This window comes from Cololabis saira, chromosome 8 (genome assembly GCF_033807715.1).
Source record: "Cololabis saira isolate AMF1-May2022 chromosome 8, fColSai1.1, whole genome shotgun sequence".
NCBI lineage: Eukaryota > Metazoa > Chordata > Actinopteri > Beloniformes > Belonidae > Cololabis > Cololabis saira.
The window spans coordinates 7,406,286-7,478,374 of record NC_084594.1 but is presented as its reverse complement, the minus strand read 5'-3'; the positions used below and the strand labels follow the sequence as shown (position 1 = coordinate 7,478,374).

The following is a 72,089-nucleotide window of genomic DNA, read 5'->3' as shown; positions in this document are numbered from 1 at the left end:
ATAAAGTCATCTATCTATCTATCTATCTATAAGCAGTTATGTGCCGCTGGATGGAAATATTCTTGCGTTCATGCAAAAGCCTGCAAGCTAAAAACTTAACGGGTCTGTTAGTGCTCATAATGTCCTCCTATACTTACAAACAACCATATGGGAGGACGAGGCTCCGCTGGGAAGCACTTGGTTGAGGTTGACTAAAAACCCAAGAAAAAGCAACCGGGAATTGTGGGTAACAAAACCTGTAATAAGCTGTTTCATCAAGTTCTTCAAATAAATGATGGATGATCAGCTACTTTATTCAGTCGATTGCCAAACCCCCAAATTTATGGATGGATGCTTTTGAATCCCGAGGGGAAATTCAAACTAAATTAAGAAGCAATAACAAAACTTGACTATCCCTCTGGATGCAGTAGCTAAATGATGACGGGTCACGTGCTGATGTCCGTCTGCGATTCTGTTCACTTGAATTAAAAAACCAAATAAAAGACCTGTAAACTTGTTTAAGTTTCGACACACGACTGTTTTAACAGTTAAAATGATACAAGAACTAATACTGGAATGGACTCCAGTCGTTACTCATCTACTGAAATCCCGGCACAACAGTAACTTGTGAGGCACCTTAAACATAACGCTCCCATCGGAGCGTTGAATGAGCAGGAAAAGCCCGAGGTTTGGCCCGAGTGTGACGGGATCCGTCAACCGATCAGCTGATCTCGGCTCAGCAAAGCATGAGCTCCGAACCAAAGTGAGGTGCAACAATGCGAAGCCTGTGTGCGAGTGTGTGTTTGGGGGCAGCCAACCAGAGATTTCCCACCGCAGGAACAAAACCTGCAGCTGCATGACTGCTCCTCAATGCCCCCCCCTCTTCCTCCTCCTCCTCCTCCTCCTCACTCGAGGAGGAGTTACTCCTCTCCTGCTGTGATGGTTTGTCCTTTTAAAAGGTTTTCCCTCGCTCTTGTTACAGCGAGTAGAACAAATCCTGACTTCCTTACAAAAAGATGTATAAGTCGGTACTGCAGTCTGGAGGCAGGAGTCATGTGACCTCCGGTTCAGGTGGGAGGCAGGGACAGGTGTGTGTGCGTGTGTGTGTGTGTGTGTGTGTGTGTGTGTGTGTGTGTGTGTGTGTTTTCTAGGCCTGTGTTGAAAAAATCGATTTCCCAATTCTATCGATTCTAATAGATTCTCATATGAATTCCTAAAAATCAATTCATATGTCTAAAGATCAATTTTGTTTCTTATTTTTTTTTTTTGGGGGGGGGGGGGGTTCCTTTCTTTTATTTATTTATGTATTATTATTTTTTCCTCATTACATTACAACTTTTGGTTATTTTTTTGTTTATCCCCAAAAAAGGAATGTTTTGTTGGACACGAGAATAACTGGTGCCATGTTTTTGCCTTTAAATATGTTTAAAGGTATGAAAACATTAAAGTGTTAGGTTATAATTGCATAAATTGTCTACATTTCATTTATTTATATACTGTCTTGGGGTTACATTTGCAAAAAATGCTAAAAACCAAATTTCTCAAAAATTAAAAACCAAAATAGACCGAAAAAGGAACAAATAAAAACGGAATGTGGGAAAAAATAAAACCGATTTCATCCGTCTCTGTTTCCTCCCTGGATCTGTTTGGTAATTCTGCACCACATGATGTTTCTGAAAGCAGTTCTATCAGCATTCTGGGAGCTGATTGGTCCTTACAGCATCATTAGCTGCAATACTTGCTGTTTAATCTCAATATAATACTAGTAGTAATATTTTGCATAACTACAGTCATATAATTCATGCAACAGCTCAAAAAACTGTTTTAATAACACTAACCCAAATCAATATCAGAATCAAATCGAATCGAATCAAATCTTGATAATCGATTCTGAATCTTAAGAATCGGAATCGAATCGATTCTTGACATTTGAATCGATCCCCAGCCCTAGTGTTTTCTTCAGTGGGCTCTCCATGACGCAAATACTGCTCGTGATATTATACTTATACTTTCTGGCACAGAACTTGCAAGTCATTTCCCGAAAGCAAAGATGTGAAACTCATTTTATTTTTCCTGTAGAAATCTTTGGAGGATGACAAAGTAAAATATCGCTCTCTGCTGTTTTATGTAAGACGGGAAGCATCCAGCCCCCATCATTCACCTTCCGCCAGTTTCAGTCGCCGCAAAAACCAGAAAACACACGTGTTTCACATCGGACGCCCACCCAGCCGTGACGCCCGCCCCCCCCCGCACCCCCGAGGCCCTCTGATGCCAAAAACACACCGAGGCCCTGGAGGATGATGGGATGTGTGTGACATGGTCACAGAGAGGAAAGTAATTTAAAATGATGACAGGTCAAGACAGAGACGGATGAAGAATCCAGATCATAACTGGACGAGAAGGAAGCCGAATGATTTCCTGGTACGACTCCGTCTTCCTCCGCCGAGACAGATGTGATGGCTTCAGCAGATGTGTTTGAAGAAAAAAAAGAAAATAAAAGGAAAAGACAGATCCATCATTCTGGCGTTCTGGAAATCTTCTGCAGTGTTTCTGAAAACAAGTAAGAAAAAAAAAAAAAAAAAAAGGTACCTGCAAATTTCAATATTTTCCACGTGGACCAACGCCAGCGATTTTATACATTATGCAAAAGTACAATTCCATCTGTACGAAAAAGCATTTTGATGCTCTTAAGTAATGAGATCATGTTACATCAGTTGCAGCTCTTTTAACATGTGTTTCTGTATCATCATCTGTGGAGTGGCATTGCTGCTAATGTCGGCCAGGCTTCGGGGAGGAAAAGAAAAACAGGGATGACAAAAGAAATGTGCAGCCCGTTAACGCACGGCTGAAAGAAAGAAAAATAATATAGCTTGAGAATATCTGAGGCTACGATTACAGTTATTATGAGACAGGCGATGCTGCTCCAGGGAGAACAGGCCTTATTCCTGTAGCCATGAATCTGACAGTTACTGCTGCAGTGAAGTAATACAAAAATAAATGAATAAAAATGGTGATTATCATGTTCATGTGATGAGGTCTGTTAGCGATTTTGGAGGTGAATTTCGCCTGAACAGGCCTATCCACAATTATAAGGACAATATGCATAATGTTGGTCTCAATGTATAGCTAAGACCTCACAGCACATAGTACACTTCCAATGTCAGAAACATTGTGAATGTTCACATGCCTGAGCAAATTGTGATAAACCAAAGAAAAAAAAAGAAATTTTTAACCTCGTCTAATTTCTTTTTAGTTTGCACAGTGGAAAACACCATGATAGCAATGTATATAATTATAAAGACACCACTGCCTGGATCCAGCATCTCCTTGACTACAACTGTACCAAGTTACGTGATAATAGCTTAACGCTACATCCTCATCCTCACTGCAGCATCTTCCTCCACGTGGTGCTAGGATGGAGGATCCAGAATCATAACAGTGGCTGCATTTGGTTTAAAACTCCATAAATTCAACAAGAACATCAAAAGTGTGTTTTAAGAAATAAAAGATCAATTGAATTGATAAATTTACTGACAAATAAATCAGCAACTGATACCAATCACCAGACTTGTGGTCTCGGTTTTTACCCGAAGCCCGATCCGACCCAGACGCCGGCACTTGACCTCGGCAGGATTCGTATCTTTTGGGGTTCAAATCGCATCCGGTACCAAAGGCACCGACCGGCCACCGAGCTGGGAGGGAGCAGGAGACGCTAAACGGCTTAAAATCAGAATACACGCCCCAAAATAGAGGACTGCTTCCAGATATAATGGTGTGATGTAAAACAAGCACACACACAAACACACACACACACACACACACACACGGTGCTCTAATAACCTCACACCTGTAGCATGGCAGGTCTCAGACCCCCATCCAGCATCCTTTGATCTGCTTCTGAAAGGACAGGAAGCAGGAGAGAGAGAGGGGGAGGTGGCAGGGAGAGAGAGAGAGAGAGTGTGTGTGTGTGTGTGTGTCTGCGTGCGTGCATGTGTGTGTGTGTGTGTGTGTGTGAGTGTTTGGGGGTGGGGTTGCAGGAAGGAATGTTTCAGCAAAGTAAACAGTGTGAAGCTTCCTGTAGAAAACACTTCAAAGCCAGAGAGGAAACCAGGATAACACACACACACACACACACACACACACACACACACACACACACACACACACACACACACACACACACACACACACACACACACACACACACACACACACACACACACACACACACACACACACACACACACACACACACACACACACACACACACACACACACACACACACACACACACACACACAGGGCATCAAAAGGCAGGTCGGAGTCATCTGTCACCACAGGAAAATTGAAACCTGGGCGCCATGCACCTTCACAATCACACATGCAACTAAGTCAACCACATTAGTCGCAGAAAACAATAATCACACGCACTCAAATCTGCATCATTTCGTGTGTGTGTGTGTGTGTGTGTGTGTCTGTCTAAAGTTTCTCCGGAGTGATTATGTGCGGTTCCTCTTGGTCATGTATGATAATAAAGTATCTGCAGTCTGAACGAACGGTGAGACGAAACAAAGAATCTGAAGATGCCAGATTTGGTTCTGGGAGAAAACAGCCAAAATAAAACATCATTTATACACTCAAGTCTGGGTCTTTAAATGAAAATACTGTTTAAAGAAATCATGATATGCTATTCGACTTCCGATTATAAAGCAGCTCAGCCCCTAAATGACAGAGACGGAGTCTAAAACCCGCTGCACAAGCTTTAGAAATAACAGGTTTGTAGTATATATTTAGGGGGGGGAAATCTGTTTCATCAATTTCTAAAAAGGAAACAAAACTTGTATGAAATGCAAAGGCAAAAAAAAAACTGATTGTAATAAGGTGTAAAAAGCAGAACAAAAAAAAGACACAAAAACCAGGCTTCTTTTTGACCAACAGGTAAAGATAAAAAATAAAATCATCCCCCAAACCAGAACTGGTGAAGTCCTTTTTGGTCCTGTTTATTGGGGCTCATTTAAAAAAGAAAAGAAGTCAAACACCAACTTAGACCTGACGTTAAAAAATAAATAAAATCTAATGTTCCTGTAAAAGAAACTTTTCCATTAATGAGTTTGTTCTGGAGCCTAAAACTTCAAGTCTGTCCATTTACAGACAAGATGCGTCAAAAATTTGTCTTTGATAACTTTAAAACTTTAAATGTTAGTGTCTTTATTCCCTTTTCCAGCTGTGATCTACTTTATTCGAGTGTCCTGCAGCAGCCTGGTTGTTTTCTGGATTCGTGTTACCTGAGCCGCACAGGTAACAAGGTAACATGACCCAACAAATCTCAACGCTGTTGCTCCAAAACTGCGGTTTTATCTTCGGGTTTTTACTTTTATTTGTTTCTCCAACTAATTCGGTAGCAGAAAAGACAGAAGAAAACATCCGCAAGTTTCCTAAAAAACTAACTTTTCCTCCAGAACTCTGTCAACGCAACAGCAGAAACCTCAATAATAAATACATAAGGATAAAGGCTGATTTATGGTTCCGCGTTACACCAACGCAGAGCCTACGGCGCACGGTGCGCGTCGCCGCGTACCCTACGCCGTAACCCTACGGCGTAGACTCTGCGTCGATTTAACGCGGAACCATAATTCAGGTTTAAGTGGGGTTTTATTCCGCGTTTTACCTTGTATCCGCAGCGGTCCTGGCTGGTTTTGCTCTTCCCTGGAGTCGTAGATCCGCAGGAGAAGAAGAGGAGTAGGAACCAGCCGCAGGGAGAGGTGAGGAGGCTCCGCGGCGCCGCCATTCCCGTCGCAGGTCCGAGCAGCTCTGACTGTGAGCGGCTCTGGATCCGAGAGGAGGTGCGGCGGCCGTGCGCCCCGGCCGCTTCTGCGCATGTCTGTTTTTTGTGAGGGGGGGGGGGGGGGGGGGGGGGGGGGTGAATCCTAAACACCAGTTTTAGGAGAAACAGGTTCCCATTTAACTCAAATACATCCTCAAGAAACTCATGTTTAATCAGAGCTGGGTAGAGTAGCCAAAAATTGTACTCAAGTAAAAGTACTGTTACTTCAGAATAATATGACTCAAGTAGAAGTAAAAAGTAGTCATCCAAATAATTACTTGAGTAAAAGTAAAAAAGTACTTTATTTTTTTTTTTTAAACACAACCATTCAAACAGACAAAAGTACAAAATAAGCATCTTCACGGAAATTAAATTAATAAAATAAATTAAAATTAATAAAAAATAGCTTAAATTAAAATGAGCTTAAAGTAAATTAAAGTACTTTAATAAATAATAAAATAACAGAATAAAAAAATAAATTAAGCACAAGTAGCACAAAATTTCAAACCTTTGTACTCTCCACAGGCAGAACTAGAACAAGCCCATGAACTCATATAAACTCTGTGTGTGTGTGTGTGTGTGTGTGTGTGTGTGTGTGTGTGTGTGTGTGTGTGTGTGTGTGTGTGTGTGTGTGTGTGTGTGTGTGTGTGTGTGTGTGTGTGTGTGTGTCTGTGTATATGTGACAAAACATGCAAAAACAAACATTTTTCCCAAAGAATCACTCAGTGATGTCATGAGATTGACGCGTACGTGGATAAAAGGGATAAAAGAAAAGTAACAGCTCAACATGGCCTAATGTAGCGGAGTAAGAGTAACAGTTTCTTCTTCACAAATCTACTCAAGTAGAAAAAGTAAAAGAAAAAGAAAAGAAAAAAAGAAAAAGTATAGTGATTCAAAACTACTCCTAAAAGTACAACATTTCCCAAAACTTACTCAAGTAAATGTAACAGAGTAAATGTAACTCGTTACTACCCACCTCTGTGTTTAGTATACGTTTTAATTTGACAGTAGAGAGGAATGTAATTCCCTCCGAGACCAGATATCAGTACCACTCAAGGTGACCAAATTTACTTATGATCAGAAAGTATTCACATTCATTACTCAGGTAGAAGTATAGATACTAGAGTTTAAAAATACTCCTGTAGAAGTTGAAGTATCAACTCAAGTTTTTTACTCAAGTAAAAGTATAAAAGTACTGGTTTCAAAACTACTTAAAGTATAAAAGTAAAAGTAATGTAAGGGGGAAAAAAGCCATTAAGGACAAAAGCCATTGAAAATGAATGCATCTTAGTATAATGCAAATATATTAAAGAACCATATATGTGTGGGCCGGACCGCAGGGGCTCGGTGCCGGGGCTGCACCAGAGACACATGCCCATGGAGCCCAACAAGTTCCACATCCCCTGGAAAACCAAGGAAAAGAAATGTGGGTGGCTCCAAATCAAACCTTTCAGGTGTTTGGGTTAGAAATAAGGGACATTTTCCACCAACCAGGTCCAGTATCTTAACATTTTAACATGGATTTATTAAGAAATCTGAAATATTTACCCGTTAATCACTTATAAACTACAACTATGTGCTCAGAATCTGATAATCCGACCTTTGTTGACACGGAAATGTGTGTGTACTTCCTATGTGTGTGATTCCTATAATGGACAGAGGTGTCAAAAGTATTCACATTCATTACTCAGGTAGAAGTATAGATAGTAGAGTTTAAAAATACTCCTGTAGAAGTTGAAGTATCAACTCAAGTTTTTTACTCAAGTAAAAGTATAAAAGTACTGGTTTCAAAACTAAAAGTATAAAAGTAAAAGTAATGTAAGGGGGAAAAAAGCCATTAAGGACAAAAGCCATTGAAAATGAATGTATCTTAGCATAATGCAAATATATTAAAGAACCATATATGTGTACTATTGAGCATTAACATGTGTTTCAGAGAGCAGAAGATATGATGACTAGTTGCCTATAAGTATTGTAATGGTGCAAACAGTCAAACTTCAGAGGCGTGTTATCATTTATCCTAACCTTTATTGGAATGTACATCCAAGTTTAGTTGCAGGAATCTGAGGGAACGGATGTAAGAACAAAACTGGACAAGAACATCTGAAACAACCACAACCAAATTCACTCTATCCGGATGGAGCAATTTAACTGGATAGTTTTTTTTTTAAAGGCCGAAATGAAATAGAGTAACGAGGCTGTTTTTAAAATGTAAGGAGTAAAAAGTACAGATAATTGTGTGAAAATGTAAGGAGTAAAAGTAAAAAGTCCTCTGAAAAATAATTACTCCAGTGAAGTATAGATAACCAAAATTTCTACTTAAGTAAGGTAACGAAGTATTTGTACTTCGTTACTTGACACCTCTGTACATATATATAAACAGGTCCTCCAGTTTTAGTAGAAACAGGCAGTACTAGAGTTGTAAAATCAAGGGGGATGGTGGATTTTATCATATGGGGACAGATAATTTATGCTGATTACAAATAATATAATATATTACAAATAATAGCACTGACCAAAACACCTGCAGAAATACTGCAGGAATGACATAGCAGCAGTTAAATGCAGCCTTCTGTAAGCTTGAAATATCCACTGGGCTTACATCAAATACATCAAAACACAACAATAAAAAACACTTTTCTGAACTTGTCAATATGACTCTGTCCTTCACAGGATAAGTAAAATGGATCACTGCAAAAACTCAAAATCTTAACAAGAATATTTGTCCTATTTCTAGTTAAAATGTCTCATTTTAGTAAGAAGATCTCATTACACTTAAAACAAGACTCATCACTGGAAAAAAGAACAATTTTCACCTGTTTCAAGTAGATTTTCACTTGAAATAAGTAGAAAAATCTGCCAGTGGAACAAGATTTTTTTGCTTGTAATGAGAAGATAAATCTTGTCCCACTGGCAGATTTTTCTACTTATTTTAAGTGAAAATGTATGAAACAGGTGAAAATTGTCAAATAAAGTTTTTTTCTGGTGTTATTTTTCTGGTTATGACTCTAAATGTTGAAACAGCAGTAATAGCACATTCATTGATGAAATGACATAAGGGATGGAAAGGAGGGATGGCAGTTTTACGGGAGGGATTTTGACCGTTTTTCGTTTTTATTTCAGGGGAGATGCCACCTCCACTCCTCCCCCCTCAACTCAAGTACTAGATATAGGTTCCCATTTAACTCAAATACATCCTCAAGAAACTCATGTTTAATATATGTTTTAATTTGACAGTAGAGAGGAATGTAATTCCCTCTGTTTGGAAATCAGCTTTTGTTCTTCCTTTATTAACCATCCAACCATCTACAGGTTCAAAAGCAAATACAAAGAAAAGATTTTTGCCAAATACAGGATAGATCAAAAAGATCATTACGTGCTCAATTGCGAACTGGGATTCTCCCTGTGGCCATAGAAACAGGTAGGTATAACTCTGTTCCTGAAGAGGAAAGATGATATAGTGTTTGTGATTTAAATGTTGTTGAGGATGAACTTCATTTTTTCTTTTATTGTCCATTACAGTATATGATGAAGCCAGGCAGCCTTTATTTCAGAAAATGCAAGATTTGAAACCTGAGTTGTTTTGGACTGAGGATGATGCTAAGTCGGAATGGTTTTTCAGAGAGGAGGTTTTCTCTATAGAGAAAGGACAAATTATATGGAAACTGAGAAAGGAACTGTAATTTGATCTGTAATGTATAAGTGGAATTTATAATTTTGTGTTTGTGTTTTTGTTTGTACGCAGCTGATGTTTGTTTGCTGGCATAGTATATCTGTGTCTTGTAAGGCCTTATAGGCTTAGAGGTGTATGACACATTAATAAACAACAATTTAATTCAATTCATACAGGGAAGAGGAGACATGAGGTAGTGATTGGGTGGGGATTCAGCATGTGTATATAAAATGTTATATATAATAGTGATTATATTGTTTATGATAAGATGTGTGTGTATATATATATATATTACATATATATATACTGTATATACGGTATATATATATATATATATATATATATATATATATATATATATATATATATATATATATATATATATATATGTTGTATATGTATGTATATATATATATATATATATATATATATATATATATATATATATATATAATATTTATAATGCTCAACTATATTCATATTTATATATTTATAAGGCTGTGGTATAATATTGCAATGAAGTGCTGTACTATTTTATAAGGTAATAACAGGTATAATTTTTTTGATAACGTAAACCTTGCCGTGAAATTTTTTTCTTATTTTTATTTTCAAGCAAAATTGAAATAGAAACAAGGGGTAGGACCTCATACGTTTTTCTACTTCCTCCAACTCCTTTTCAAGTATGACGGTTTATTTCCCTTTGATTTTAGTTAAATGACTGTTTATTTATATTCTTTGTTTTGTTGTTTTGTGTAATTGTTTTTTATGTATTTTCGAAATAAAGATTTCAATCAGATTTCAATCAGATTTCAATCAATTAAAAGGGGGTGACCCAGCAATTTTAACAAATTATAGGCCAATATCTAACTTATCAGTGCTGGCCAAAGTTCTTGAAGCTCTTATGAGTGAGCAAGTTAATCTGTTTTTACATTCCAACTCCATTTTATCCAAATTTCAATCAGGATTTAGGAAAAGGCATAGTACTATCACAGCTACAATGAAGGTGGTAAATGACATTTCTGTTGCACTTGATAAGAAACAAAATTGTGCATCTCTTTTCATTGATTTGTCAAAAGCGTTTGATGCGGTTGACCATGATATTTTAAAACTTAGACTCTTGCACTCTGGACTCTTGGACATTGCAGTCAACTGGTTCACCAATTACCTCAGCAATAGGCCTCAGTGCATCAAACACGATGGCCTGTGTTCTGATTTTATTACTGTCCACAAGGGGGTGCCACAAGGCTCTGTTTTATGCCCACTTTTATTTATTATTTATATCAATGACTTGGGTCTAAATTTGATAGATGCTAATTTACATTTCTATGCTGATGACACAATTATTTATTGCTGCAAATCAACTCTGCTTAAGGCCATTGAATCCTTGCAGAAAGCCTTTGCTGTTGTCCAGCATTCATTACGTCAGCTGAAGCTCGTTCTCAATGCAGATAAGACGAAGCTTATGCTGTTCTCCAATTCTAGGATCAGGCCACAGGTTATCCCCTCAGTGACCACTCTTGAGGGAAATGCAATTGAGGTTGTACAGGAATATAAATACCTAGGTGTCTGGATCGATGACTCCCTCACTTTTAAGCAGCATATAGAGACACTTGTGAAGAAGCTGAGGATAAAATTGGGTTTTTACTTTTGAAATAAGCTGTGTTTTTCCTTTAATGCTAAGAAGCGACTTGTTGCTGCTACCTTTTTACCAGTACTAGATTATGGAGATATTTTGTACATGAATGCTTTTGCTAAATGTCTTCATATGAACGATCCCTGAGGTTCATTACAAATTGTAAACCATTGACACATCACTGTGAGTTCTACTCTCGGGTTGGACGGTCTTCTCTTCACCCGAAGGCTCAGTCATTGATAAACTTTTATATATAAGGCAATGCTTGGTCTGCTGCCTTCTTACATCTGCTCCTTGATTGTACAGAGAAGTCCTGGTTCTTACACGTTCCGTTCACAAGACTACCTGTTGCTTTCTGTTCCTTTTGCCCGTACTGAACTGGGTAAAAGAGCCTTTGCTTATTCTGCTCCTTCAGCCTGGAACACATTACAAAATGCCTGGATGCTAACAGGGTTCATTTCTTTAAGTACCTTTAAATCTAAATTGAAAATACTTGAGGCCGACTCCTTTACATGTACCTGTTTTTTGTGATTTTCTTGCTTTTTTTAATTTCATTTTAATTGTATTTTATCTGTTGGTGTTTTATCTGTCACTTGTAACTCTGTGTTGTAATTGCTGTTGCCTATCTTGGCCAGGTCTCCCTTGGAAAAGAGGTTTTTAATCTCAAAAGGATCTTCCTGGTTAAATAAAGGTTAAATAAAAAAAAATATATATATACAGTATATATATATTCTCTCATTCTCTTATTAGGTAGGTAGGGAGGCTTTTATTGCACCGTGAATGAGAGGGAAACGCAATTTAATTCCTTGTATGTCTGATATATATTTGGTGTGACAAATAAAGTAACCTTGAACCTTGAACCTTGAACGTAAGTTCCCAATAAAGCTGCTCTGTGAAGTCGAGTCTTTATTCACATCTTCTTAAGTTTTTCTTTTTGCTTTTACTTTCTTTCTTTTTTTCCATTTAAACTATGATTTTTGGTAGGTTTTTCCAGGCTGGTTTGGATGTTCTGGAGGTTTTTTCCTCTCATGTCTACTGCTACTCTGGCACTTTTTTTAACATGTGTGATCAAGTACTTGTAGTTCTTGAGACTGATCTTAGTCTCGAGACCCCTTTTTTGTGGTCTTGTTCTTGTCAAGGTCTCGACAATCTTTGGTCTTGGTCGGGTCTCGCCAGGTCTCGGACTCAAATAATTGAGAATTCGTTGCACACCAAGGTAACAGAATCTGGTGATCAGCAGTTCTTCCTCTTGTTAATGTACAGTTTTGTAAACTATTTGTATTTGGCATCTGATTGAATGTTTTGGTGCATCTGCATGTGTCTGTATTTGATTACAGTTTTGTGTTTATAACGACCTTGTTTGAATAAATATATGAATAATATTTGCATATTGCTGTGATTGATTAAGCATCAGGTCCATTTCAGTGTTGCTGATACACGGTGTAATCTGATTACTATAATGGTAAATAATGTAATTTCAAGTTGCTAATTGTATCTTTAATATTTAAAATTCACGTTTAATATACAAATTAAGTCCAATTTAAATCAGTAACATTTACTATTCCTTCCTTTTCTGAGGAGGGGGGTGTTGGAGCTGGTTATTCTGCTAGAGGACTTTGGGACTAGTTAGTAGTCGTGTCAATACTTAAAAGCTCTGGAGTCAATCCTCCAATAGTGTAGAAATAGCGGTAGTGCAGTCGCCACACATATCTGATCTCAGCTGATGGATGGAAACATTTATAGTGAGTTCAACATCATCATCCACTTCTCTGTGTTATTGAGCTGCAGTTGAATACAAACTCATATGGAAACTAGCTGAACCAGGATGCTGCTGATGCTCTACAACTGATGCAGGATGAGGAAATAACTAGGTTTCTTTTTGGTCTCGGTTTTGAGCTGAACTAGTCTTGGTCTTGATACTCTCTGATCTTGGTAGTGTCTTGGTCTCAGTTTAGGCCGGTCTTGACTACAAGTCCACTGTGATCTCATCCATAAGTTCTCTGGAGAGTGATAGTGAACCCTTTGCTCATACAGCACAGCAATGTTTTATAAATGAAGAGCACAAACAGGTTGTGGAAGGCAGCTGCAACACACCCCGCTCATGTCACACCAAAGTCAGCAGTGCCTTTCATCTCAGTGGATCCAAGCAGCCATTAAAGGTGAAAAACAATGGATGACGCATAAAGTCACGTAACCCACTGGTTTATAAGGTCAGATTGATTTTATCCACGAACAAGAACATGCCCACTGTATGTCAATCAAAGTTAGCTTTGGCTACCAGATCCATCAGTGAATCCCCACGACATGTCTGCAGAGGTGTTTACAGCAGAATATATAGTTTAATATGTTGACTCGATGGCGAAATCAAAAATTACATTCGTGTTTAGCTACGTAAAGGGTGCACCCGTTTCGATTACACATGATAAATTCCACATTCAGTGGACTGATAGCATTGGAAACGGGTGAAGGGTCGTAGCGCGAAGATTACAGATGAGGAAGAAACCGTGGCTCGCCATTGGCTGAGCGAACTGTCAATCAAACATACAAGAAATAAATGTATTGCTTTCTATAAATTCACCTGACGTGGTACGAAAAGTCTTCAACACCCAAACACGTGTCAAGGATGTGAAATCTCACTATGGACACCAAAATCTTTGTCAAATGAGGCTGAAAACCTTTTCACATTGGAGATGAATGGAGATTGACTCACCTTTGGGAAGCCCCCCAGTGGTCAGTTGAGGAACTGCTGTCGCATGTTTGCATCAGAGCAGACCCACGTTTAAGTTTACCCTCGGAGGCGGTTACTGATGAGGCCAGCTTGACATCCGACCCCATTTCAGTTAATGTAAACAAGCAAATTACTAATATGGAGTTGGATACATGAGGAATGTAAAAGGGTTTGTTTTTACTAATCCATTCTTTTAACTTTCATTTTTCATTTGTATTCAGAGTAAACCAAAGCGTAAACAGCTCGAAACCATTTGTTTCTCCCCTCAGTCCATTTTAGAAAAATCAACATTAAACATTTTTATACTTCTTTTCCATGTTTTGTCGCTAAAATGTTGTCGTTGTTAGTTGTCAGATCATGTCATGTGTGACCCTACTTCACCCTAAATGACTTCAAAGACTCCGTTTTCAGCTTTACACGTCACATATACACACACACACACACACACACACATACACATATATATATATATATATATATATATATATATATTAGGCATTAATGACATGTATGGAGGATCAAAAGTGTTACGATTCTTATTAAATCCTAATGACACGAATATCTTTTGTTCAGGACTTTACAGGTTTTAACTTAGACAAATAATTTTAAAATGTAAACAACAAGATTATGTTTGTAACTTATGCGTAAACTGAATTTTATGATTTGTTTTATTTTAAAATCATGCAAATTATGTTTAGAGCAAAATCAAAAATGCTCCCTGACCCAATACAGAGGTTCTTTTCAATTCAGGAGACTCGTTATAATCTCAGAGGTGTCTGTAATTTCACAGTACAAATGGCTAAAAAAGGTATGAAAAGGAGATGTGTCTCCATCGTTGGAGTTAAATTCTGGAATGATGCCAACATAAATTTAAAAACATGTCATTCTTTTGTTGTATTTAAGAAAATGGTTTGTAAAGCTATTTTTGAAGCTTATAAGTGCAATTGACCATCTGTCAATGTTTCTTTGCTTTTCTATTGTTTCTTTGCCTTTTGTTGTTTCTTTGCTTTTCTACTCTCTTTTTGGTTTTCTGGAGGTTGGTAGCCAAAAATAGAAAGTTGTTAATATAGGATAGGCTTTTATAAGCAGTTTGCTTCTGCCTATGCCTTTTCAGTTATTGTTCAACACATTTTTTTTTTTGGTTTAATAGTTAATGCTGTGTACAATGTTTTTTTGGTGTTGTTTTTGTGTTGCAATGACTGAATAAACTTCATTCATTCATTCATTCATTCATTCATTCATTCAATTTGAATAATTTATATTTGAATTTGAATTGCTCAACTTGAATAATTGCATTAAAAAACTGAATCTGAATCACATAATTTGAATTTGTATTGTTTAATTTGAGAATAATTCTGCAATTATTCAAGTTGAGCAATTCAAATTCAAATATAAATGATTCAAATTCAGTTTCTAGTGGCACATATTTCTGCCCGTAGTTTCGACCCGGAGGCTGACCAGTGGACGACGATCTGTCCAATGATGAGCAGCCGACATGGTCTCAGGGTCATTTCCTACAAAGAAAAAATCTACGCAGTCAGTTTGACAGAAATACGTAGCTCAGGCGGAGTGAATAGCTTGCTCATTCAAAAAAGAAAGAGAGAGAGTGAGCTATTGTATTAATGTAACTTTCATTTATTAGACACAAACTATACTCATATATGTTAATAAAGTGAAATATTTCAAGACACATTACACAGAAATGAAATAATTAATATCCAACTTTATCTCACATAGTTAACATTATTGATATAAACTGGCCACAAATAGTTTGTAAAATGATTGTTAGTGCTATAACAAATAATTTGCATAATTATTCTTTGTTTACTTTTGTTTTTCTAACTCTGAGTCCCAAAATGTGTTTTTTTTAATAGCTTAAGTCACCTATGATCATTGTGATCCCTTATAAAATGGGAAATAGTGTGCATGTAGCCTTCGCTCGTGATGATCACCTTGTGTTTGTGATGTTGGTTAAAAACAGATGAAAGATTCATTTTCACCAAAAACATGTGCATGTTCAGTGAAGTCATTCCTCAAGGATTTGTGCATAATAGGAGAAATCTGTGAAAAGCCTCCAGCTGCAAACCAGTTACTTGTACTTTTCATTGAGAAGTGTGTACAGGGGACTAAGGCTGGGCTGGAGGGAAAACATACATACAGAGGCCTATATGCAGTACTGGAGTTGAGGGGGGATGAGGGGGGACGGCATCCCCCCTGAAATAAAAACGGTCCAAATCATCCCCCCTGTAAAACTGTCATCCCACTTTCCATCCCTTATGTCATTTCATCAATGAATGTGGTTTTACTGCTATTTCAACATTTAGAGTCATCACCAGAAAAATAACACCAGAAAAATAACTTATTTGACCATTTACACCTGTTTCAAGTAGATTTTCACTTGAAATAAGTAGAAAAAGATTTATCTTCTCATTACAAGCAAAAAAATCCACTGGCAGATTTTTCTACTTATTTCAAGTGAAAATCTACTTGAAACAGGTTAAAATTGTTGTTTTTTCCAGTGATGAGTCTTGTTTTAAGTGTAATGAGATTTTTTTTTACTAAAATGAAACATTTTAACTAGAAATAAGACAAATATTCTTGTTAAGATTTTGAGTTTTTGCAGTGATCCATTTTACTTATCCTGTGAAGGACAGAGTCATATTGATAAGTTCAGAAAACTGTTTTTTATTTTTGTGTTTTGATGTATTTTATGTAAGCCCAGTGGATATTTAAAGCTTACAGAAGGCTGCATTTAACTGCTGCTATGTCATTCCTGCAGTATTTCTGCAGGTGTTTTGGTCAGTGCTATTATTTGTAATATATTATATTATTTGTAATCAGCACAAATTATCTGTCCCCATAAGATAAAATCCACCATCCCCCCTGATTTTTTTTTTTACAACTTGAGTACTGCCTATATGTACAAATGAAAACTGTATCTCATTTAATTCAAGACTATGAGGAAGTTTGGGCTAAATGGCTGAACAAACTTGCCCACACAAGCATTTTTGCCATGAAAGGGGCCTATTGGAGCCACTGGAATCAGTAAAACCTTTAAACTCTAGCGGGACACATAATAAAACTTATTATTTGATGACTCTTCTGTGCTCTGATTAAAGAGTAAACTAATTTATTCTTTCTTAGGTTGGTGGCATTTTTAATGGAAACAGCCTGCGCAGTGTGGAGGCCTACAACCCTCTTACCAACAGCTGGACCAAAGTACCCTCCATGCATAACTACCGCTGCAACTTTGGCATTGAGGTGGTGGACGACCAGTTGTTTGTTGTCGGAGGGGACAGCAGTTTTGCTCCCACGTCTACTGTGGAGCGCTATGATGAGGAGACCGGAAGGTACCACGAAGGTACCACGTCTCCAGAATCAAAAGATGTCGTTCTGGCCTCAGCTGCTGTCTGCTGCATGGACACCAAAGCCTGGCTGAGAACTTGTTCCCTCGTGGCCCATAATCGTCCCTGCCTGTTGATCCATCTGACTACCAGCGCTGTTACCACATCGTGCAACATTGCATTGAAAATAAAACTTTATTTGCACTTTAAAAATGGTTATTCCTGCTTATTCTATTGTCTTTGTATACACATACATACATACATAGATACATAGATACATACATACATACATACATACATACATACATACAGTATATATATATATATATATATATATATATATATATATATATATATATATATATATATATATATATATATATATATATATATACATATATATATGTAGATGTAGATATGTATATGTAGAGAGAGAGAGAGAGAGAGAGAGAGAGAGTTTGAGTTTTTCAAACCACTTTTATTGACTCAAAAAATCATGTCCAGCCAAACATACAGACAAATTAAAATATTTCCAAAGAGCAGCATGCTGCCCTCCACTGAACACAGCAACTTGTCAACACACCACATTTCAATAAAATCATTTATGTTGTTAGTCAGATAGTTGAAATTTAAAAACAGTCCTGACGCTGACTTTCAACATCCGACAAAAAGTTAAAAGTTTTCAGTACAAACATCAATAAAAACCAATAAATTTCAATTTAAAATATTTCCAAAGAGCAGCGTGCAGCCCTCCACTGAACACAGCACCTTGTCAACACACCACATGTCATCAAAATCATTCATGTTGTTAGTAAGACAGTAAAAATTAAAATCAGTCCTGAGTCTGACTTTCAACATACGACAAAAAGTTAAAACAACATCAGTATCCACAGAACCCTCCAGTCTACTTCTCCTGCTGACATAGATCGCCAATTTGGCTTGACCAATGACAAAATTTAAAAGTCGACATTTAGACTTTACCGTTTTCCTGTGCCTGACACATAAAATGAACATCTGATGTGAAAAAGTCTCACCAAACATTGAGAACATTCGACTCAGCAGGAGAAACAGAGCCGAAAGACGAGCACATTCTAGAAAACAATGAAACACCGTCTCTCTCTGTGCACAGAAGGGACAAACAGGCTGAACATTCGAATTCAAAATTGAAACAAAGGCATTCACAGCGAGCGCCCCGTGCAGGAGCCTCCACTGTAAATCCCCAACCCTCCTGGTTAGTGGTGGTTTGTACAGTGCTCCCCACTCAGGCCCCTGATCCTGTGTGAGGGCCAGGTGAGCTCTCCAAGGAGTATCGGCCCTACCTGCCAGTGTACGCTGATTCAGCACTTTAATCAGCACACAGTACATATTCTTACCCGTCATAGAGCTCAGCCTGTACTCAGTGTTCACTTTCAGCAAGACATTGGTAGTACACTTAAACACAGGAGACAGTTTAACAACAGGGAAAGGATCACAGTCATTGGCTGATTTCAGTCTTTTGTGGTGTGAAACCAGTAACGCCCTCTCAGAGACCGTCAGCTGCTGTTTCCAGCCCCCCAGCAGACGACTGATGGTCCTGACAGACCTGACACCAACAAGAGAGGCCAGACCCTCAGAGCTGTCCAGAAAGGGGCCGCACAAGTCTATCACCTGGCCCAGTGTAATAATCTTGGCCTCATACAGTTTCTGAAGCAAGGATGGCCCTGCCTCACACTTGAACCGTGTCCCGTACACCACCGGCTCTCTTAAAAGCCAGAAAAGAGAGTCTGAACAATTCCTTCTGACTTTGTAGAACAGACCCCACACTTTAAAAAGTCCACGATAAAAACAGGGCAGAAAGTCCAGCTTAAAGCCACTCAGGTCCATTAAAAACAATGACTCTGCAAGTCCCAGTCCACTACAGCGCTCTAATAAGGCTCTAGCCACAGGTCTCCAGACCAGGTCCGCAGGTCCAGAGAGTAGTTTCTGAATTGACTGGAGCCTGAAAGCAGCTCCTCTGCTTGCCAGATGTACTAGTCCCTGCCCCCCCTCCTCCTTGGGCAAGAACAGAACACTCTGCGGGACCCAGTGCAGACGGTCCCAGAAAAAGTCCACCATGATCGCTTGCGCCTTGGACAGCAGGTTCGGAGGAGGGTCCACACACGCCAACCGATGCCACAGCATGGAAGACACAAGGTTGTTGATCACCAGGACACGACCTTTAAACGACATCTTTGGGAGGATCCATTTCCACCTGTTGAGCCTGGCTCGAACTTTTTCCAGAACATTCTCCCAGTTCTTGGAGAGGAAGGACTCGTCTCCCAGATAGACCCCCAGATATTTCAGTCCTCCCTTCTTCCAGACCAGGCCTCCAGGTAACACCAGCTTCCTGCTCAGCCCAGCACCTACAGCTAAAGCCTCACTCTTCAGCCAGTTGACCTTAGCTGAAGAGAGTTTGCCAAAGTCAAAAATGATCTGATGAAGAACATTTACATCGTCCTGTTCCTTTACAAAAGCAATCACATCATCAGCATAGGCAGAGCAAAACAGAGGTTTTTTCAGACCAGGAAAACAGAATCCAGACAATTTTGACCTCAGTCTGTGTAAGAGTGGCTCCAAAGCCAGGGAATACAACATCCCTGATAAAGCACAGCCCTGTCTGACCCCTCTCTGGACCCCGAAGGGAGCACATAAAACACTGTTAACCTTTAGAACACTCTCAATGTCTCGGTACAGGACCTGGATCTTGGCTATAAGTCCAGAGCTGAACCCAAAAGCCTGCAGTACGTGCCACAAGTACTGGTGTTCAACCCGGTCAAAAGCCTTTTCTTGGTCCAGAGAAATCAGACCAAGCTCACAGCCCAATGAACTAGAGAGGTCCAAAACATCCCGAATTAAAGCAATGTTGTCAGTTATTAACCTGCTGGGCACACAGTACGTCTGGTCCACATGGATGACCTGCTCCATCACTCCTCTCAGCCTCATGGCCAACACCTTTGACAGAAGTTTGTAATCCGTACATATTAAGGACACGGGCCGCCAGTTCTTAACATCTTGCAGGTCTCCTTTCTTTGGGAGGAGGGTGAGGACAGCTCGCCTGCAGCTCAGAGGCAGCCGCCCTTTACTCAGACTGTCCCTGAGGACACACAGCAAATCCTCACCAAGCACAAACCAGAAGGTCTTATAAAAATCAGCAGGGAGACCATCTATCCCCGGAGCTTTCCCACTCTTCAGGCTCTGCAAGGCCGCCAGCAGCTCTTGAGCAGACAGCGGGGCCTCCAGCTCTGCATTGTCCTCCTCATGGACCTGTGGCAGACCATTGAAGAAGGATGTGGCCATCTCAGGTTCCTCCTGGAACTCCGCCTTATAAAGTTCTTTGTAAAAGCTCACTGCACGTTGACGGATCTCCGCAGAGTCATGCAGCAACTGTCCGGTGTCAGACCGCAACGAGTGCATCATTCGCCTCTGTCCATTTTTCCTCTCCAACCCAAAGAAGAAGTGAGAGGGAGCATCCATCTCAGCTATGTGCTGAAAACGTGAGCGGACCAGAGCGCCCTGAGCAGATATACCCAGCAGGTCAGACAGAGCTGATTTTTTCCTTTTGAGAACTTTAATATGTTCTCGGTCTCCTGTGGAGTCTGCTAGATGTTGAAACTCCACCACTTCCCTCTCCAGATCTTTCATAGACCTGGCCATGTCCTTTGTGACATTGAGAGTATACTGTAGGCAAAGCTGTTTGATCTGAGCTTTGCCCACATCCCACCACTGCTGTAACGAGCTATACTGAGATTTGGTTTCTCTGAAATTACTCCAGAACAACACCAAGGCATTTTTAAACCTGTTATCTGACAACAGGGAGGTGTTAAAGTGCCAGTATGCGCTCTTACATTTTACATCTTTTATGACCACCACACAGTGCACCAGAGAATGATCAGAAAACCCCACTGGACTGATTAAAACACTTTTAAAAACATTAAAATGATGTTTAAAACAGTAGACTCTATCCAGTCTGGCCAGGGACAGCCAGTTGTCTCTACTGTGAACCCAGGTGAACTGCCGCTGCCCAGGGTAGAAATGTCTCCATACATCACTGAGCTCAAAGCTTTCGGTCAGCTCAAGCAGAGCCCGTCCAGAAGGAGCGTGAGGTTCCAGGTGGTTCCTATCCAACTGAGGGTTCTCGGTGCAGTTAAAATCACCGCCCAGGAACAGGTATTCCTCACTGCTACAGTCAGAAAGAACATCTCTTAACTTATCTAAAAAAACCATTCTGTCTGAACCAACAGTAGGAGCATAGACATTAATAAAAACCATTTTGACATTCTCGAATACAGCACTAATCTTTAGTATCCGGCCTGGAACGACTTCCTCTGCGGAACAGGAAACAGGTAAAAAATCTCTAGAGAAGAGAACTCCAACCCCCCCACTGTTGCTGCTCTTATGGCTGAGAAACAGGTCCCCACCCCACTCCCTCTTCCAATCTGACTCATTATCAGGAGAACTATGGGTCTCCTGAAGGAAAACCACATTTAGTTTCTTAGACTGGATCAGAGAGAAGAGAGAGGCTCTCTTTACATCTACTCTCGCACCATTAATATTTAAAGAGCCAAGTCTTAAATCACACATAATGAAGATGCGTGTGAACAACAACCACAAACAAAAAAGTAAAAAACACATATTTAACTTATTCATCTTTATCCATTTGGGCCCGCACCTTCATCAACAATTTCCTAAGACGGTAAACTTCCGGGTCAGTAAAGGTCGACTGCCCAAGGTTTCCTGACTTCTTCAGGAAAAACTTGGTGGAGTCATGAAACAACTTAAGATCAGGGAAAAAATCCTCCACCTGCACAGCCCTCATCCCCTTTGTGTTCTTCAAAAAGGAGCGGATTCTGGAGAACGAATAACCACTGTGTGTCCCACCCGGCATGTCCTCAGTGTCCGAGTCACTCTGTGTGTTTATCTGTGAGCTGAGTATGTCCTGCGTGTCCATCTGCGAGCTGAGTGTGTCCTGCGTGTCCATCTGCGAGCTGAGTGTGTCCTGTGTGTTTTCCTCTAACTCAGAGGGGTAGCACTGCAAGTCTTTTTTAGACATCTTGTTCACATTTTCACCATCAATTGTAGATTCTGGTGTTTTCCTCTTTGCAGCTATTTTAAATAAATCCTCCTCCATCACACTATCCTCCTCTCCCTCGAACACAGACTCAGCCATCCTGGTGGCAGTCTGTCCCGTCAGCCCCTTTAACAGAGCCTGACTACTAGACTCTGCCATCTCATCCTGTACACCAGTTGCTTCGTTCTGTGCAAAAACCTGCGCCCCACTTTGTGCCCCACTTTGTGCCCCGCTTGGCCCCTCGCACGGCCCCTCGCCCGGCGCCTCGGCCGGCGCCCCGGCCGGTTCCCCGGCCGGTGCCTCGGCCGGTGCCTCGGCCGGTCCCCCGGCCGGTTCCCCGGCCGGTGCCCCGGCCGGTGCCTCGGCCGGTTCCCCGGCCGGTTCCCCGGCCGGTGCCTCAGCCGGTGCCCCGGCCGGCGCTGCAGGCCGGCTGTCAGCCCTGACAGCCGGCTCTGCTGCCCGCCGTTCCCCCGCTCTGTCGGGGCATGAACGGATCAAGTGACCCTCCGCTCCACACCCAAAGCATTTTAAATTATCAGTGGTAACATGAACTGTATAATCAAAGTCGTCAATGCGAAAGCGGAGAACTAAGCTAATTGAACTAATTGAGCTCATCCTTATTCCCATTGAGAACCATGGACACTTGTCTCCTAAAAGACACAACATAAGGAGCGGAGATTTACAGCCGAGGGGAATCAGCCTCATGGGAGACACAATCTGACCGTGTCGGGCTAATTCCTTCTCCAACAGCCCGTTTTTCAGAAAAGGGGGAACATTTGAAACAATGACTTTCTTTACAGGGCTAACGAGAGAAAACACCGGCGTTAACGTTCCCTGAATCACCACGCCCCTCTCCACCAGCTGATCCGCTTTCTCAGTGCTGTCTAAAAAAATCACCACAGCACTATTCATCCTGGAGGCTGATTTTACACTTTCATAACCCACAACTTCACCCACAGCCAGGCCACACTCTTCCACGGAGACACCAAAAGGTGGAGAGAGCTTGATGGCGTGCCTGCGGGAGAGTTTCTCCAAGCTGGAGACCCCCCGCGGAGCAACCATGTCTAATTGACAGGTTGCGGGCGGCGGCCGCCGCCAAACAAATCACGGAAACCCAAACTACCAAACAAAAAAACAAAACTTATCACAGAGAAATGATGCAAAAACACATTAACCACCACCCAGTGCAGAAAAAAGAGCAAAAAAAAAAAAAAAAAAAAAAAGGTTTGAAACTCACACATTCAACAAACGCTCTCCGACACACTCACTCTGACACTCCAACCATCCACTCAGAGAGAGAGAGAGAGAGAGAGAGAGAGAGAGAGAGAGAGAGAGAGAGAGAGAGAGAGAGAAAGAGAGAGGGTTCAAGTGTATTTGCATTAAATTAGATTTTTTTTCCTCACTAAGACCATGTTGAAAAATGTTTTTCACCTTCATTTAAGTTACCTGTCATAGACTAACTGGCAAACATATTTCCATTAAATTCCATATATTTTGATGGAAAATTCCCAGAAATTTGAGACGCTACATCCATAAGGCCCCTTGTTTTAATATAGCATGTAAAAAATGACCAAAAAATTCTACCACAAAAGCCTAAACACAAACTATAATCATCATATATTTGACAACTTTGCAAAAAAACATATGATGCTCTATAATGTATAAAAACAGTCATAACAGCATAGTAAGATGACCCTCAGTACATGCGTAATGCACTAGTTAATAATCGACCTAATTATTCAAATGATTTGAATGATCGCTTTGACGACCTGGATGTTCTCCAGATAAAGACATGAAATTGTAAAGCCAGTTTTAGCTTCTTTTCATTAATTTTCAATACTATTTAGGCTCAGCTGGTTTTGGATTGTTAATTTTAGTTGTTGTTTTGGATTATTTTCTCAGTTTCAGTCTTATTCGTTGTTAACCATAATAACTCTGGTCCTGAGTGATGTATGTATGTACAAAATTAGGTTTAATATAAGTCAAAAATTAGATTTCATTTAACATCAGTTATTCTTTTTATTTGAAAAAGGGCAAAATAAACAAGATATACAATTTACATATAACATACAAAAAAAAGTTTTTTTTTGATGTTACAGAGGACGAGAAGAGGGCGGGAGGCAACTCACCGCCAGTGAGGCCCCCTGGCGGCGGCCGAGGGATCCCGCGGCAGCGGGCCGCGACCCAGGCAATCCCCGGCCACCCGGTCCGGGCCGGACACGTGGCTAGGAGGCCCTCACCCTCCAGGCCAACGACCCCCACCCGGCGAGAGGCCAGCCTGCCCGGAGAGACAGAGCCGCCCCGGCCGCCGACGCGGGCAGGTGCACCCGCCTCCACGAAAGTGGCTCTCCAGGGCCAGAGGGGCGCCCCGCCGCGGAGGCAGCGGGGGAGCTTTCATTTCTGAATACTGGTAGCGCATCTTTTCTTCCACCAGAAGCTTTTCGTTCAATCCCTGAAACTGTTGCTCAAAGATGACGTTCATGCGAAGAGATTGGTTCTCTTGCCGTTGTGTCTTTGACTTTTCTTCCAGATGTTGTTGTTTTAAAAGTGATTTTTGGGATTTCAAAAGTTGACTTTGGATCTTATCATTAATCTGGGTCAGGGTTTTATGCTCCATTTTCATCCTTTTGTATTCTTCTTGTAGTTCTGTCTCATCTCTTAAACTCAAATTTATAGCTACAATTTGTTGTTCGAGAGCCTTGTTGTTTCTGACCAAGTTTTCCAGATTCTCTTGCTCCTTCAAACATTTTTCCTCCAAGGTTGTTTGAGTCTGGCGCTTCATGTTCAGATGTTTGACTAGACTATTCAAGTGTTTGCCCAAGTATGTTGCAGCATGTTTTTCTGCTTTCAGAAAGTTGTATCTGATCTTTGGGTCTTGGCCATGTGACAACTCATTGCTTGTTTCTTCCGTTTGAGTGGAAACGCTGTTTGGCTGTTGTGTATAGTCTGTTTCGTTCTCATTTCTCTCCTGTTCCTTGTCCGTTTGTGCAGATCCTGAAATCTGTGGACCTTTTAATGCTTCCTTCACATTTTTGAAATTCAAGAGTTCTGTCTGAAGATCTTGAATTTTTCTGGCAATCCCAGAGTTGTCGTTTTTAGCAGCCTCTGAAGCCGACTGCATCTCGGGACACTGGCTTTTCATGGCTTTGATTTGTCGGAGCTCATTGTCAAGCTCGTTGAATTGTGCTGTAAGTTCATTTCTCTCCACTTCAAGCGCATCCAAGTGACGCTTGTTCATATTATAATTGTCAATCGATTCTTTGGCACTGTCGTACTGGTCTTTCAGCTCCTGTACTTTACATTGGAGAATGCGGTTGTAATCCAGCATTGCCTTTCTTTGGGCTTTCATTTCTGAATACTGGTAGCGCATCTTTTCTTCCACCAGAAGCTTTTCGTTCAATCCCCGAAACTGTTGCTCAAGGATGACGTTGTTCATGCGAAGAGACTGGTTCTCTTGCCATAGTCTCTTTGACTTTTCTTCCAGATGTTGTTGTTTTAAAAGTGATTGTTGGGATTTCAAAAGTTGACTTTGGATCTTATCATTAATCTGGGTCAGGGTTTTATGCTCCATTTTCATCCTGTTGTATTCTTCTTGTAGTTCTGTCTCATCTCTTAAACTCAAATGTATAGCCACAATTTGTTGTTCGAGAGCCTTGTTGTTTCTGAGCAAGTTTTCCAGGTTCTCTTGCTCCTTCAAACATTTTTCCTCCAAGATTGTTTGAGTCTGGCGCTTCATGTCCAGATGTTTGACTAGACCATTCAAGTTTTTGCCCAAGTCTATTGCAACATGTTTTGCTGCTTTCAGAAACTTGTATCTGATCTTTGGGTCTTGGCCATGTGACAACTCATTGCTTGTTTCTTCCGTTTGAGTGGAAACGCTGTTTGGCTGTTGTGTATCGTCTGTTTCCTCCTCATTTCTCTCCTGTTCCTTGTCCGTTTGTGCAGATCCTGAAATCTGTCGACCGTTGAAAGTTTTAGCAACAAACATTGTGCTTTGAGCTTTGTAATAGCTTCTGGTTTTTAAAACAATGTTAAGTCTCTGACAGGGACATGCGGTCAGCTGAGGCAGGTGAGGCACAGCCTCACCTGTCATCAAGTCTAGTAAAAAAATAAATAATTATAACATCAAATTTATACTAATATTTGTCCACTGATCTTTATGTATGACTAATTTCGAACATTTATTATAGTCAAAATCGCTGAATTTGCCTATTACCTGTTCAAATACGGGGCTGAAACGTGAGGTGCGGCAGCAGCGAGCCGAGCCTCACCTCTGATTGATTAATCCATCACAAACTGGGTTGATACGTGCGATTGGCGAGTGCTGGTTGCCGTATCTCTGCATGTCGCCAATATAAAGTTTGCAGATACGTTTATTTGACCTGATTTTACACAGTCTGGCTAAAGTCTTTAACCATTAAAGTTTAATGTTTGTTAGCGAGATATTTAGTTTCGCTGATGGGAAATAAAACCGCAGTGAAAAAGGCACACCTGAAGGGGGGCGCACGTGAGTCAACGCCGTTCGCTCACGTATTAAAATAAGTTACTCTGTTTTACAACAGAGTAACGGAGGTTTTTGTGGCGAAGGACAGGCGCATGGACTTCATTTACAAATAAAAGTAAGACCAAAAACACTTTCAATCTTATAAAAAAGAGATTAGACTAAGAAAAATACAATAGAATATTTAAAAACTAAATTTTGGCCTTAAATAAAATACTCTTTGTTTTTCTTTTCATGCTTTTTGTTGAGCAATCTGTATTAAATTGATTAAAGTATCAGAATTAAACGTTTTAAGAACAACTGAATATTTCACTAAAGGTCAAAATTTAAATCTGTGGTTTTGTACACCAGTCTATACTCTCATTTATGTTGTATGAATTATAGAATTGCGACGGCCTATACATGGAGGGTGTAGAGCAAATGCACGTTTTTTCTTACCTTTACGTATCTGTAATATGTACCGTGTGTGCCCGCGTGTTTTTCTATGAAGAATTCTGATGAGATATGAAATAACCAGTAGCCAATTGAATAAGCTACCCTTTTTGGTTTATATATTTGTAAATCTGAAACTAAAGGAGTCAGTGCCTCACCAACCATGAACCTCACCGCATGTCACTGGTATGGTCTCTGAGAGGTTTGTGAACAGAGGTTGTCTGACGGTTTGCACAAATGGAATGATCTGAACCATCAAAGACCGTATGACATCATCGCTGACGTCATGACACGACAAGAGTTCTAAGCCTTTAGCTCCGCCCACATTCCGCTACATCGCAGGCAGATCAAAAGAATCCCATCAGTTTTAAAAACGAAATAAAAAATTATATAACATCCATAAAGGTACTATCAAATGAAAATCAGTCTACAAATGATTTATGTGAAACCATGTCAAAGTCTCTCAAAGTTACAATCTTGCTACGCTTAAACACTTTTGTTGAAATGTCAACCCCTGTGATTATTTTATTTAGTGATTATTTTATTTTATTTTTATTTTTTTTTTAATCTTAGAAAAAATGTATAGGTATACATATTCGCTTGTGTGTTGTGAACTTGTGAATTTCGTACTTTTGAAATGTTAAATAAAGTTTATTATTAAAAAAAACAGGAATCCCATCAGGGATAATATAAGAATTATATAGACTATAGACTAAAATGTATATTCTTATTCTAATCATTGAATGTAACCAGTACTCGAGTTGTAAAATAAAATCAGGGGGGATGGTGGATTTTATCATATGGGGACAGATAATTTGTGCTGATTACAAATAATATAATATATTACAAATAATAGCAGTGACCAAAACACCTGCAGAAATACTGCAGGAATGACATAGCAGCAGTTAAATGCAGCCTTCTGAAAGCTTTAAATATCCACTGGGCTTACATCAAATACATCAAAACACAACAATAAATAACAGTTTTCTGAACTTATCAATATGACTCTGTCCTTCACAGGATAAGTAAAATGTATCACTGCAAAAACTCAAAATCTTAACTAGAATATTTGTCTTATTTCTAGTTAAAATGTTTCATTTTAGTAAAAAAAATCTCATTACACTTAAAACAAGACTCATCACTTGAAAAAAAAAATTCACCTGTTTCAAGTAGATTTTCACTTAAGAAAAGTAGAAAAATCTGCCAGTGGAACAAGATGTTTTTGCATGTAATAAGAAGATAAATCTTGTCCCACTGGCAGATTTTCCTACTTATTTCAAGTGAAAATTTACTTGAAACAGGTGAAAATTGTCAAATAAGTTATTTTTCTGGTGTTATTTTTCTGGTGATGACTCTAAATGTTGGAATAGCAGTAAAACCACATTCATTGATGAAATGACATAAGGGATGGAAAGGGGGGATGGCAGTTTTACAGGGGGGATGATTATGACCGTTTTTATTTCAGGGGGGATGATTTTGACCGTTTATATCCCCCCTCAACTCGAGTACTGAATGTAACTGACCTGAAACAAAAACAGGTAGATCGCCATTCCGGATCTTTTTGCTGTAGACGCCTACGATGAAACTGAGCATAGTTAGAGCCAAAATGGCGTCTCTCTCCCCCATTTAAATGAGCATCCAATCAAATTCATGGAAGTTTCTCCTGTCCAATCAGCGTCCACCTGGGGGCCTACGTCAGAGCAGTGGGCGGAGCTGTGTCGGGGTGTTGTGAATTCGTGTAGCACAGAAATCTGGAGTGGGAGTTGTCGGGCCGATCTGCTTTTATCGATCCGCACCGATTGACAGCCCAGCAGCCACAGCCATGCCGGGGATAGAGAAGCTGCCGCTGGAGGAGACGCTGGAGGACAGCCCGCAGGTACGCGTCTCCCTTCCCCGCAGACCTGGCAGTGTGCTACCGTTAGCCCCAGGCTAGCTGTCTTTGTGAGTGTTTACGGACGTGCGGCGGAGAGAAGCAGGGGTTTAGCTGCACTCTGTTTCTCCACGGTTACGGTTACATATGCAAATACCAAAGGCTGCAGCTGCATTGCTCTCAAACGGGTGGAAAAACGAATCCAGCCTAATTACGTTGGTTCCTGCACCAAAATCCAGGGCACAACACCTGCTGTGACGTCACTGATCCTGCTGTGACGTCACTGATCCTGCTGGGGATTGATTGAAACAATGATGATTTATCTGATACATTACCATCTAAATGTCTTTTGTATATGTGTATATATATATATATGTATATATATATATATATATATATATATATATATATATATATATATATATATATATATATTATTAGGGATGGGCGGTATGGACTAAAAAATGTATCACGATAATTTCTGGCATTTATCCTGATAACGATAAAAATTACGATTTAAAAAAAAAAAAAATAAAAAACAACAACAATTCAACTCCACCTTTTGTAACTATAAATCTATCACCACATTCAGTCTCATGGAGCCCCCAAAACACTGCTCTAAAAGAATACTAAATGCTACTAAACTACACCAATTACATTGAATTAATAAAAACAATTAAATGAGTTACACCTGTACTGCAAAACTGGAATGACTCATGTTTGATCCGCCATGTTTGTTACACAAACGCGTATCAACGGGAATTTATCTTTCTTTCTTTCTTTCTTTCTTTCTTGCTCATATCTTTCTTTCTTGCTCATATCTTTCTTTCTGGCTCATATCTTTCTTTCCTTCTTTCTGGTTCATTTCCTTCCTTCCTTCCTTCCTCCCTCCCTCCCTCACTCACTCACTCACTCACTCACTCACTCACTCACTCACTCACTCACTCACTCACTCACTCACTCACTCACTTCACATATGTTGTGCGTCGATTTAACACAGAACCATAATTCAGGCTTTACACAAAAACGTCATCAAGAGGAATTTATCGTTTTTACCGTGAGATGACAAATTCTTACCGTGGGGAATTTTTTTGACGGTATATCGTGAGCGGTAAAATATCGCCCATTCCTGATATATATATATATATATATATATATATATATATATATATATATATACACACACACATACATTTATGTGTATGTATGTATGTACAGTACTCGAGTTGAGGGGGGATGAGGGGGGATGGCATCCCCCCCTGAAATAAAAATGGTAAAAAATCATCCCCCCTGTAAAACTGCCATCCCCCCTTTCCATCCCTTATGTCATTTCATCAATGAATGTGGTTTTACTGCTATTTCAACATTTAGAGTCATCACCAGAAAAATAACACCAGAAGAATAACTTATTTGACAATTTTCACCTGTTTCACCTGTTTTCACTTGAAATAAGTAGGAAAATCTGCCAGTGGGACAAGATTTATCTTCTTATTACAAGCAAACATGATCTTGTTCCACTGGCAGATTTTTCTACTTATTTCAGGTGAAAATCTACTTGAAACAGGTGAAAATTGTTGTTTTTTCCAGTGATGAGTCTTGTTTTAAGTGTAATGAGATTTTTTTTACTAAAATGAGACATTTTAACTGGAAATAAGACAAATATTCTTGTTAAGATTTTGAGTTTTTGCAGTGATCCATTTTGCTTATCCTGTGAAGGACAGTGTCATATTGATAAGTTCAGAAAACTGTTTTTTTTATTTTTGTGTTTTGATGTATTTGATGTAAGCCCAGTGGATATTTAAAGCTTACAGAAGGCTGCATTTAACTGCTGCTATGTCATTCCTGCAGTATTTCTGCAGGTGTTTTGGTCAGTGCTATTATTTGTAATATATTATATTATTTGTAATCAGCACAAATTATCTGTCCCCATATGATAAAATCCACCATCCCCCCTGATTTTTTTTTTTTTTTTTTTACAACTCTGGTACTGTGTGTGTTTGTGCGTGTGTGTGTGTATGTGTATGTATATGTGTATATATATATATATATATATATATATATATATATATATATATAAACATTATTAAGGTTTAAGTGCAGTAATTCAGAGCAGGACATTGACAGCTAAAAGGAAATCTGATAACAGCAGAAAATGTAAAAATGTGATTTACAGTAAACTAACGCACGTGCAGTAGCATAATATGCCAATACCACTTTCAGAGTCCAAAATGAACTTCATATTCATACGCCAACATCAGATGAACAGAGAGCATGTAAATTGTTGCATGAATAAAAGTAATGACCTCAAATTCTTCGCATGCAAACTCCACTTTTGACAGGGTGACATCAGATTCCTAACTTTGTTCGTACACAAACTATTTGAACTGTATTGTTGCACTTCTAATCAGTCTTTAAGTCCTAAACTCATTAACAGACATTTCAAAAGTATAAGTATAAGCAAATTCAGTGATATCATGGTAGTCATGGTGAACCATGAGGGTCCCTCATTATAATATTGTCAGAATAATTAACTGATATACTATCAGTTTGCTGACAGTTATCATTGTCAGCAACCTGGTTTATGATCCCATATTATATCAGCACTGTGCACCCTGACAAGCCTGTCCTTACGTATAAATCTTGCTGCCACATCGCTTTTTTTTAAAATACATGATATTTCCATGATATTTATTTAATTTTTTTACAGATACTTGCCAACCAAAAGCATAAAATGCTGTTGCATGACACCTTGGGTACAGAGTTGCTCTGTGGGAATGAGTAGCAGGTGTGGATTTGCATAGATAGTGGGTGAGGCTTTATGGTGTAACAAAGGGATCATTTAGCAACGTTATATGTTGAGATTTTAATAAAATGCAACACTGACATTTCCACCAGGATTATTTATTGGTTTCTGTTTTATAGACGCGCAGTTTGCTGGGAGTGTTTGAGGAAGACACTGCAGCCATCTCCAACTACTGCACGCAGCTGTATGAGGCCATGCAAAGGATTTACGATGCACAGGTACACCACACATATTTTGATTCGTAGAAGTAGTGTGTTCTTGTGAAGCAGCATTACTAGGTCAATACTGATTGGATTTTGTGCCTCCAGCTGATCGGTGCTGCTGTTCTTTTCTTTCAGAATGAGCTGAGTGCTGCGACACACCTGACCTCCAGGCTGCTGAAAGAGTACGACAAGCAGGTAGCAGGGCGGCCGCGGGTCCTTAAAAAGTCTTAAAAAGTCTTAAATTCAATTTTCCTAAAGTAAGGCCTCTAAATATCTTAATTGGTCTTAAATCTCAATCCAAGGGTCTTAATTTTAGAGGGAATGTATCCAGTCATCATTAAAAAGTTTATTTCATCGTTTTGATGAGAATCTCCCGTGGAGGTTCTAAATCTGTGTTTCCAGATTTGGTGGGTTTCTGCCCAATTGGGCTGAAAAATATAGGACTTGGCGGGTTGATCAAATCTGGGCGGCTTTTCCTGATTTTTACCAAATATTCAGGATAAATTATTAACAAAAAAGTAGCCATTATGGCAGAGAAAAGTAGAAACTTGCACAATAAACTCACTGATGTTTTATTTGGTTTTTGATTTTTTTTTATTTAATTTATTTTATTTTTGTACATGTAAAAAAAACAACACTTCAAGAGAAGTTTAAGAAAACAAAAAACAAAGAATTTCATCCTTTAACATTTGATATCTTAATATACATGTGCAAAAAATCTACTCAATTTAATTGTAGTCTTTGTTTGGAGCCTGAACTTTTCTTGGCTATTTAGTGGTGTTGTGATGCTGGAAATGTATTAGGCATTTCATGATTTATGGTTTTAACATAGAGAATGTACGATTTGGGCTGTTTTTTTCATTATTTCGGCGGGTTTTACATCGTGTTTGGGCTGGAACCTGTCAGCCAGATCTGGCAACCTCAACCCGAGCGCTGGATTTCTTAGTGACTTGTCTTTTTTGTCTTAAATTTTGTTTGAAAATGGTATTACAAAGTCTTAAATGGATCTTCGTCAAACCTGTAGACACCCTGAGCCACTGCCTACTTTACACCAGGAGAGGCTCAGCAAACTCCAAGTTAGAAAGCCAACCAAGAGGTGATTTATTTGTCATGGAAAACTTGTAAGTTTCCAGTCTATAATCAGGTGATTTGAATTAAAACAATAAGCTCTGTGTGGATTAAGCGCTTAAACGCAGTCTATTAAAAAAAAAGCCTTCATCAATGAAGCCCCGTTACGTAGATTCACCATGGCAACAGTACAGTATTTTCTGCACTACTTTCTATATCCCACACATGCTGGATCCAAATAATTTGGTTGGATATGAGTGATCGGGCATATGTCTTATAAACTGCAAAGAAAAGACTTAACTTCTTAAGGAAGCTTAGGTCCTTCAGTGTTTTCAGAAAGATGTTTAATATTTTCTATACGTCTGTTGTGGAGCGTGAGATCACATCTGTTGGGGAGCAGCATCAGAGCCAGAGACTTAAAGAAACTGATCAAACTGATAATGAAGGCTGGTTCTGTCCTGGAGCTTCTAGAGCTGATCAAAAAAGAGGAAACTTCATGAAACGAAGATCACGGACAGCCCTGAGCATCCTCTTCACAACAGAGCGTCTTCAGTCTGAGGCTTCCTCAGATCCACTGTTGTTCAAGAAAGAACATCTCGGACATTTGATCCAAAGATTGTCCATAACGAGCATCGGGAGTAATCAGCTGAATCTTTTTCTTTCTGCTCTGGCATCAGATGGAGTCCTTGCTGCTCCCCAGATATGCAGCTCACAGTCTGTTTCTTAAATACAAACGTCACAAGACTCTCTGGACTGATTTTCACTCCCCGTGACTTTGTCCTTTGCCAGTAAAAACATGCAAACCGTCAGATATCCTGCAGATTAAAGTGATGGAACAAAACTTTGTTGTAAACAAACCTGAAGACATGTGACGTGACGGTAACAAACATCTCATATTGCAACGTTCTTGACAGATAAAAGTGTGTATATAAATATTTCTGTGAACACCATCGTAGTTTTTTGTACAGATATTTTAGATATTGAAAACAGACCTTTTCTTATTTTGTGTGTTTTACTTGCGTCTGTGGCCAGTTATATGTCTTAAACATTGAAATATACTTTTGGGATGGATTATAGTACTGGAGGAATTTCCTGTTGGGAACTTGGAAATGTTGGCGTCCGATTTCAGTTGAAAGGCACCGACTCCCTGTTGGTTCGTAGCATTATCCTCCAGTCGGGAAAAGAGCGGTCCAACTCCAGCACCTGGACTGAGACGCCACGCATGCTGTAAAATAATTACCGCAACGTGATTTTAAAATTAGCCCCCGGCCTTATCGTGCCAGCTACTGCTGTTGCCAGAGCCAGAGGACAAAAGCCTCTAAATCACGGGACGGCAGCTGTGCCTCCCATCAGCCTTATCACTGCAGCCTTTAGCAGTTTAACAATAGACACCAGCCTTATCTGTTGCTTCACACGCATCTACCTTTACCACACCTCTCTCTATTCACTGCACCACCCAACACTTCACGTTACATCCTTTCTAGTTTGTATAAATTAGTTTGATCAGCCCTTGGCTCAATGTTAGGCCCTGTCCCAATACACCCATTTCCCCTACTTTTCAGCCCTACCCCTAAATTTTGCGCGTTCCCGTGAGGGTAGTGGTGTCCCAATTCCTCTTTTCACCTAGGGGTAGTGCTGAAAACGAGGGGTAATGGATATGAATCTGGCCCTACACAGCTAGGGATTTCAGATGCGCCCTAGTTGACCGAGGGCCAGAAAAATTTCCCAGAATGCATTTTCGTTGTCATTTGCAGATTGAATAAAAAAAAAAAAACATGGCGGACATTTCTTATTTTTTAGTGTATAAAATCAATATTTTGAATTCGTTTCTGTATAAAAATGCGTTTTCATTACATTTCTAGCGAGAAATATATATTTTAGTTTCATAATATTCACTCAGTGAATGTACATAATCACTCGCTTGGTCGTTGTTGCAAAGTCTTTTTCAAACCTCGCCAGAATAAAGGCTGATTTTCTGGCTCCGCGTTACACCAACGCAGAGCCTATGGCGTAGGTTACGCGGCAACGCGCGCCCTACACCGTAGGCTCTGCGTCGATTTAACGTGGAACCATAAATCAGCTCCCGAGCCGGCAGGCAGAAATCCTGAAATTTTCGGAGCAAATTTCTTAACAGGCGTAGCTACAACTGTTAGATTTCATCTATTAAACCAACATTTATCTTCCTAAATGATTTATTTCAGCCAGCGGTAATTCTCCACAGAGCTGCAGGTTTCTCCCCGGGACGACGGCGCAGGTTGACCTGACGATCACGTCTGTACTCCGGCTGCTGCTGCTCCGAGCCAGCGGCTCTTATCTCGGAAAACATCAGGTCAAATTTCTTAACAGGCGTTATTTGGATAAACTGAGCCCAGGTCGGGGATCTTAACGGTTACTTTTACGCCTGAAAAAATATTAAAACTTAATAAAGTGGCATATTAACAGCGCTACAGCTGAAATTAAAACAGCTTTTAGCTCTCAGCTTCCTAATATGGTGTGACGTATGTGCAAACGTAACTACGCAGTTGCTTACGTACCCGAACGTAAACCACGCAGTGACGTAGCACGCAAAATCTAAGGGTAGTGCTGAAAAGTAGGGGTAGTGGGAGTATTGGGACAGGCCCCTGGGAAGATTTCAAGTGCCCTAAAATCTGTGGCTTCTTTTTTTAGGGGTAGTGATAGAAAGTAGGGGGTGTATTGGGATTGGCCCTTAGTTGCTCAACATTTATTTTTTATATTTTTCTGTCAATGATGAAGTACTTTACATTCCTTTGCAGTGCATTTAATGTGTAGTTACTTGTGTATGACGTGCATGTACTGTTCTGTGCTCTTGGTGTCGTGTGCAGCGTTTTCCTCTAGGGGGCGACGATGAGGTGATGAGCTCGACCCTGCAGCAGTTCGCTAAAGTCATTGATGAGGTGAGAGACGGGACTGACGCCTCATCTCTGGATGTCCCGGAGAGGACGTGCCAGGACTAATCGTTCCCCTTCTCTTCTCTCTTTCTCTCCAGCTCAGCTCCTGTCATGCCGTCTTGTCCACCCAGCTTGCTGACGCCATGATGTTTCCCATCACTCAGTTTAAAGAGAGAGACCTGAAGGGTAGGATGCACGCACTTCTTATTGTTGAACAGTCCAAATATATCAGACAGGGAAAGTCTGGTACATTCAGTCACTAGGACTTCATCAGAGTTGGCCCATCATGTTTAATCTCCCTCATCAATACAGGAGAAACATTCTTTTTCTATTCAATTTTCTATTCAATTTCAATTCATTTGTATAGCGTCAAATCATAACAAAGGTCATCATGACGCTTCACAACACAAAAAACAGAGATAAAAGTGATCAGATATCACATACAGGACTGTCTCAGAAAATTAGAATATTGTGATTTTCTGTAATGCAATTACAAAAACAAAAATGTCATACATTCAGGATTCATTACAAATCAACTGAAATATTGCAAGCCTTTTATTATTTTAATATTGCTGATCATGGCTTACAGCTTAAGAAAACTCAAATATCCTATCTCAAAAAATTTGAATATTCTGGGAATCTTAATCTTAAACTGTAAGCCATAATCAGCAATATTAAAATAAGAAAAGGCTTGCAATATTTCAGTTGATTTGTAATGAATCCAGAATGTATGACATTTTTGTTTTTTGATTGCATTACAGAAAATAAAGAACTTTATCACATTATTCTAATTTTCTGAGACAGTCCTGTATAATAAAATAATGTATAAAAACATAAGCATCAGAAAAAGATCATCATCAGTGATAAAAGTGTTCAGATATCACACATCATAATATAAAACATCAGCATCAGAGAAACAAAAGAACAGCAAAAACATCCAAAAAAACCCCCAGTAACATCAGTCTAACTGTCTCTAAGCATAGCCTGAGTCGGTTTTAACCCGATTCTTAAAGGCGTGTGTGTGTCCGCCTCTCAGACCAAGACTGGGAGATTATTCCAGAGGTTAAAGGGGTGAAATCTGAAGGCACTACCTCCAATTCTGCTTTTGGAGACTGTAGGAATAGCAAGTAAAAAAAACAAGTTTCTGTATCCCACTTTCTGTATGGAGAGTTTGGATTTTTCTGAGCGCTCCCACAATGATGGAAGCAGGCTGGTTAGCTGGCAATATTAAGATGAGAACAAATTTTAATCATGTCATAACGTTTTTTCTGTCTCTCCAGAGATCCTGACCTTGAAAGAAGTCTTCCAGATAGCTAGTGATGGTAAGTGGTGCACCTACTTAAAGCTGGTTTTAAAATTATGGATCAGTTTGTTTCACCCAGATTCTCAAATATAATCCATCTTTGAGTTGACGCGATACACGTCTGATACGTGGCCTCTGAAACACAAATTAATGATGAAAATCATATAGTGGAGCTTCCCGCTGTGGTGAAATATATGTTTATGTGTATTATATGATAATGATTAATCTTGATCATATCATCAGAGTTGTTATATCATTTTTTTTTTTTTTTACAATTTATTTATTAAGAATTTATTTATTAACATTTTTATTTTTTTTATTTATTAAAAACATTTTTTTTTTATGCCAGAGCCCATAGGCCAACTCTCGCCTATATTGCAAAATAAAATAAATGAGGAAGAAAAAAAAAGTAATAACAAGAAATATTAATCAATTAAATGACTAATAAATACATTGATTAAATAAGTATTAAATAAAATAATTAAAATCTAAAAAAAAAGAAGAGGAAAATACAAAGCACAGCAAATGACATGCAGCACAGGTCATGGACTAGCAATATCATTAAATAATAAATGAAATGAAGATGAGCATTTTTGGTGAATGAAAATGCTGTTTGTTCTTTTAGGTTTCTTTTTTTTTTTTTTTTTTACACTTAACATTGTAAATAAAAATCTTTTTTCTTTCCTGCCGTCTGCAGATCATGACACCGCCATCAACAGATACAGTCGCCTGTCCAAGAGGAGGGACAACGACAAGGTACCAGCTTCTGGGTTTGACATTTCCGTCCGCGTTAATCGGTGTATTGCTTCAGGTTTTCCCACAGAAGCAATCTCATGTCTCAGGGACGAGTCTGTCTGGATGCCGACAGTTTCAGGGTCGTCCAACCAGCAGCCGAATGATGTGTTGTTATCTGGCGTCTGAAAGTAAAGTGTGTTTGCTGCAGGTGCGGGCGGAGGTGGTGGAGGACGTCTATACCTCACGCAAGAAGCAGCACCAGACCATGATGCACTACTTCTGCTCCCTGAACATGCTGCAGTACAAGAAGAAGACGGCTCTGCTGGAGCCGCTGCTCGGCTACATGCAGGCGCAGGTACCGACCCGTGTGCGGGATTCAGGCTCCGTCCGGATCCCACGTCAACGATCACAGGATCTTTTAAAACCCGAATATTAGCAATAACCCGGTTTTGCACGGCCATGTAAACACCAATAACCCCTTTGAATAACCCGAATTTGCTCATATTCGGGTTTTTAAAAACCCGAAAACCCGAATACCCGAATATGACCCCTGGGTTACTCCTTTTTAAAACTCGAATATTTGGTCATGTAAACGCCAAATGGGATATCCCGATCAAACGGAACATGAATTTGTTTTCTGCGCATGCTCTGTTCACAAGGAATCATGGTCTTTTGAGTCCAGGACGTACTTCTAAACACGGAGAAACGCAAGACCACGCCACACTTTTGGAGTGAGGAGGAGACTACCGTATTGGCCCGAATATAAGACAAACCTGATTATAAGACGACCCCCTCTTTTTCAAGACTCAAGTTTGAAAACAGAAACAAATGATTATAACAACATATTCGAGAGAAAAAGCATGTTATTTTGCCTCATTCAAATCATCATCTTGAAGTTTGCATCATCATCATCATCATCAACTTCTCCTCAGCTGCTGGTTTACCTGCCGATCTTCCACCCACTTTTCTCCAGATTTTCGCTACGTTTCTCCATTTTCTGTTATCTCTTCTCTATTTTTCTTCTTCGTGACAGGGATTTGCTTTGGCCTGGGGAGTTAAGTTCAGCATTAGCTTTAAAGATATCTGGCGCCATCTAGCGGTGTAAATGGGTATAATGTTTAGACCCCGAATGTAAGACGACCCCCACTTTTTCAGTCTTATTTCAATGCAAAAAACACTGTCTTATATTCGGGCCAATACGGTAATCAGTTTATAAATGTAATGAAGGATATGAACATTTTGGCATTTGTAGACGGTAGAAAGTACCGGGATAGTGAGATTTACAAGAAGGTGAGCGAAAAGTTGCGCAAAGCAGCATTTGTTTTGAATTTGGATACAGGAAGAAGAAGCGGAAATGACGGTAATTGCGTCATGATGTTCTCCGCGCGTCGCTGGTTTGATCCAGATATCCCAACTGGTTAATTACCATGTAAACGGAATATTGCGAATGTGTCAGTAACCGGAATATTAGCAATAACCCAAATTTTGACTGCATGTAAACGTAGTTAATGGTTCCTCACCCGTTTGGTTTTCTTCAGATCAGTTTCTTCAAGCTGGGCTCAGAAAACCTCACGCAGCAGTGGGAGGATTTCCTGGGGACGATAGGAACCAGCGTCCAGAAGTAAGAGTCCAGCCGTCGCCGCGTCCACCCCCAAATCAAATTCTTCATGATGAAAGGCGGCGACTGTAAGATTGAAGACCTGAACGTGAACGTGTGTGTACGCAGTGTGCGGCGGGAGATGGAGGAAGAGGTGGGGCAAATGCAGCAGACCATCCACGAGATGGAAAGGTCATGTGACCCCCTGTACGTGCCATGTGACCCTGACCCCGCCCACTCACCTGTTTGTCGCAGCCTGACCAGGAGGCAGGGATACCTGTACATCCGCAAGTAGGACACTGACACTCACTTTCCTGATTTTTATTGCTGTTAAAGATCCTACAGTGATATTTTTAGTGTCTTTAGTTAAGATATTGAAACGTTTTGTACGAATATTTATGCTTATTGTGTTTAGTTATTTATTCATGCAGGTGATGCGTCACTCAAATAACAAAAAACGACAAAAAAGGTCCTCTGAAACACACCAGCGTAAGAAACGTCATTATAGCCGACTTTAAACAGCGATGAGAACTTTTCTTCAGTTTCTTCAGGTTCAGGTGCTTGACTGACACATTCAGCCGATTAATGACTTCTGTCCGCCGGATCCATCGCTGAGCAGAGATGTCGGTCAAAGCAGTCGCCACCTTTTGTTCCTCCGACGCTATAAAAATGTCTTATATGAAGTAAAACACTTTATATAAGCAGATTTATGAGCTGCTGTTAGGTTACGATCTTGCAGTGTGGACACAAAGAGAATATGAACTTCCCCCAGTAGTTTGTATTTAATGTGAAAATGTCAGAATGAACCTGTGTGTGCAAAGTTATTACTTTAGCTCTTTTAGGAAGTAAAAAAACCATAAAAATATACATACACACACTGGTTGTGGTCATCTTCAGGTTTACACACCAGCGTTGTTGACTTTAAGGTTTCTGCACCATCGAATGAGGAAGGAAGAAAGAATGAAACATTTGTCTTTTCACTTCTGCACTTTTGACAAAACAAATACAATATAAAATGTTCACTTAATGACGTTCACATCGGTTCTTAGAGAAGATTTACCACCGGTCAACATCTGTCCGATTCCTGTTGCGTTTAGTTTCTATAGCTAGTTTTTCTACGTTATTATAATCATTATTAGGGCCCGAGCACTTACAGTGCGAAGGCCCTATTGTATCTGCAGGAGTTGTTCTCGGCCTGGCGAAAAATGTGACATTTAATGGTTTGCATTAATGGGCGTGGCCTAATGGCTCTACAGCGCCCCCTAGAAAACATCATGCCTCAAGCCCCACAATACGGTTTGACGTACATGCACGAAAATCGGTACACACCTGTATCATGTCGCAACTTAAAGAAAAGTCTCTTGGCGCCATGGCCGAAACCGAACAGGAAGTCGGCCATTTTGAATCAATCGTGTCATTTTGGCGCAATTTATGCCACTTCTTTGGCCGTTAATACGGCCCGAACCGTAACGTGCACCCAGGTGTCTTATACATCAAAATGTGCGTCTCCATCCTGCGACCACGCGCATTACTTTTTTCAGTCGAAAGCCTTACCGTGGCGACGATAGAGGGCAAAAAGCGTGCCCCCCCTTCTTCTGATTGGTCCATATCTGATAGTTCCTATTTTCTGCCGTAACTTTTGAATGGTTTGACATAAAGAGTCATGGGTGGTGTCATCGGACTTAGTCCTTGATCTTTATGGGTGAAAATTGCACACGCGAGGGCCCGTTCATCGCTGCTTGAAGCTTTAATTATTATTATTATTATTATTATTGTCATAATAATAATTATTATTGTTATTATAATCATTATTATTATTATTATTATTATTATTATTATCATTATTTGGAGGAGAATGTTAGATCTTGTTTCAAGAGATTCAGTATTGATTTCTTCAGTTATGTGTGCGTGCGTGCGTGCGTGCGTGCGTGCGTGTGCGTGACCACGTACTTTTATCTAACTGAAAATGTCACGATTTGGAGTATTTTCTTATAAAAACAATAACAGGACGTAACTTCTCTGCTCGTCGCTGCACTTTAGGCACAATAGCAAATGATTTGCAGCAACCAGATATTTCTTTTGGCGGTTTTAAGTGAGATTAAACGATCACTATGACGACCGCGGCATGTCCGGTTGTTTAAAAATCGTTGACCAACAAATACGGTTGATTGGAGAACTGATCAGTGCATCCTGCCGTCTCGCAGTAAGACGGGCCTGGTGTCGTCGTCCTGGGAGCGCCAGTACTTCTTCACGCAGGGAGGAAACCTGATGCAGCAAGGCCGCGGCGAGGTGGCGGGGGGGCTGGTCACGGACCTGGACAACTGCTCCGTCATGGCCGTCGATAGTGACGACCGCCGCTTCTGCTTCCAGGTCACTTCCTTCGATGGGAAAAAGTGAGCCGGCTACTTTTTCAATAATAATCTGATGCTACCCCCCCCACCACATGATGGTATCAATGTCCCTCTTTGCCCTCTTGTGTTGTCAGAGTCGTGACCCTGCAGGCGGAGAGCAGGAAGGAATGCGAGGAGGTAAAACGTCTGGAAACACCTGATCTGCGTTGTGTTTACCTTGTTTACTCACCGTCTGTCTCTGCCGTCTCCTCCAACAGTGGATCGCCACCATCAACAACATTTCCAAGAGGATCTACCTCAGCGAGAACGCAGAGGTACGTGTAAATGACACACATCTGCCCTTAGGGGGATGTTAATATTGTTTGAATATACGCAGAATTACCTTTTCAGAAAGGCTGAAGAAAAAAACACCCAAAATAAATGAGGTTTTGAAGGTGCAAACTTTATAAAACAGGTTAAATATCTCCCAAAATGCAACTGCGCGGTGCACAAACGCAGTAAAAGGCAGCGCCCTCCTACATCTTCTTTAAACACGAAGCTGATCGACACAATGTCTTCACGTAGTGATTTAAAAGTTCATTTTGTCCTGGGCCCTACCATTTTTTAGGTTTTTTTTAAAATACCTGACATGTTTCAGCGATTCCTTTCGCCTTCATCAGAGTCATAAGATGTTGTGTGTGACCTGCTATTTATCAGCTGATGTTAAAAGGAGGCGGGACTCACCTGTCAGGTTTGACAGGTGAGTCCCGCCCTCTGCTGCTCCAGGTGAGAGAGCAGGTAGTCTCCCTTGTCCCTGTTATCGGTCCCACTCCTGGGGCCTCATTTATCAACCGTTCGTAGAAAAAGTTCTAAATTCTATCGTAGAAAGGAAATTTAGAATGCGTGTAAGTACAAAAAAATCTGAATTTATCAAACGTGCGGACACTGGTCGTACGCACACTAGTAAGTAGTCAGTGATGATAAATCCCACCTGTTCTTAACTGCCGTGCTCGTGCATGGTTAGCGTCATTTGCATTCAGAAACGCCTCCAATTGACCATATATGGTAGCAACAACAGGAGGTTTTTTTTCTTTTCAAACTTTATTGAACAAAATTCTGTAGGGTTTACAACAAAAGGCAAATGAAACGAAACAATCAATTATCTACAGATATTCATCATTTGGGGGGTTAAAAATTAAGAAAAAAAGACATCGTTTCATATAAGCTTTTGGCAATATCGTTTTTTTCACACATCAGTTTAAGAGACGCTAAGTACAGTTTACATTCATTTTTCAGATGTACAATGGAGGGTTTGCTGTTATTCTTTTTGCATTCATGTATGTGATATTTACCTAGTAAAATAATTATGTTGACCATGTTTGATATATTTCTTGGAAGATTATCCATATAAATTAAGATTTGCCAATGTAGTGATTTCATGACCGGTGTAATATGGTGCAGTTTCCTGGTGTTTGTAAGGACTCTGACTCTGAAATTAAACAATGTCTTCACGTAAGTGACAGATGGGGACTGATGTGCATGAACGCACTCAGTTACGGCTGAGATGTTTCTTTATCCACGTGTAGTGATGGCGTGCGCGTCAAGTACAAAGTCAAAGTAGTGGGATGTTGGACTCGGAGTAAAACTTGATCACTGCCCTGTTGTTGGCAGGAGCTGGCAGCTAGAGTGAACCAAACCGCCCTGGAGGCAGTAACGCCATCGCCGTCCTTCCAGCAGAGACACGAGAGCATGAGGCCCAGCAGGTGTGTGTGTGTGTGTGTGTGTGTGTGTGTGTGTGTGTGTGTGTGTGTGTGTGTGTGTGTGTGTGTGTGTGTGTGTGTGTGTGTGTGTGTGTGTGTGTGTGTGTGTGTGTGTGTGTGTGTGTGTGTGTGTGTGTGTGTGTGTGTGTGTGTGTGTGTGTGTGAAATCGATTCTCATATTAAGTCCTAAAAATCGATTCATATGTCTAAAGATCGATTTTTTTTTTTGATTTTTTTTTTCCTTTTATTTATTTATTTATTTATTTATTTATTAATATATTTATGTATTTATGTTTTGGTTTCTTTCATCATTACATTACAACTTTTGGTTATTTTTTTGTTTATCCCCAAGAAAGGAATGTTTTGTTGGACACGAGAATAACTGGTGCCATGTTTTTGCCTTTAAATATGTTTAAAGGTATGAAAACATTAAAGTGTTAGGTTATAATTGCGTAAATTGTCTATATTTCATTACCTTATATAATGTCTTGGGGTTACATTTGCAAAAAATGCTAAAAACCAAATTCTCAAAAATTAAAAACCAAAATAGACCGAAAATGGAACAAATAAAAACGGAATGTGGGAAAAAATAAAACTGATTTCATCCGTCTCTGTTTCCTCCCTGGATCTGTTTGGTAATTCTGACCCACGATGTTTCTGAAAGCAGTTCTATCAGCATTCTGGGAGATGATTGGTCCTTACAGCATCATTAGCTGCAATACTTGCTGTTTAATCTCAATATAATACTAGTATTAATATGTTGCATAACTACAGTCATATAATTAATGCAACAGCTCAAAAAACAGTTTTAATAACACTAACCCAAATCAATATCGGAATCGAATCGGATCAAATCTTGATAATCGATTCTGAATCGTAAGAATCGGAATCGAATCGATTCTTGACAATTGAATCGATCCCCAGCCCGTGTGTGTGTGTGTGTGTGTGTGTGTGTGTGTGTGTGTGTGTGTGTGTGTGTGTGTGTGTGTGTGTGTGTGTGTGTGTGTGTGTGTGTGTGTGTGTGTGTGTGTGTGTGTGTGTGTGTGTGTGTGTGTGTGTGTGTGTGTGTGTGTGTGTGTGTGTGTGTGTTCAGTCATACCTTCATAATCAATCTCCTTCCTCTCATTTCCAGTAAAGGAAGAACAGCTAGAGCGAGCAGCATCAGCTCGGTGGGGTCCGAGCCGTCGCCCGCTCTATCCGTGCTCTCCCTGGATGCTCTGGTTGCCCCGGAAACGCCCATCCAGTTTGACATCATTTCCCCCGTCAGCGAAGAGAACTCGGCACAGAGCAAAAGCGCCGCCCAGTCCGGCAGGTGGGTGGGCCGTCGTGTCGGGATCTTTCACACTTTCCAAGTCAACTGGAGGCCTGCGTTTCACGTGAACGTTACAGATGTCCGGCACGCAAAGTTTTTGGTTTTTATTTTGTATGGAAAAGGCAGTCAACACCTACAGAAAAGACATTATGTAAAAAAAAAAAAAAGAAAGCAATTGGTCCATGGGTAAATTGGAGGTCTGTAAAAGACCAAACCTCTGTGTGACATACAGGACTGTCTCAGAAAATGTTAATATTGTGATAAAGTTCTTTATTTTCTGTAATGCAATTTAAAAAAAAAAAAAAAAAAAAAAAAAAAAAAATGTAAAATGTCATACATTCTGGATTCATTATCAACATACATTCATAAATCAACTGACATATTGCAAGCCTTTTATTATTTTAATATTGCTGATTATGGCTTACAGTTTAAGATTAAGATTCCCAGAATATTCTAATTTTTTGAGATAGGATATTTGAGTTTTCTTAAGCTGTAAGCCATGATCAGCAATATTAAAATAATAAAAGGCTTGCAATATTTCAGTTGATTTGTAATAAATCCAGAATGTATGACATTTTTGTTTTTGTAATTGTATTACAGAAAATCACAATATTCTAATTTTCTGAGACAGTCCTGTATGGAAATGATTTGCTGTCATTGAACCACATTGTATTTTTCTTGATGTGGAGTCCTAAAAAATCCTGTTTTTCCAACAGTGTTCTCTCCAGTCTAAGAACTGGTTAAGTTGCACTGAAAACTGCATATTTCCCCTAAAGCTTCCTACGAGAGACTCCGTCCAGCCTCTTTTTCCCACTTATTTTGAGTATACAGTGTGTTATCCTTTCTAGCGTAGAATAAAGCATGCATGCCAAGTTTTAATTGTGTTTTTGCTCTGATGAGTCGGGGTTATGACCTCTCTGCTTTTGTGTGCACAGGCGGAGTAATCCGTTCGGAGAGTCCGGAGACAACACCCCAGAAGACAGTGAAGGTACATTATGTTTGTCTTTTTTTTATTTATAAGAAATAATTATCCATGTTTTCTGCTGCTTTCACACTTTCGGAAAGTTTTGAATTGTTTTGGATCAATGCTGCCCCCTTGTGGCGCGAGGGCGGAAAGCACCCACCTCATGCTCGTCTTTTCTGCCTCGTTGGCCACAAGGGGGCAGCAGTGAGCTATTACAGCCACAACAAACGACTTCACATACAGAGCAGTTCATTTATGGAGGTAGATTTGTGTCTTAATTATTCAATCAAAAAAAAAAAAGATTGCTTCAATCAAAAAATATATTTTCAATTCAAAACAAATTCACTTCAATCAATAAAAATGATTTCAAACAAGGAAAAAAAGTGTTTGAATGCAAAAAAATATTTAAGACTTAAAAGAAAATGAATTTGAACACTGTTTTTCTTTGATTGGAAATGTTTTCTTTGATAGAAGTGAAGGTTTTTTGTTTCAAGCTACTTTTTTGGTTGAAGTAGTGTTTTTTGTGTTTGGACCATATTATGGGTAGGACATTTGTGTCTTTATCATTTCATCAAAAAAGAAGTTGCTTCAAAAAGGAAAAAAATATTTTCAATGAAAAAAAATCACTCAAAGAAAAAAATATTTGAGACCCAAAAAATTGCATTTGAACACTTTTTTTTTTAATTGAAAATATATTTTCTGATTTGAAGCAATCTTTTTTTTGATTGAATATTTAAGACACAAATCTACCTCCATATTCATTCAGAGTGGATTCAATCAAAACAGTGTTTCAGTTTACAAAGTAAAAGCAGATTAATATATTTAGAGCTTCAGGGAGCAACACAAAAATGTTTATTTTTGTCTTTTTTCTGATAGTTTTTCAAGCTTTATTGTCAGATATTCTATATAGACATACGGCACATATTCAATTACAGTCCTCTCTGACCCACAGTGCAATGTACAGGTAATAAAATAGAATAAAATAAGATAAAGAATAAAATAAGAATAAAATAAACAGTCAAATTAAAATGACAAACTAAACTTGAATATTTACATTATCAAGTATTTACATAATTAAATAAACTAGGAAATATATAGATTATATCCCAATTCTTTCCTAATTGTTCATTAGAGGGGCATGAACATGGTGTTTCCACAATCATGGCCCACCTGCATAACCTTTATTTATGAACATAAATATCAACGATGGGAGAAAGAGAGTATAAATTATGGGACTAGAATTATGAGCGGACTAGAATCCCCTCGGGGGGACAGACATATTTATCCTCCCTGTCCTGCAGACTCGATCCTCCACCAACTGTTCATCGCTCGCTTCCTCGGCTCCATGGAGGTGAAGACGGCCGAGTCAACGGACATCATCTCCGAGACCATGAGGCAGATCCTGGCGGCCAGAGCCATCCACAACATCTTCAGGATGACGGAGTCACACCTGCTGGTCACCTGCGACTGCCTCAAGTGAGAACCACCAGCAATGTTTGTCTGTTCTTAGTCTTTTTCTTTATTTTAGTTTATTTTGTTTTGGTCATTTACATTAAAGATGTTTGCATCTACTTTCTATTTATTTCAAGTGAAAATCTACTCGAAATAGGTGAAAATTGTTGTTTTTTCCAGTGATGAGTCTTGTTTTAAGTGTAATAAGATTTTTTTTTTTACTAAAATGAGACATTTTAACTAGAAATAGGACAAATATTCTTATTTTGAGTTTTTGCAGTGATCCATTTTACTTATCCTGTGAAGGACAGAGTCATATTGATAAGTTCAGAAAACAGTTTTTTATTGTTGTGTTTTGATGTATTTGATGTAAGCCCAGTGGATATTTAAAGCTTACAGAAGGCTGCATTTTTGCATCAGGTGTTTTGGTCGGTGCTATTATTTGTAATATATTATATTATTTGTAATCAGCACAAATTATCTGTCCCCATATGATAAAATACACCATCCCCCCTGATTTTTTTTTTTACAACCAGTACTGTGTGTATATATATATATATATATATATATATATATATATATAATTTACACATTTCTTTTTTTTTTAGCAAAAAGGTATAGGCTGAAGCCTCATGGCTTATTTTACCTATCCTTTTCAACAAAAGGCAGACTACAGAAAAGGAAAAAAAGATACTAATAAGAAGAAAACGAAACGAACGAACAAAACAAAGAAAATGAACAAAGATCACGATTGAGGACAGCATAATTTAGACAGTTGGATATTTAATATCAAGATCATTTATATTAGTGTTCTATATTTATCTATTATTTTAGATTTATAATTTTTTTTAAATTTGTAAATTGAGCTAATTTTTTTTTAGTTCCTCATCCAGGCAGTTCCATAGTTTCACCCCTTCGACACTGATACACCTTTTTTTGTTCTTGGCCATTTCTGCTTCTGCATTTTTAACATTTTAGTAACATAGCAGACAACCAATGAAATCAGGGTGGACAGAAAAAATGGAAACAAGAAAAAACACAATAACAGCAACAAAAAATACCGTAAATTAAATGGCATCAGTCCATGTTCACAGTTCACAGTTCATCCTTTGTGGATGTTATGTAAGCCAGTGATTCTTAACCATAGGGCCGCGGCCCACACTTGGGCCGCGAGCGCCATCTAGTGGGCCGCAAAAAAAAATCTGTTTTGTACGTTTGGGCCGCGGGGGCCGCGGGACTGCATAGCAACTCCCGACCAAATGAGGAGAAGACACTCAGCTAGCTGTACGTGTAATAGTAAGATAAATGGTGTGTATTTACAGAGTAAATCCTTAATTTTGCACAGAGTAGGTTTAGATCCGCCAGGATCAGGGATCGATTACTTGGGTCTGCGCCCAGAGCGAGCGAGCGCGGTCTGATCATTTATCCTGACTCGTCCGCGCAGCCGGGGAGGTCGGTGCCGCTCGGGCTTGCGGGCTCCGTCGTTACTGCTGAAGGATTGTACATGTAGATGCGTGGGCTGTCGTGTCTGCTGGACTGGGCTGTTCGGGCTTTCTCAAAAGCATCGGAAAGACTCAGGTGCTCCGCAGCCAGAGAGCTGCGGGCTCCCCGTCTCAGCTGATCAGGCTCGGATGAAACCTGACGCGCTGAGTCCTCTGACAACTGATTAATGTAATATTAATGTAATATCTTAAATAAAGTACAATCAAACTAAGTTTTGCTTTGTAAAACTAAATATCGTTCCAGGCTCACCAATGTTTATATTAATTTATTATAAAAATGTGTTGAGACAATTAACAAAGAAAAGGGGAAATTCAAACTGCTGGTAAAGAAATAAAATAAGATAGCATTTGAAAAATAAAATAAAATGTATTTTATTTTTAAGAGAAAAAAATGTGTGTAATTCAAGTTACACATGTTAAGTGGCAAATATGTACTTTTTTTAATATACCAGTCAGATGCAGATGTATATACAACTATGAGGCTACTTGAATATATACATACATATACACACACACACTCACACATATACATATATATATATATATATATATATATATATATATATATATATATATATATTATGATGTTCTGGACCTTCGCTTGAGTAAATTTTCTCTAAATGGACCTCTTAAAGTTTTAGTTGAGTACCCCTGCTATAAAGTGTTAATATTTAATGGGCCCCGGGCCACTCTGTACTGAAAAAATTGGGCCCCAAGGTCAGAAAGGTTAAGAACCCCTGATGTAAGCGAGCCAAACCCTATAGTGATATGGTAGTGTCAGAGATCCTTAAGCGGCCCCCATATCCTCCGGAAGTCATAGCCCTTATACTTTAGGATGTACAGGACAGCTTAAGAAAACTCAAATATCCTATCTCAAAAAATTAGAATATTCTGGGAATTTTAAGCTGTAAGCCATAATCAGCAATATTAAAATAATAAAAGGCTTGCAATATTTCAGTTGATTTGTAATGAATCCAGAATGTATGACATTTTTGTTTTTTTAATTGCATTACAGAAAATAAAGAACTTTATCACAATATTCTAATTTTCTGAGACAGTCCTGTATTGTTCCAGCCTTAAAGTCTCATTTAAGATTAAACAGATTGAGTGATGGAGGTCTTTGTTGATTCCAATTGAGCAAGATTTTTTTGCGATAGAGGACATTATGATAATCCTCTTCCTGCGTGTTGTGTCCAGTTAGTGATGTCTAGTGGGGTTTCCACAACCTTAGAACATGTACCGACTTCCACAATTGTTTTAATTTCCCAGAAAACATGCATAATATATCCTACATCTGGGAGATGAATTAGGAAACATTTTGCTTAAGCGGAGCAGAGTAAAGTACATCCTGTGCATGAATTTATAATTTTGTTGACAGTGAGGAAAAAACATTCTGACTTGTATCATCCCACTGATCTTCATCAGGAGCACGTCCCAGATCCTGCCATTTGTTCCTACGTGAGGTCAAGACAGAGCTGTAGTGGTCCAACAGAACACTATAAATTACAGAGATTTTCCCTTTTAACGACGTGTGTTTCACCAAAAGCTCCTCAAGATTTGTCAGCCCCAATGATAGGCGTTTTTCCCTTTTTTAAGGGTGTTTTTAGATGAATTTGTAAGTATTTATAAAAGTCCTGTTTTGGGATTTCATACTCCAACATCAGCTCTGCCAACGATTTGAGTTTATCTTTGTCAAACAAATGTTGGAACTGATTTGCAGCATTTTCTCTCCATTTTTGCAAATAAGGAACTAGCACTAGATGGATGGATGGATGTACAGATAGATAGATAGATATATAGACTTTATTTATTCCAAGCTGGGAAATTGTAGTGTAGCAGCAGCATTACACATAGTGACGGTGGACAACATATAGGATAAGAATACGTAACTATAAGAACAAACTGTACAAAATGTACGAAATAAAATGTAAAGATATAATAAAATGAAGTAGCAAGCGCTAATAACAAAGTGTTGTGCGAAGAGTATATGGGTCAATGACGTGACGCCTACATTTTCCAAAAAACGGATGTTTTTCAATTCAAAAAAGGTTTAAATGGATAAAAAAATACCAGATATATGACCGACCTGTCCCACATATGGACTCACTTGAATTTTACAAAAAATACTAGTTATTTGGGATTTTGTTGTTGTTTTAAGCGTCAAAATGTCATGTGGTGCGACCGTCCGACCACGACTCTTGTTTTGAAAACTTTTTTGAAATCACTCTTATTGTATTTAAATCAATCTTCTGTCCTTGAGAGTGAAGGATAAACCTGGAGATTTTGCCAAAATTCCCACAAAACTTATCTGTGTGTCTGTTTTGTGTTAATCCTGGAAGGAAAGTCTTGTTGGGATGTGTTGGCTTTATTTTATATCCCACTGATTCAACAAAAGCAGACCAGTCCGGTTCAGTCTGGTTATAATCCCGTTAACTTCTGAAAACCCATAATAATGTTTGTCTCATTTTCAGGCTCATCGATCCTCAGACGCAGGTCACTCGACTCAGGGTAAGACGACGGCCGTCTCCCCACTTGGACATTTCTCCCGGTGTCCCCCCCCTCCACGTCTTTGCTCATGTCCCCTGTCCTCCTGCAGTTCCCGCTGTCCAGCGTGGTCCAGTGCTCGTCCCACCAGGACAACAAGAGGCTGTTTGGTTTCGTTCTGCAGGCGGCGGCGGCGGGTGGACGGGGCGACAGCCGCGCCGTCTGCTACATCTTTGAGTCCAACAACGATGGAGAGAAGGTTGGTTCTGGCGTTAATGTCTCCCACTGACACTAAGGGCCAGTCCCAATCCCCCCCCTAGCCCTACTTTTCAGCACTAACCCTAAATTTTGTAGGGTAGTGGTGTCCCAATTCCTCTTTGCATCTAGGGGTAGTGGACATAATGAGGGGTAGTGTGTATGAATCTAGCCCTTCAGAGCGAGGGATTTCAGATACTGACTCTCCGACGGAGGGCTAGAGAACATTTCCCAGAATGCTTTACGTCATCATTTGCAGACTGAATCAAACAAAAAACATTTCTCATTTTTTAGCGAATAAAATCAATATTTTGAGTTAGTTTCTGCATAAAAATGCATTTTGATTACATTTCTAGCGAGAAATATATATTTTACTTTCATAATATTCACTCAGTGAATGTACATAATCACTCGCTTGCCCGTTGCGAAGATCTCGCCAGAATAAAGGCTGATTTATGGTTCCGCGTTACACCAATGCAGAGCCTACGCCGTAGGCTCTGCATTGGTGTAACGCGGAACCATAAATCGCCGGCGGATCTTTTCATCCCCCGAAAACATCGGAGCAAATTTCTTAACAGGCGTTATCAGGATAAACTGAGCCCAGGTTGGGGATCTTAACAGTTACTTTTATGCCTGAAAAAATATTAAAACTTAATAAAGTGGCATATTAACAGCACTACAGCAGAAATTAAAACAGCTTTTAGCTCTCGGCTTCCTGATATGGTGTGACGTATGTGCAAACGTAACTACGCAATCGCTTACGTACCCGAACGTAAACCACGCAGTGACGTAGCAAGTGGTGTCCCAATCCCTAGGGAAGATTACAAGGGCCCTACCCCTTGTGGCTTCATTTTTAGGGCTAGTGGTAGAAAGTAGGGTGAACATTGGGATTGGCCCTTAGTGTTATTTCTGTCAGCCTGTTTCAATTTTAGTTTTAGTTTAGTTTTTGCGTCAAGTTATCATTTTAGTTTTAATATATTTTTAGTCACGTTCATTCTCCTTTTAGTCGTGTCAAGTTTCAGTCGACTAAAAGTTTGAGCTTATTTTAGTCAGAATTGTCCAGGACCATTTTAGTCAAAGATTGTATTTAGCCAAACCCATGTTACAATTCAAACAAGGTTATCTTATTATATTATTGTTACCTTATAGACTCAATAATACATTCATTCCAAATACAGAAGACTCTAATTTGAGTTTACAACATTTTTTTTCGCATTTCTCTCCGTCTTTTTCTTTTTCCACGACACATTCGGTTTTCTTTTCCACGTCTATGTAGGAAAGTGTATCCAAAGTTTTGGATACACTTTTGTTTTTAATTGATGTGAACCTAGAGCTCTGCGTTAACGGCATCAGCCTCTAACTCTGCAGCTGCATCTTCTGGATCGGATTCCCCGCTGCAGCGACTGGGATTGAGGACTAACGTCACCCAGAACTAAACCAGAGAAACTACTGAAAACATGGACATTAAACCAGAGAAACTACTGAAAACATGGACATTAAACCAGAGAAACTACTGAAAACATGGACATTAAACCAGAGAAACTACTGAAAACATGGACATTAAACCAGAGAAACTACTGAAAACATGGACATTAAACCAGAGAAACTACTGAAAACATGGACATTAAACCAGAGAAACTACTGAAAACATGGACATTAAACCAGAGAAACTACTGGAAACATGGACATTAAACCAGAGAAACTACTGAAAACATGGACATTAAACCAGAGAAACTACTGGAAACATGGACATTAAACCAGAGAAACTACTGAAAACATGGACATTAAACCAGAGAAACTACTGAAAACATGGACATTAAACCAGAGAAACTACTGAAAACATGGACATTAAACCAGAGGAAACTACTGAAAACATGGACATTAAACCAGAGAAACTACTGAAAACATGGACATTAAACCAGAGAAACTACTGAAAACATGGACATTAAACCAGAGGAAACTACTGAAAACATGGACATTAAACCAGAGAAACTACTGAAAACATGGACATTAAACCAGAGAAACTACTGAAAACATGGACATTAAACCACAGGAAACTACTGAAAACATGGACATTAAGGATCTTTGGTAGATCCTTAATGGTCTCGTTTTGGTCAACGAGAATGAAGACACGTTTTAGCAGAGTTTTTATTTTGTAATCTACATTTTAGTCTCGCTTTTATCCGTCTACGATATTCCTTTATATATTATCGTTATCGTCACATGAGCAGCATTTTCGTTGTGTCTCGTCTCGTTTTCCTCAGGTGATAAAGGTTCATTGACGATGATATTTAGTCATAATTTTCCTTGACGAAAGCAGCTTTACTGACCCTTGTTGTCTGTCGTCTGCAGATCTGTGACAGCATCGGTCTGGCCAAGCAGATCGCCTTCCACTCGGAGATGGTGAGACCTCGTCTGAGCTGTTGCCGCGGTTACCGCTCATTTAGGTGTGTCGCAACCGTTTCATCTTGGTTATCGTTGTGCAGGACCGCAAAGCGGCAGAGAAGAGGAAGGAGCAGGACAAGGCCAAGGAGAAGCAGCAGGAGGAGCTGAGCAAGCAGAGACAGATAGAAAAAGTAATCCATTACCTCCAAACTAAACGCTGTGTTTAGATCAGGGGTGTCAAATGTGCGGCCCGTGAGAGGTTTTCATGCGGCCCGCGAGAAGTTTCCAATGCAAAAAACCGAAATGTTAATTTACTAAAAAGGAAGGCATAAATAATTGCCATGAATCGCAGCATATCCGATAATATATTTCTTCTACAAATCCATCGTTATTCCACAAAGAACAGTTTTCGACATTTTTTTAGTTTTCTAGAATGCATTTGCCGATTTTATTTCTTTGTAGACGGTCGTTTATTTTTATTAACTGACTACTATTATATATTTTTGGAGGAAAAAATATCAGGAAAAATATCACTGCTAAAAAAGATGATGGAAGATATTTATTCTGAGAATTTCAGTTTTGAATACGAGGATAGTGACAAAGTAAAACAGTTAAAAAAGAAGTGCTGACTTTTTCGACACACTGGCGTAAATATCCGCGCCAATTTTTAAAAATAAATACACTTAATTGTACTGGAAAAATCTCTAAATCACAAAGAAACACTCTCGGATGTAATAAGAAAGATTTTGCTTTTAATTAAATTTCCTATAAAAAAGCGAAATATAAAAAAAAAACATTTTTCTGTTTATCTTTGTAAAATGATATTAAAAGTATCTTACATAATTTGAAAAAAAAATTAGAAATTTCAAGAATGATCCTGAAGAAATATATTTTACATAATTAGAGTGTAAACAAAGTGCATATTTCCTTTAAAATTAACTAAACTGATATTTACGGAAGAGTATTAGGGCCATGCAGGAGAAAAAATATTTGAGAGGGGAAGATTTTTTTTTTATTGTACACTTCGAGAAAAAAGTCGAAATGTTGAGATTAATGTTGAAATACAATTTCGAGACAAAAGACGAAATGTTGAGAAAAAAGTCGAAATGTTGAGAAAAAAGTTGAAATGATGAGAAAAAAGTTGAAATGTCGAGATTAATGTTGAAGCACAATTTCGAGAAAAAAGTCGAAATGTTCATGAGAAAAAAGTCGAAAAGTCGACCGCGGAGAATAATGTTGAAGTACAATTTCGAGAAAAAAGTCGAAATGTTGAGAAAAAATTCAAAATTTCGTGAATAAAGTTGAAATGTTGAGAAAAAAGGCGAAATTTTGACTTTATTCTTGAAATTGTATTTCAACATTATTCTCGACATTTCGACTTTTTTCTCGAAATTGTACTAATACTCTTCCGTAGATATTGGATTAGATAACAATAGTAAAAAAAAAAGAATTAGAGAAAAAAATTGGTCAAATCCGGCCCGCCAAAAAAAAATGAGTTTGACACCCCTGGTTTAGATAAACTATGGCGTTTACTTTTGTTTTTCCTTTCTGCCTTGCAGGACCTGGAGGAACAGAGCCGCCTGATCGCCGCCTCCAGCCGTCCGGCCAACGCGCCCGCCGCCCCTGACGGACAGTTCCTGGTGCTCAGCAGCAGCCAATCAGAGGACAGCGATGCCGGGGAGGAAGGGAAGAAGAGGGGTGAGTCGGAAGCCTAGCGGCAGGCGGAGGACGCATGTTTTTGGCTCCCAGGAGACTTCCAGCTGGTTTGAGACGGCAGCTCAGGAACGAGAGGAACCCGGGTTACCTGGGAATGAAAAACGTGCGTTTGCTCTCCGCTGGACTCCGACGTTTGAGCTGGAGCTTGTGGCTCCCTCGCTGTAGGAGGAGGCAAGGAAACGTCTGGCCGCTTTTACGCCCTGCTCAACTTTAGGGAGGAAAAAAAAAAGACTTAACTACCAATTTACCTGCAAGCTTCTGTTTTTTTTATGTTTGTTTTTTTAAGAAGAGCTAATATTCAACAACAAACGTGGAATAATGAAGCAGGATCTGAAGGGAGGGACCGTGCCGGCTCTTGCTCCGACCACCAGGAGGTCCTAAAGTCCTGCAGCAGATGTTGATGTTCTGGAGCAAAAAGAGAAGAAGACCGACCGAGCAGCTCGTCTTATATTGAAGTTTGTCCTGAAGCTGGTTTCTGATTCCCATCAGAATTGACCCTCCGGGATCAGGGGCATCAGTCAAAACACAAAAAATGATCTTTTAAGTAGAAATGATGAATATGCAACCGTTCCACACGCTATAACCTGCTTATTCAGCCGACCGCCACCTTTTACTTTAAAAAAACAACATAATATCTGTGTGTCGGTCTGTGCAAACATTACTGAGAAGAAGTGAAACTTGTGGCCGGGTTGAAAGTTGAGAAGAGGAAGTCTCGACTCCTCACATCTGCATGAATCTGATCATTTGCAGGTCACAAGATTTTCTGCTTTTTTTTTTTTTTTTTTCCTGCTTAACTGCCGTTTCAGCAGCATTTCGGGGAGAAACCCGGCTTTTCTGATGCGTTTCCCAGTGAATGTTGTGTTCCTGGTCGCTGGTTAGCCCCGCCACCTGAAAGCAACTTCACTTCTTTGTCCTTTCAGCTACTTCTGAACTTCCTCTGAGCTTTAAAAACCTAAAACGACGGCACTGCTTTAGAGGCGGTGAATGCGTCTGCGTGATGTACTGACATGTTTCTCCCCCGAGCAACAAACCTCAACCACCAGTTTACAGAACATCGCACGTTGATTATGTTATTGGGAAAAATAAATCTAAACAGGAAGTTGAGAAAACCCGCAGATCTCATGTTTTACGGCGTCAAAAGACATTCCAGACAGAGGGGGGAGGAAAGTCGTACATAACCCTCCCGGTTCAGCAACATTTTTCTCACAGGCAGGAAAAGTCCTTCTTTACAGTGAAATGTTAGTTTTAATTTCATATTTGAGTACTTTTGAAGTGTCTTCTAACTCTCGTGCCCCCCCATCCCTGCTGTCAGTCAAATCCACCTGAAGTAAGTTCTCAGACGAATCAACACACTGATCATGACTGAAATCAGTGATTAAAAAAGATTGGAGGGAAGAAAAAAATGTTTGAGAGCACTTTTCAGATTGTCTGTTTTTTATTCTGAATCTCTTCATTCATGTCTCGTAACTTAAAAAGAATAAAAATAAGAAGAAGAAATCGATCGATAACCTTTCCTAAAAATGATATATGTACTTTGTACGTAACAGAAACACTTGATGAAGCGTCCGGTATTTTGAATCTTTGTAAAATTTTAAGAAAAATGATTCACTGCGTACTGGAAAAGGGATACTAAAGATATCAAAACACAAACAATTATTTAAAAGTACTCACAGAATATTTCTAATTGAACCTGACTTGCAGTTTTCCAGTTTTCCCTGAACGCATCACATGAAAATAAAATAAAATCGAGATCCCTGAAATAAACCCGCCAAAATTAAAAATGGTTCACTGAACTGAAGTTGAGCTGGGAAAGAGAAGTCGTGATTAAGAAGTTATAAAACATTAATTTCAGTCACTTCTGACCAATTTGCACTTTGGACGCAGTTAACAAACATATCACAGGAGGTTACTGGGTCTGTACTCCCTGAAGGTTTATCTCTGCAGAAAAACATAATTTACCGTTTTAAATATAACCCAATAAAGAGTGAACCAAAACTCAAACAGCACAAACTTCTCGTGCACTTGGTTTTTAATATTTTTTATCAAAACCACATCAGACACGTGACTGTCTGCGAGTGGTTGACAAGATTCATTTGTTCTAGTTTATTTGAGGGAAGTCAGAGTTAGATTTTTTTTTCTGTTGTGAAAGAAACAAGACGTGAAACTGCGCCAATAATTGTTACTTTGACTCAAACCGGTTTCAATCCTGCACCTCTGAAGTTCAGCAACGATGAAAGTGCTCTTAATTTGAAATTCACGCCTTCAGCAACGTACCTGTGCCAACGGTTTTACCTGGAGCTAAACGGAAATGACTTCTGCTTGTCTTTTTACTTTCCTTTTTTTATATAAACATATAGGTTACCTTCTTGTACATTGTTTTATTAGGTATAGAAACTAAAAGAGGGATTTTTCTGTTAAGACACTTTAAATGGCTCACGTGGATTATTATTATTTTTTTTGTATTTAATTTTGTCTAATATTACAGACACTGGGGGGAAAACACTGTTCTATTTGTTTCTTTACAAACATATTCTCCCACTACCTGATAAACGTGTTACTGAGAATAAAAACTGTCCCCCTGAACTCTGTTCCGGCGTTTATCCGCTCCGTTATGGATCATTACACGAAGGAAGCTCATTATTGATGATCACGTTCCGTTAAATTGCTTCCCCTGCAGGTTTTTCAACCAGATGAAGGTCCGGAGACGCTTCATGCTCTTTTTATTTTATTATTATTTTGGGTCTGTTTTGATTGAGAGGCATAAGAGCACAAACTTTTCTTACGTCATCTCACGTATTTATTTTGTTGTTTTGCAGAAGGTCTTATCAAAAGAACAGGTTGTTTTTCTCTGTTCTTTTTAAAGAAATTAATGTTTGAAATTTCTCTGACATACTTAGAAAAACTTGTCATTTAAAACCAGTTTTTGCCTCATAAATGTTTGTGTTTCTGCTGAAAGGGGTCCATGTTTGGGGTCTTTCATTAATTCGTTTCCAGACGGTGATTATTTTTTTAATATATAAATGATTATTGTTAAATGTGGATAACTTCCAGTCAGACTTCAACACATCTGGACAGCATGTCTTTATTTGCGAGGGATTAAATTAAAAGTAGCAGAGATGTTTTTAAAGGCCTAAATTGAGAGTTACTGGTGGAAATGTTTATTTTTTTCCTGTTTATTTGTTTTTTTTTTCCTGTTTTCTTACTGTAATTGGGTGGTTTTTAAGAAAGAAAAAAAAACCCAGCTCTGGATGGATGTGCACTTTACTGATGGAAAACAAACGGATTGAGGATTTTGAGCTGTAAATATGTTCCAGTGGTTGTTTCGGTGTCTTGATCAGTAAAAGGGGTTTCAGTGATTAAATAAAGTACTAACTCAACCAGCTCGAGTCCCAGCTCTCATTCTGACCTCACACCTGCTGCTTCTTATCCACACAAGGGTTTTAAATACAGGACTGTCTCAGAAAATTAGAATATTGTGATTTTCTGTAATGCAATTAAAAAAAAAAAAAAAATGTCATACATTCTGGATTCATTACAAATCAACTGAAATATTGCAAGCCTTTTATTATTTTAGTATTGCAGAAAATAAAGAACTTTATCACAATATTCTAATTTTCTGAGACAGTCCTGTAGACTTGTAGTCAAGACGGCCTAAACCGAAACCTAGACACTACCAAGACCAGAGAGAATCAAGACCAAGTCAAGACCTAGACTAGTTCAGCTTGAGACCGAGACCAAAAACAAACCCAGTTATTTTGTAGAACATCAGCAGCTTCCTGGTTCAGCTAGTTTCCATATGAGCTTGTTTTCAACTGCAGCACAATAACAGAGAAGTGGATGATGATGTTGAACTCACTATAAATGTTTCCATCCATCAGCTGAGATCAGATCTGTGTGGCGACTGCACTACCGCTATTTCTACATTATTGGAGGATTGACTCCAGTGCTTTTAAGGATTGACACGACTACTAACTAGTCCCAAATAGGGCTGGGTATCGATTCAAATGTCAAGAATCGATTCGATTCCGATTCTTAATATTCAGAATCGATTATCATGATTTGATCCGATCCGATATTGATTTGGCTTAGTGTTATTCAAAATGTTTTTTGAGCTGTTGCCTGAATTATATGACTGTAAAATAACTAGTGAAATAATAATTTCACAATAATTATTGTGAAATAACTAAGAAATAAATAACTCAAACAGGCCTTTCAATATCCATTTAAAGTGCAAAAAAGAAAGAAATTGCAACAGTTCATGCAGTAAACAAATCATTTTAGCTTATCTAATTTATTCTGTCACCACGCACACATATTGCCATGAAGCACCTGGCATTTTTCAGAAGTGTCATGACAAACTGTGTGTCCGACTACTGGGATTAAAGTTCACCTGGCGAAAATGATGGGGAAAAAAAATCGATCTTTTGACATAAGAATCGATTTTTAGGAATTAATATGAGAATTGATTTAAAATCGGGAAATCAATTTTTTTTTTTTCAACACAGGCCTAGTCCCAAAGTCCTCTAGCAGAATAACCAGCTCCAACACCCCCCTCCACCTCAGAAAAGTCATGAATAGTAAATGTTACTGATTTAAATTGGACTTAATTTGGAGATGCAACATGAATTTTAAATATTAAAGATTGAAATTACATTATTTACCATTATAGTAATCGGATTACACCGTATATCAGTGTAACCGCTGTGTACCCGTCCCACCAAGAATCCACATTTAGGCTGGACTGGATGATGAGGCTTTTATTCTGGCAGCTGCAATGAGTGAGACAATACACACCAACACGATGTGATTAGCACCTCCACTGGGTTTCAACATCATTAGCAGCAAGCTGGAAACTGCTAACAGCATATTAAATAAAGTGCATTTCAAAAGAAAAATCATTAGAATAAAATTGACATACATTTTAACAAAATACTTTTACCAGGTGGTCGTATAGTGGCTTTAAGTTTTACAATGAATTTAACTAAACATATTTTTAAGTTTAATTTCAACCAACATCATCCTTTTTAAATATTTATGAAAATAGAAAAATATAACAAAAAATTGGCAGTTAAAATAAATAACCAAATTGCCTTAAACCAGCAAATACATCAGACTACATGAATAACAGCAATGATATTGCTTAACAGTATGAGCCTGAAAATGTGACTTAAAATAATATAAAACGGAGCAGAACAATTTACCTGCAATGAGTGAGACAATACACACCAACACGATGTGATTAGCACCTCCACTGGGTTTCAACATCTATACAAATACAAAATACAAAGTTCGGCAAAACCAAGGTAAATGACGACAGAAACAAAACAAAAACACACCGAAATTGCATGGTAACTTCTGTTACATGACTGTGTATGTTACAAGGTTTATCACGTTAGTTTTAATGCAGTTATTAAAACCTTTTTGCAGAGCATCAAAAGTTCGTGGCTTACCATTAGCAGCAAGCTGGAAACTGCTAACAGCATCCGGTTTCCGGTCATAAAAATAAAAGCCCTGAACCGAACTTTACTTTGTACCAGCAGATGGCGCTGTTGGACCCGTCATTGCAGTACACATCCACAGATTATTTCAGCAGGAATTTCAATAAAACAAAAGATATTCTTACACCCGTTACATACACCCCCCTGAAATTCTGCTAAATATGGGAGTGCAGCATTTGATACAAAAACAAAATTACACACAAAAGTGCATATACTGAAGGAAACAAAAAAAACAACACAAAAATTGTGTATTACAAGGAACAAAACTGAAGTGCATGTCAGTTCTAAAACTCTCCCAAAAAGGAGTGTGAAAAGAAAGGAGGCGATCAAACTCCTAACTACACACAGACTCAAAGATGCCTGTTACACCTCTGAAATACAAAACATTGTTCCTGTAGTTTCAAGTACTCACATAGGCACTAATTCGGGTACATACTCAAAACCCTGTTACTCAAACTGAAAGTGCATCTCTAAAGAACCGAAACAAGGAGCTAGCAGACACTGCGGGCACAGAATTGTCACCTACTATCTGGTCATTCATCTGACAGATAAGACGACCGGGAGGTTTGATGGACCTGCGATCCCTAAGGCCATAACGGCCAGGCTGTGTGCAAATAACCTGAGCCAGAGGGCCTGGAACATCTAAGTCCGGACAGTCGGCACCAGGAACGGTTGTCTCACAGGTGTCAGTGTTAGGGGAGACAATGTCTGTGTGGTCAGTGTTCAATGGGGTCACGTCTGGTTGGACAATGTCAGTAGGGGCCATATCTGAGAGGACCATGTCTTCAGAGCACTGTGGTGGGCCTCCTGTACTGTCAATTGCAGTATGGTCAACACCGTGTTCGGGGACGTGCTGACTTCCTTGACTGGACGTATCAACTGTGAGCGAGCCAGACTGAGTAACATCAGCTATGCGGTCGAGTGAGTCATCCCCCTCTGAATTAACTTCTTTTTCACCCGACTGCATCAGCCAGTTGACTGTACGGACGTCACTGTCTTCCACTGCGTCAGGCACATCAGAGTGTACGTCACTTCCATGCACAGCAGCGTCACACACCGAGTGTTCGGATTCGCTGTCCAGATCTCCCTCACAGGGCAAGAAGCTAACAGAGAGCAGCAAATTCCTGTGAACGACCTTCTCTCTGCCTGACAGGCAATCCTTCACTCTATAGACATTGAGGTCAGGCTTGACTGATATGACTTCATACGGGGTCGATTCCCACTTGTCCGCAACCTTCCGTTTCCCTGGGACACCTCTGTTGGCAATCAACACTCGGTCACCGACGACGAGGGGTGAGCCTTTGGCCTTGCGGTCATATAGCTTGGCATGGCGAGTCTGTTCTTTGAGAGTGTTCCTCTGCACAATCTGAGCAGCCTCATGCAGATCTTTCTTTAGGTGGGTCACAAAGTCAGAGTGACTGACAACAGCATCATTGGTGATAGCATGCTGAAACATGACGTCGACAGGGAGACGAGGGATCCTCCCAAACACTAGGTAGAATGGTGCAAACCCTGTCGTCTCATGCTCTGTGCAGTTGTAGCAGAAGGTGAGCTGCTGCAGCATTTGTGGCCACTTTGCTTTGTGCTGAATGGGAAGGGTCCTGATCATACCTCCCAATGTTCTGTTAAACCGCTCTGTGACACCGTTTCCCATGGGGTGATACGGAGTCGTATGGGATTTCTGTACCCCAGCCATCTCCAGAAGCTCCTTGATCAGCTTGCTCTCAAAATTGGCTCCCTGGTCAGAGTGGATACGCCGAGGGAAACCATAGATGAGGAAGAAGTCGTGCCAGAGACGGCGAGCAACTTGTTTGGCGGTTTGATTCTTGCAAGGGAAAGCGTGTGCCATCTTGGAGAAATGATCAGTTATGACCAGAACATCGACAGACTTGTTCCCTTGTTCAGCAGTCCAAAAGTCTACGCAGACCAACTCCATTGGCTCAGAGGTGACTATGTTCTTGAGTGGTGCACGGCTGTGTGGCTCAGGCGTCTTTCCCACTATGCAGCGCTGACAGGACTGAACATAGTTCACAACGTCACGTTCCATGCCATTCCAGAAGAACCGTTGCCTCACCAGAGACAAAGTACGGTTCCGGCCCTGGTGACCCGCCGAGTCATGGAGACCCTGGAGGACTTTTTGCTTCAATACGTCAGGCACTACGAACTGGAAGATCCTGTTGGACATGCGGGGATCTTTCCTTATTTTGTACAACATGCCATTCTGTATGGTGAGTCTGCTCCAATGCTTCAGTAGTTTTATCACACTACGTGACTCAACAGCTCTCTCACGCTTGGTAGGTCTCTTGTGTCTTTGCACAAAGTACATGGCTCTGCTTATTGTGCTGTCGTGTTCTTGTAGACCAACAAGCTGACTCTGTGGAAGTGCAGTCGACTGATCTTCCTTCTGCAGAAGACTGAAGGCAGCACCCGTCCCCATCACTTGACTCACACCGCCAGTGGACTGAGCACTGAGGACAGCAGCGACTTCTTCTGAAGCCACAGAACCATTCGTGTCTGGTGGAACTGCTTCCTGCACTGGCTTGTCTGACGCCTCACCGCCTCCGTCTACAACAGCTTGGCAATTGTTGGACACTCTGAACACCTCTTGCACAGTTCTGTCGCTCACACCGTTGACCTGGTCCAACAGTGACGCATAAGGCTCGGTCACAAGGCGATGACCCACACACGACTGGACAAACGGCTCACGGCTCAAGGCGTCGGCTACGATGTTCTTTGGGCCGGGAATGTACTTCAGGTCAAAATCGTACGCAGCCAGCTTCGCCACCCACCGCTGCTCACACGCATCAAGTCTGGGTTTGGTCAAAATGTATGTCAGCGGGTTATTGTCAGTCCACGTGGTGAAGTGTCTTCCTTTCAACCAATGGCTGAATTTGTCACACACTGCCCACTTTAAGGCAAGAAATTCAAGCCGGTGTGCAGGGTAGTTGAGCTGGGAGCGAGAGAGAGTCCTACTTGCAAAGGCGACAGGTCTGGCTACCTTTTCACCAGGTGGCAGCTGTGACAGGACGGCTCCAATCCCATCGAAGGACGCGTCGACAGCCAGAATGAACGGGGCATTGAAATCTGGGTGGGCCAGAGTGACACTAGTCATGAGGTCGTGTTTCAGTGTCTCAAACGCGTTCTGGCATGCATCGGACCAATCAGCAGACGTCAGCTTCACTTGACCTTTCTTCAAAGGTTTGCGACCCCTCTTGTGCTTCTGCTGAGCACCAGGTTCAGCTGTGAGCCTGAATAGTGGCTTCGCCTTCGCAGAACATCTCTCGATGAAGCTTTGATAATACATCACCATGCCTAGATACGATCTGATTTTACTAGGGCACGGCGTCTTTCCATCGGACTCCATTAGGTCGGTAACCTGTAGGTCGTTTATCGCCCTCACCTTCTCAGGGTCTGTCCGAACTCCATCCTCACTGATGACATGCCCGAGAAACTTTACAGTCCGTCTGAGGAAAAAGCATTTCTTGGGTGCGAGCTTGAGGTTGTGTTCCTTGAGGCGGGCAAACACCATGTGCAGGCGTTGGAGTGCAACTTCCTCTGTAGGCGCAAACACCATCAGGTCGTCGAGGTAACACAATAGGCTCGTGAAATTCTCGTCGCCGAATATCGACATCATCATCCTCATAAATGTTGCCGGACTATTGCATAGTCCCTGAGGGAGACGGTTGTACTCGTGAAGTCCGAAGGGCGACGAGAATGCTGTGTACTTCTTGTCATCAGGGTGCAAGGGGACATTATAGAAGCCTGATGTCAGGTCCATCGTGGAGAAAAGGGCGTTTCCACCAAGTGCGGCCAAAGCATCAGCTTGATGCGGCAGTGGGTAGGCATCCTTTATGGTCCTGGCATTAAGCCATCTGAAGTCAGTGCACACTCTGAGTTCTCCATTCCGCTTCCATATGAGAACAAGCGCAGATGCATATTCGCTAGTCGACTTCCGAATAATTCCTTTCTCTTCCATCTCGTTCAGAGTCGTCCTCAGTTTCTCATACTGGCTCGGTGGTATGCGCCTGTAGGGTAGACGGAACGGTTTGTCATCAACAAGATGGATACGATGCACAAACTCCTTAGCCTCTCCACAGTCCATCTTATGGCGAGAGAAGATTGACTCGTATTGTTCGATGATGTGAAGGAGCTTGTCTTTGCACTGCAGCGAAACCTCGCATGACTTCAGGTCAATGTCTTGCAGTCCCAGAGCTTCCAATGTACGTATCATGTCCTCTTCTGACCTAGGTTGGACATCCTCACTCTGTACACTCTGCACATTGCACTTGACCTCTTCTGCACTGGGCAGGTCCTCCACTGCAATACAGGGAGACACATCTGCAATTTTCGCGTTTCTTTTCAGCACCACAGCCCTGTCTGTAGGATTAAGGACTTTAACAGGCACCCATCCATCTCCCCAGAGTGGAGTGACAACCCGTCCGACAAGGACTCGCTTGGGACCGGCTTTAGACTGGGTGGGCTCAACGACCACCGTACTGCCTGCTGACATCACGGCTGACTCAGGTAACTTGCCCCAAATAAGGTACTCAGTTCGTGGATTCAGTGTCACACAACTCTTGACTTTCACTGTCCCCACCTTATCTGGAATGCAATCACCTCTCCACCTCTCCGTGTTAGAAAGCATTGACAGGAATTGACTGTGGTCATCGGTCAGACCATTGTCGGGTGTGGAAACCAGTCTCCAATAGCCGTCAGTGCCCTTCAGTTGAGTCAGAATATGCTTGATGGCATTGCTGCCAAGGATCATCTGTTCTGTCTGGCCTGGAACAACCATTACTGGTATTATCATTTCGCATCCGTAAACGGTGACGTAAATGTCATACATGTCTCTGGGGGAAACGTGGTGTCCACCGCAGCCTATAATGACATAATCATCAGCTGTGTATCTTACTATGTCAGGGAATTGCTGCAGCAGGGACTTGGCAGCCGACTCACTTACTGTACAAGCCATCGACCCGCTGTCTAACAGCGCTCTGAAAGTGGGGCCATCTTTCACAAGTACAGGTGTATAGAACAGTTCGTCAGTCTCTGCTATTCTCTGGAACCCCTGAAAAATCAGTTTCTTTGACGGAGGTATGGTGCTGCTGTAGAACTCATAGAGGGATTGATTATCTTGCATGTCAGGCGTCACATTAGTGGTGGGAGGTATATCCGGCTGATCTGCACTGTCCTCCCCTGCGCGCAGACCAGTCAGTTTCCCTGAGACTGTGGGACAGCTTTCTTTAGTGGACAGTCACGCCGAGAATGCCCTGGTGCATGGCAGTGAAAGCAAAGCTTCCTCTCCCGGCAGTGAGAGAAAGCACTGTGTTCATCATCTTTGCAAATAATGCATGGCTTGTCAGTGAAACCATCAATTCTGTCTTCAGGTCGCCTGATTTGAGTTCGCCTTCTCACCTGAGACTGGTTAGAGGCACCACGCAGCAGAACCTTCTCCAACATACCAATCACGTCTGCTAGAGGGACATACTGTGGGCTCGGTGTCTGAGGTGGCTCGTGACTGCTGTGTGCAGGGGCTGGACTATGGCACACCTCAGCTTTGTGTACGGCAACATCCATCCTCTTCACAGGTTGCACTGGGGAAGTTGCTTTGTAGCTCATCTCAGCGTGGTACTCATTCAGCACCTCCAGTACTTCACACGCTGACCACTTGTCGATGGTTTTGGATCTGAAAGTGAGGGCCAGGTCTTTGCAGGGACAGTTCCTAATAAACATGCGGGTTACCTCTGTTTCAGGGTTGTCCAGTGTCTTGCCCTGCTCTCTCAGGCAGTCAGCGGCGAGGTCAGCTGCTCTGTTTAGTCTCAGCCAGTAGTCATAGGGGTCTTCCTGGTCTTTGGGCAAAGTCGAGTAAAAGTCAGCTAAAGGGACAGCAGAGTATTTAGTACAGCTAAAGTGCTTCCTGAGGAGACCATAAATCATGTCAGGGTGGGCATGGATGTCAATATTGCTGTTTCTAATGCCAAACCTAACTACATCTTTAGCTTTTCCCCTCAAATGCATAATGATTTCCTCGGCCTGTTCTTCAAGCCTCACATTACTCTTCTTAATGAATGTTCTCATTAGATCTTCCCACTCATGTACTTTGATCGAGTCTGAGCCATCCCCAATAAATGACGGTGGTTCCTTAACTTTTCTCTGTGTAACAACCTGAACCTGTGATACATCTGACACATGACTAGGCCGATCCAACGTGTTTGCTACATCTTGTGTGGCAGCAGCGCTGGGAGCTACCATACTGTGTGACTGCATACGCGACAAGATGCTGTCAGCCAACTGATGTCCTATTTCCTGAATAATAGTTTTCATCTGGTCAGCTACGCAATCAGAACTGTCACTTGTGGGATTCGGCGTAGATGTGAGTCTGACCTGAGGTGTAGGTGGGCTGGTGTGTTGGTCAGCTGCATTATGGGCGCTGGCACTAGAAACTGAATGTACTGTGTGTGTAGCAACACCTGGGGTAGGACTACCAACAGAAAAAGGGATGGGCGTAAGCAAGCCCCTGCCCCTGCCCCTACCAATGTGAAAGGTCGCGCCAAAGCCCGGAGATAATGCATTACCCTGAGTAAACATGTTTCAAAAATGTTCAGAAAAAAAAAGAGTTCAGAAAAAAAAAGAGTTCAGTACACCTCAATATGCAAAATCATCAACAGAAAAAAATAGTAAATAAGTCAAAATCACAAAATAAATCAGCAGTATGTGTGACACGTTACTGTTATGGCACACAAAGTTAACTGTGTCACTGTGACACTCTGCACAGTAATGAGCTCCACTCTAATGCTCTCCACCCGTGTAAACTGAAACCTCAAATATTACGAGCAGATGGCCTCATGGAGTGATGTGGCAGGCAGGACAGTCACCGGTTCGACGAGCTTGATAGAAGTCACGAGTCACGGCACCAATGTAACCGCTGTGTACCCGTCCCACCAAGAATCCACATTTAGGCTGGACTGGATGATGAGGCTTTTATTCTGGCAGCTGCAATGAGTGAGACAATACACACCAACACGATGTGATTAGCACCTCCACTGGGTTTCAACATCATTAGCAGCAAGCTGGAAACTGCTAACAGCATATTAAATAAAGTGCATTTCAAAAGAAAAATCATTAGAATAAAATTGACATACATTTTAACAAAATACTTTTACCAGGTGGTCGTATAGTGGCTTTAAGTTTTACAATGAATTTAACTAAACATATTTTTAAGTTTAATTTCAACCAACATCATCCTTTTTAAATATTTATGAAAATAGAAAAATATAACAAAAAATTGGCAGTTAAAATAAATAACCAAATTGCCTTAAACCAGCAAATACATCAGACTACATGAATAACAGCAATGATATTGCTTAACAGTATGAGCCTGAAAATGTGACTTAAAATAATATAAAACGGAGCAGAACAATTTACCTGCAATGAGTGAGACAATACACACCAACACGATGTGATTAGCACCTCCACTGGGTTTCAACATCTATACAAATACAAAATACAAAGTTCGGCAAAACCAAGGTAAATGACGACAGAAACAAAACAAAAACACACCGAAATTGCATGGTAACTTCTGTTACATGACTGTGTATGTTACAAGGTTTATCACGTTAGTTTTAATGCAGTTATTAAAACCTTTTTGCAGAGCATCAAAAGTTCGTGGCTTACCATTAGCAGCAAGCTGGAAACTGCTAACAGCATCCGGTTTCCGGTCATAAAAATAAAAGCCCTGAACCGAACTTTACTTTGTACCAGCAGATGGCGCTGTTGGACCCGTCATTGCAGTACACATCCACAGATTATTTCAGCAGGAATTTCAATAAAACAAAAGATATTCTTACACCCGTTACATCAGCATCACTGAAATGGACCTGATGCTTAATCAATCACAACGGTATGCAAATATTATTCATATATTTATTCAAACAAGGCCGTTATAAACACAAAACTGTAATTAAATACATTAAACATTAAATACATTAAATACAGACACACATGCAGATGCACCAAAAAATTAAATCAAATGCAAAATAAAAATAGTTTACAAAACTACATTAACAAGAGGAAGAACTGCAACGGCATCTCATGTGAGTATATGAAATTAAGTCTCTGCTCTTGTCTCAACGTGAGGCGTTAACTCTTGTTCTGTCTTTGGGTCAAAATGACCCAATTCTTCTATCCTTATTTCCTCCTGCTCTCTCCTTCCTTCTCCCTTCCTCTTTTCCTCCTTTTTTACCCTCCTTTACTCCTTTATCTTCCTACCTCCCTTCGTCATTTGTTCCTTTATTACCTTCTTTACTTTTCCTTCCTTCTTTCCTTATTTTATCCATTCCTTCCTTCTTCCCTCCCTTCTTTCTTTCCTTTTCTCCATTTCTTCCTTCCTCCCTCCCTTCTTTCCTCCCTTCCTTACTCCCTGTCCTACTTCCTCCCTTCTTTTCTCCTTTCTTCCTTACTTCCTTCTTTCCTTCCTTCCTTCTTTTCTTCTCTTTCTTTCCTTCTTTCCTTCCTTCCTTCTTTCCTTCCTTCCTTCTTTTCTTTTCTTTCTTTCTTTCTTTCTTTCTTTCTTTCTTTCTTTCTTTCTTTCTTTCTTTCTTTCTTTCTTTACTTCTTTCCTCCCTTCTTCTCTTCCTCCCTCCTTGACCGGAAGACCGCACAAGGGTTAAACAAGTTAATTATTTGCTGATGGACAAACAGAAACTCAACGCGGCTGCTGGGAAACAGAAACTGAAGGCTGATTTATGGTTCCGCGTTACACCAACGCAGAGCCTACGCCGTAGGGTACGCGGCGACGCACACCGTACGGTGAGCGTCGCCGCGTACTCTACGGCGTAGGCTCTGCGTCGATTTAACGCGGAACCATAAAGCATGTGCAGTGAACCCACACAGGCGCGCCCCCGCAGACTCGCTCAGTCCGAGAGACGGAGGATGAGGAAGAGGATGAGGATGAAGCTGGTCCTGGTCGTCTGTGTTTTCATGTCGGTCGTCTGTGTTTTCATGTCGGTGGTCACGGATGCCTCACCTGGCCACCGACCTGCCAGGTCTGCTGCTGCTGAGGCTGCGTGGACCACAGGTGAGATTCTCGCGTATTCCTCTGCGGTCAAGCCAGCCGTCATTCCTACTTGGTGGTCAAATCAGCCGCTCCTACATTTCATCTGCGCTCCTATTTCAGTCTTTACGGAAAATGAAGGAATGCGGCTCAGAAACAGAAAGATATGAGGTACGTCTTGGGACCAGAGGTGTCTTCAGTATTCACATCCATTACTCAGGTAGAAGTATAGATACTAGAGTTTAAAAATACTCCTGTAGAAGTTGAAGTATCAACTCAAGTTTTTTACTCAAGTAAAAGTATAAAAGTACTGGTTTCAAAACTACTTAAAGTATAAAAGTAAAAGTAATGTAAGGGGGAAAAAATCCATTAAGGACAAAAGCCATTGAACATGAATGCATCTTAGTATAATGCAAATATATTAAAGAACCATATATGTGTATTATTGAGCATTAACATGTGTTTCAGAGAGCAGCAGATATGATGACTAGTTCCCTATAAGTATTGTAATGGTGCAAAAAGTCAAACTTCAGAGGCATGTTATCATTTATCCTAACCTTTATTGGAATGTACATCCAAGTTTAGTTGCAGGAATCTGAGGGAACGGATGTAAGAACAAAACTGGACAAGAACATCTGAAACAACCACAACCAAATTCACTCTATCCGGATGGAGCAATTTAACTGGATAGTTTTTATTTAAAGGCCGAAATGAAATAGAGTAACGAGGCTGTTTTTAAAATGTAAGGAGTAAAAAGTACAGATAATTGTGTGAAAATGTAAGGAGTAAAAGTAAAAAGTCGTCTGATAAATAATTACTCCAGTGAAGTATAGATAACCAAAATTTCTACTTAAGTAAGGTAATGAAGTATTTGTACTTTGTTACTTGACACCTCTGCTTGGGACAGTAACTTCTAGAGGTTTTTCCAAGAATGTAAGTCTTTAGGTGGGTTTGAAAAATACAAGAATAACTGTGAATAAGTATATGCTGGTGTCTAAGTTTGCAAAAACTATTGGTGATAACATTTTATGTGATATTCCAAGTAAGGATTTTGTGGATGACTGTTACTCAAACTACATTTTGGGCCTCAGATGAGACTCAAAAATGTCATTTCACCACCAAGATATCTTTACGTTTTTGTGTGTACAAAGAGGGTTAAAAGGGATTTTTTAGTCCAGGCATTTTGTCCATTCAAGTCAACTACAGATGTTGCACAAACTACTGCCAATAGATGCAAAGGGAGAGAATTGAGGGACTCTTCTCCTAACACCGGCCTATATTGTCATAAATGTATAAATATTATTTCAATGAATGTTCCTACATTTGGACTGCATCTATTGACAGTGTATCAGTACTTGATTATTCAGACTTAATGATTACTTTTTTGACCACACATAAAATTTAAATTACCCTGGTTTGTCTTTGGTAAAACCTACCCACACTATCACTTAAGTGAAATGACATTTTTGAGTCTTGTCACAGGATTAAAATAGCTATTTATTTTTATTGTAACTCCACTGCTGCCTGTGCCAACATAAAACTTTGACTTTGTGACAAATACATATTGCATTCTATATAAAAAAAGAAAGATATGAGGTACTGTATTTTTTTTTCATATTTCTTTCATTACCTTGATTACACCCACACTTCCACCGTAATATTTACACACTCTTACTGTGAAAGAAAGGGA

General features: G+C 40.1%; 3 protein-coding genes across 3 annotated transcripts in view; 2 read left to right on the top strand and 1 right to left on the bottom strand.

Annotated features, from left to right (window-relative positions):
- The window catches only part of LOC133449257 (interleukin-17 receptor D-like), a 49,333-nt gene extending 43,561 nt beyond the window's left edge, over positions 1 to 5,772 (bottom strand). Inside the window, exon 1 of the mRNA XM_061728389.1 lies at positions 5,649 to 5,772. Coding sequence (XP_061584373.1) covers positions 5,649 to 5,768 — 120 coding nt within the window. The 5' untranslated portion in view covers positions 5,769 to 5,772. The remainder of the gene's footprint in view (positions 1 to 5,648) is intronic.
- A 23,145-nt stretch (positions 5,773 to 28,917) lies between these two features.
- Positions 28,918 to 59,230, top strand: LOC133448276 (DCC-interacting protein 13-alpha-like). Its single transcript, XM_061726652.1, has 22 exons — positions 28,918 to 29,077; positions 31,994 to 32,092; positions 32,213 to 32,272; positions 35,989 to 36,060; positions 36,153 to 36,240; positions 37,335 to 37,376; positions 38,055 to 38,113; positions 38,301 to 38,447; positions 39,631 to 39,713; positions 39,819 to 39,980; positions 41,894 to 42,082; positions 42,175 to 42,217; positions 42,298 to 42,354; positions 43,691 to 43,782; positions 44,912 to 45,091; positions 46,027 to 46,079; positions 47,357 to 47,531; positions 51,481 to 51,517; positions 51,606 to 51,752; positions 54,101 to 54,151; positions 54,235 to 54,324; positions 55,693 to 59,230. The coding sequence occupies exons 1-22, from the start codon at positions 29,024 to 29,026 to the stop codon at positions 55,846 to 55,848; spliced, it is 2,136 nt and encodes a 711-aa protein (XP_061582636.1). The 5' UTR covers positions 28,918 to 29,023; the 3' UTR covers positions 55,849 to 59,230.
- Positions 59,231 to 70,244: 11,014 nt separating this feature from the next.
- Positions 70,245 to 72,089, top strand: part of LOC133449256 (uncharacterized) — a 14,262-nt gene continuing 12,417 nt past the window's right edge. Inside the window, exon 1 of the mRNA XM_061728388.1 lies at positions 70,245 to 70,423. Within this exon, the coding sequence (XP_061584372.1) occupies positions 70,279 to 70,423 (145 nt within the window). The 5' untranslated portion in view covers positions 70,245 to 70,278. The remainder of the gene's footprint in view (positions 70,424 to 72,089) is intronic.

Coding starts and splice junctions, on each gene's coding strand:
- LOC133448276 (XM_061726652.1), top strand. CDS start 29,024: ATGCCGGGGATAGAGAAGCTGCCGCTGGAGGAGACGCTGGAGGACAGC. Junction 47,532..51,480: donor GTCACCTGCGACTGCCTCAA/GTGAGAACCACC, acceptor TCTCATTTTCAG/GCTCATCGATCCTCAGACGC. Junction 54,152..54,234: donor TCGCCTTCCACTCGGAGATG/GTGAGACCTCGT, acceptor ATCGTTGTGCAG/GACCGCAAAGCGGCAGAGAA.